This window comes from Taudactylus pleione, unplaced genomic scaffold, assembly GCF_031769625.1.
Source record: "Taudactylus pleione unplaced genomic scaffold, aTauple2 ptg000095l, whole genome shotgun sequence".
NCBI lineage: Eukaryota > Metazoa > Chordata > Amphibia > Anura > Myobatrachidae > Taudactylus > Taudactylus pleione.
In genome coordinates this window covers 8155413-8227501 of record NW_028284497.1, presented here as the reverse complement: position 1 = coordinate 8227501, position 72089 = coordinate 8155413, and the positions used below count along the sequence as shown (strand labels likewise).

Genomic DNA, 72089 nt, shown 5'->3' with positions numbered 1-72089 from the left:
GAAGATGCATATGCACTGATGATGATGACAATCGACAGATGTTTCTCACTGGCTGAGTGATTTTGTCTCCCTTCCACTGATACTATTACTATTGCTGACTATTACTATTGCTGCTCTAGCTCTTCACATGATTACACTGATGTTTGCAATCAATCACAGCTCGAAGGCAGTTTCCCATTAGAACTTTTAAAGGGGAAGACAGTGGACTTTGTATTTATTTGAAGTGAACATAATTAGAACTTTCACTTTGTATTTACAGCTGGTATTAGTCACATTTTAGATGGTAAATGCCACATCCTAAGATGTAAACCAGGTTCATATAGCACTGGGAAATAGTTCTTCATATTTTGTTCTAAATCTGCCTTAATCAAAATATCCCTTACACCAGAGGTTCTCAAACGCAGTCCTCTAGGCTCCCCAACAGTTCAGGTTGTAGAGATATCCATGGTTGAGCACAGGTGCTTAAATCAAATTGACTCAGGTACTAATTATGTCACATGTGCTCAACCTTGGATATCTCTAAAACCTGAACTGTTAGAGAGCCTTGAGGACTGCATTTGGGAACCTCTGCCTTACACTCTTCCCTCTTTGAAATGCAAAATAGGGTTTATTTTAATAAAATGAAAAATAACAATAGCGCACCTGGAAATGATGTAGCTGCTTCCGTACTAACTATTTATCAAATAGAAAGAATGTAATATCAAGTATGAAGGAAGTGGTTAGGTAATCCAATATAATATGTGTATATGTGACCAATTTACTGGACACAATTAGCAACAAATGTGTTAGATATAATTAGCAACAAATGTAATAAATGTAACGATGAATACGTTATGCGTGAATTTAATCCTGGATGACCACCAAATAATTAAATCAATTTAAATGAAAATAAAAATAAATCTGAATATATATAAAAAATAATAATAATAAATAAAAATAATATGGTGTAAAATGAAAACGATGAATGGAAAATGCTTGGATGTTTAAAAACTAATAGAAACTACTGTGCTATTAGTGATGTATATACTCTTTTGTATAGGTGAGTTGGGTGCCTGCTGCTGAAGTGCAATGAAGCGGCTGCTGTCCCTAGCTTACCCTAAAGCTTGACCAGACGTGGAGTTCCTGATCCTCTCCCCCGCGCCGCTGATGTCTTTGCCGGCGTTCGTTGAGGATTGCAGGTGAACACTATGTCCCGTCTTCTTGTGCGGCATGGACGTCCGACTTAGGTTTTTTCGGGGCCGGCGTCCTTCCCGGCTTTTTATACACCATTGCTGACGGCTCTCTACATTCAGAAGCCAAAAGCCGAGAAGGACGCCGGCCCCGAAAAAACCTAAGTCGGACGTCCACGCCGCACAAGAAGACGGGACATAGTGTTCACCTGCAATCCTCAACGAACGCCGGCAAAGACATCAGCGGCGCGGGGGAGAGGATCAGGAACTTCACGTCTCGTCAAGCTTTAGAGTAAGCTAGGGACAGCAGCCGCTGCATTGCACTTCAGCAGCAGGCACCCAACTCACCTATACAAAAGAGTATATACATCACTAATAGCACAGTAGTGTCTATTAGTTTTAAAACATCCAAGCATTTTCCATTCATCGTTTTCATTTTACACCATATTATTTTTATTTATTATTATTGTTTTTTATATATATATTCATATTTATTTTTATTTTTATTTTCATTTAAATTGATTTAATTATTTGGTGGTCATCCAGGATTAAATTCACGCATAACGTATTCATCGTTACATTTATTACATTTGTTGCTAATTATATCTAACACATTTGTTGCTAATTGTGTCCAGTAAATTGGTCACATATACACATGTTATATTGGATTACCTAAGGGTTTATTTTAAAATGCAGCCCACACTAACTTATACTTTTGCAATATGTAGTAATACAATCTTTTACTCAATTAACCTTAGCATCATATGTAAAAATAAATGGATAAAATCGAGTTAAGCTTAGTGTGCCAACTATATATATATATATATATATATATATATATATATATATGTATATATATATAAAAAGAATACTGTACAAACATAGATGACAAGTGTGGCCGCTGATAGTTCACTGTATCAAAGTGATTTCAAATCAATACAGACATCAATGGCAAATGTATACATAACTTATATTATTATACTCAACGCTCATCTGAAATCGCTGTACTTTGTGGTCTAATCAGCCAACCGAATGTCAAAGGGGTCACTTGATGAAGTCCAAGTGACGAAACACGTTGGGTGTATTGTTGGTGAATTTCCTCTATAGCAGGGCCTCTAACATCACATTGACTGACTGGACCATAGAGGACAGTGATTTCAGATAAGCACTGAATATATTTATCTAAGTTACATATGCTTTTGGTACTGATGCCTGTACTGATTTGAATTCACTTTTGTAATGGTGCACTATTAGCATCCACGTTTGCTCTTTGTTTTTAGGTTTTTACAGTATACATTTTCTTTCCGTGTGTTGGTGAGGATCTGGACAAGTAGGAGCAGCCATTTACATAATCTATGCATCTTTTTATTGTGCACTGAGAAGGACTAAATCATTTGAATATACTGTACCTATAAATTGAAGAATGGAATTTATATATTGGTCCTAGCTGTTAAATCTTCCAAACTTCTGGTGAGCCACCAGAAACTATTCTGCATTCATGGGTTGCCGACCCCTGTTGTAGAATATTATAGAATATTGTCACCATAGCCTACATAATTTTATCATATTCTTTTTTACTCTGCTTTGAACTTTTTCTACATTGTCTGTATTGCGTTGTTGTTATAAGTTTATTTAACAAGAGATTGCAAGTAAAGTAGGTCCTTAAAATCAAGATGTTGACATACAAATAATCAAATGAATGTCTCAATAAAGTTCTAAGTAAATGTAGTAAATTGATAATACAAGCTAACACAAACTATCAAGTTTGGGCAATGTCTCCACTGATCCACTTCTCCACTCTTTTCACTTATACCCCTTTTTCACCAAAATTCTCGGTCTGACCCGGAGTTGGAGTTGGAATAGTCTGATTCCTATCCGGATCAGACCCGGAATTTAGCCGGCGCCGACTCAGGATATTCCCGAGTTGGCGCCGCTCACACCGGAGTCGGGTCTGCATAGACCCAGCTTTCCCGGTGTGAAAGTGGACACTTGGAGATGACGTCATCTCCAAGCGCCACTGAAGCCGGACCAATCGGCCGGCTTGCAGTGCACTCCAGGTCATCGTGACCCGGAGTGCGCTGTTCTCACAGCAGGGTTTCACGGGCTACGCCCATGTTAAACCCTGCTATTTACCTGGGTTTACCTCGACCCGGCGATCCAACCCTCTCCCCTTTTACACCAGGGAGCTGCCCGGGTTAACCCTGCAATAACTAGGGTTTTAGCTCCGGTGTAAAAGGGGTATAATTGACATCAACCCTACATTTCTTACATCAGATAATTGAACAATTGGGGAATTAAACATTATGAGGTCAACCTTCCTAGTGTAATAATGGGACTGTGCAGAGAAAACCAGAACACAGAAGAACTCTTCATGGGTGGTAGAGTAACTCAGACTTCAAACACCTGTGGCTAAATTACTGTAGAATTAGAACCTGTCCTCTAATGGAAAAACACATGCATTTATAGGTTACACTAATTTGGCAATAAGATATCCAGGCTCGGACTGGGCCGCTGGGGATTCGGAGAAATCCCCGGTGGGCCCTAGTGATTTATGGCCATTCCCTCTATTGCGGGAGGGCGCAGCCTAGGCCCTGTAACCGACGCCGTTATGGAGGTAAGTGGCAGGTGATGTGCAGCAGGAAGTAAGCGGCGGGTGGTGTGAGACGAGAGGTGAGCAGTGGTGAGTATGCGGTGGGAGATGTGCAGCGGAACAGCCTCTTCTAGCACCACTGATTCCTTCTTTCAGAATTAGTGGTGATGTCACAGGGGGGAGCTTACCACAGGCTGCTGCACTTCTGCAGGTGCTCCCTTCTATCAAAAGCTCTGCTGTTACTGTCCATGCTGGCGGAAGAGGTGGGGAGCCGATTGGGCGGGCAGCGGGCTGAACAGCTATATAGTGGCCAGCAGCAGCTGCACGGTTAGTAGCACAAATGGGGCATTAGTGATTCCAGACAGTTTACATCTTGGTGGGAATTAAAAAAATAATAGTCATCCTCAGGGGCGGGCTGGGCCGGGGGGCAGGGTGCCAACTGCCCCCCGGGCCGGTACAATTTTAGTACTTCAGGGCCGCTGCCAAGCTTGAGAGAGAGATCAGATTCATGGAGTAGGGGCTAAGAGAAAATGGCTGCCCCATATCAGGCTACAAAAATATGGCCGCTGTCGACCAATGGGGAGCAAGGTTTCCCTACCCAAAAATCCAAGAGGCTAGAGAGAATGGGAAAAGGGGGCGTGGCTTATCGGAGGAGTGAGAAGAGCTGAAATGGCACTGCACCCATGGAGGAGAGAGAGAGGGCAGCGTGTGATGGGGGGTGCCTCAGAGTGGAGGAGATCCTGCTTCCTTTCTTCTCCACCCATACCAGGTAAGTGGAGGGTGGAGTGGGGCATATATATATATATGTCACAATGGCATAAACTTTGCAGGGGGGCGTTGTTTTGTTATTTCAAATATGTGTGTGCTAAGTGTGTCTATGTGTTTGTGTGTGTCTGTCTGTATGTGTGTGTCTGTCTGTCTGTATGTGTATCCGTCTGTAGGCATGTGTCTGTCTTTCTGTCTGTATGTATGCATGTGTCTGTATGTCTATCTGTGTGTGTGTGTATATCTATCTATCTATTTATATATACATATACACACACACACACAATATCACTATACACTGTATCACCAAGAGGATACCATGGCCAAGTAGATTTAATACAGCTAGCTTTAAAGCCTGCATAGCCATTAAGAATTATTGGCCACTAATTACCAGTGATCAGGGGCGGATTGGGATGGTAAACCAGCCCAGGAAATTTTTCAAAGCAGCCCTAATGGGGGCGGGCTCTGTGGAAAGGCGGGGTCTGTTGATGGAATGGGATACTCACTCCGTGCGGCTCAAAAAAGGTTGTGGTCTTGTAGGGAAAGGTCATGGCCACACTATAGTACCCCAATTCACATTACGAGACATAGTAGTACCCCTTATACATGTTACGACGATACACAGCAATAGTACTGCCTATTACACATTATGACCACACAGTGGTAGAGCCCCTTACACATTGTGTCCAAAGTAGTACTGACCCTTAAACATTATGCCCAAAGTAGTAATGCCCCTTGCACATTATGCCCACAGTTGTAATGGCCCTTACACATTATGCCCACAGGTGTAATGCCCCATACACATTATGCCCACAGTTGTAATGCTCCATACACATTATGCCCACAGTTGTAATGCTCCATACACATTATGCCCACAGTTGTAATGCTCCATACACATTATGCCCACAATTGTAATGCTCCATACACATTATGCCCACAGTTGTAATGCTCCATACACATTATGCCCACAGTTGTAATGCTCCATACATATTATGCCCACAGTTGTAATGCTCCATACATATTATGTCCACAGTAGTAATCCCCTCCCATTTTCACATTATGCCACACAGTACAAATGCTTTGTGTGCACGCTCATGGAAAAGTGGGAGTGACTTCTCAACAAGAGGCATGGCCTCAAAGGTAGTGTTGTATCCACGAGCTGTGCCCTCATTGGAGAGGAAGTGGGTTATGCCTGGGAATGAATGACAAAGGGAGGCAGTGGGTGACACCATGGTGAGGTAGTGGGTAACGTCAAGGAAGATATGGAGAGGCAGTGGGTGACAGGTAGAGAGGGTAACAGGAGACGGGGAGAAATAGTGGGAGACGGAGAGGCAGTGGGTGAATAATAGGGAGGCATTGGGCTGGATGGGAATGGGGCAGTAAAATGGTGCTGGGAGGGAGGGAACACTAGGCTGGAGAAGGGGGTTTACTGCGTTAAATGATGGGAGACACTGTGACTGGACTGGCTGGGGGGTCTTGCTGAGGGGCAGTGGGCTGGTTGGGTTAGGGAAGGAGGTAGACACTAGGCTGGCAAGGTGGGAGACACTGGTATGGGGGGTATGAGATGGTGAGCTGGATGGGCAACACTTTGTGAATGGCGGCACTGGGCAGGATGGGAAGGGGCAATGAGAAGGTGTAGGATCACTGTGACTGGACTGTTTGCATAGTACCTGTGCCGAATAGAATTGCACATAGTAGATGTGCTGGGGTTTTGGAATTATAGAGAGAGCAGAGCAATGAGCTGCAACACAAAAGATGTCATCTGTGGAATTGATTTTCCACATTTTTGTTTTGCAGCTCATTGTACTCTTTCCAAAACCCCAGCACATGTACTATATATTACACATATACTATGTATTTGGCACAGACACAGTGTGTATGTGTGTACTAAATAAAAATACACCTTACCTATATGGTGGTTTCTCTGCGATGGGGAACCTCTGAAGAAATTGATCCTCCTTTGGCAGACAGTCGGTATTCACTATTCATGTAGGAAATCCCATTTACCAGAAGATGCTTGTTTGTGTAGGAATATAACCAATGTCATTATCATACAACAAGTTCAACCAAACTCGTGCCTCATGTCCCCTCCAGCCTCCTGCTCTGTGTCCAATTCATCCATGTGTCTTTCAAGCTACATGCCCCATGTCTCTCAAGTCTTGTGCCCCATGTCACCTCCAGCCTCCTGCTCCCTGTGTTACCTCCTGCTCCAAGTCCCTACCAACCTTCTGTGTCTCCCCAACCTCCTGCCCAATGTTGCCTCCAGCTCCCTGTGTCATCTCCAACCTCCTGCCCAATGTCGCCTCCAGCCTCCTGCTCTCTGTATCGTGTTCTGCCCCATGACCCCCCCAGCCATCTACTCCATTTTGTCTCCAGCTCACTATGACATTCCAGCCTCCTGCTCCATATCATTCCAGCCTCCTGCTCGCTGTATCACCTCCTTCCCCATGTAACTTGAGCTTCCTGTCCCACTGTGTTTCCTTCCTCTGCTACCTTTCAAGCCTCCTGCTCCCCTTTGTAATTTCAAGACCAGCCCCCACTGGGGTAGATGTACGAAGCCCAGAAGCGGTATCAGCGCACGTTATGTTCGCTGATACTGCTTCTCCCCGATGTATGATCAGGGGTCTGGGCGGTAAATGACAGGGGCGCTATGCGCCCCTGTCATTATCGGCGCTGCTACTGTATCTACAAGATAGCAGCGCCGAGCGGCAGGGCCATGTACGAACGGTCATACTGCATGACCGTTTGGCCGGCTGTAGCTGTCGTTATCGACAGCTACAGCCTGGCTCTAGCCTATCCCCACAGCAGGGACAGCGCTGTCCCTGCTGCGGCTGCTGCCGGCTCCAGGCTGCACGCGGGGATCTCGCGATACTTGCTAGATCCCGCGCATGCTCAGTGGAGCTGGCCGGGACAGAGACACAGCGCATCAGCACTAGGCTGATGCGCTGCTGTCTCTAGCGGGTAGCGCCGGAGGGGGGAATTAACGCTCCCCCTCTCCGGCCGATGTTCTTACATCTCATCGGTAGTGCTTCCTGCTTCGCCTCGGTAAAGAGGCGAAGCGAGAAGCAGTATAACGGCACATTAAGTGCCACTATAATACATCTACCCCACTGTCTTTCCTGTCCCTGCCACCTGTCTTGCAAGCCTCTGCCCCCTCTGTATTTCCAGCCTACTGCCTCCTCTGTATTTCCAGCCTCCTCTGTTTTCCCAGCCTCCTGCCTCCCCTCTGTATTTCCAGCCTCCTGCCTCATCTGTATTTCCAGCCTCCTCTGTATTTCCAGCCTCTTGCCCCTCTCTGCCAATCCTGCCTCCACTACCTGTTTTTCAAGTCTCCTGTACCAGTCTTTCAAGCTTCCTGCTCCCCGCTGTAATTCCAATACCCCCCCCACACACACTCTCTGTCTTTCCTGCCTCCTGTCTTGCAAGCCCCTGCCCCGTTTTCCAAGCCTCCTGTCTCCCCTCCCTCCCCCCCCCATACCACCCCGCCCCCGCCCGCTATCTTACCGGTCTGCTCTTTCTGTCTGCAGCCTGCATGGTCGGATGGTCCTCTTCTCTGCAGAGAGTGATGTCGTGCTCCGGCTTCTGGCAGTCCTGGACTGGAGATAGGAGGAGCTGTCAAGCCGCCGAGCACCATGGTCTTGCTCGGTGGCGCAGGGCACTGTGGGCCAGGATGGGAGAGACTTCCGTCATGAAGTCTCTCCCAGTCCCTGAAGAGTGACGGGCCAGGGAGGGGGTGGAGCACATGGGACAGACAGCTGCCCAGTGCAGGCTATTTTCGTACAGTAAGCTACTGAGCATGCGCAGAAGTTGTAACTGCCTGATTGGAGCTGAACAGCTCAGATCGCGGCAGCTGGGGCTGGCCCGGCATATAGTAGAGGTGGTGGGTGGTGGAAGCGCGGCAGGTGGCCGCCGGCCCCTGAAGGTATATAAAGGGACCGGCCCAGCGGGAAATGGCCCGGCGTCCCGGCGGCCCAATCCGCCCCTGCCAGTGATACGGATTTGTCTGTACTTCATGATGAATGTATTCTTACGTGCTATTCTCGGGTCAGAAATATATGCGATTTCTTAGTGCATACAGACGTGACACATCTGGGTAAAACGGTATAAAAAAATGTCTTGGGTCCACTTAAAAAAGGATGTTTCATATGTGCGGGGTGTGTTACCTGTGGGTATATGCTCACTGGCAGTATGATTAAACATCCATACTCTGCTAAACTTTTTAAAATCTCCCACCATGTGTGTTGTTTTAGTAAGTTCGTGTTATATGCACTTATATGTTTTGCTGTAAATACTATATTGGGAAGACCGATAGTCAGTTCAAAGAGAGGATGGTGATGCACAGGTCTTCGATCCGTGCCGCCATCCTCTCAGGAACGGGAGAACAACCTGTGGCGAAACATTTTGCCAGTGCAGGACATTCTTTCACGACAATGAGACATATGATCATTGATCATATTCCCCCTTTGGTGAGGGGTGGTAATAGATCTAGGATCCTCCTGCAAAAAGAAGCCAAGCAGATTTTTCTTTTGGATACTTAAGCCCAAAGTGACTTAATGAAACGATGGGGCTGCATTTTTTTTTATAAACTTACTATGTATTTGACATAGCTTTAAATTTAGATTATTTTAAACCTGTGGTATCTTGCTTGCATGGATGTGGCATTTTCATCTAAAGTTATTAATAACAACATTAGAATCGTATAGTTTTGTATTAGGTTGCCACAATCCTGCCAGTGAGTTATTACTACAATAATTATTAATCTTACTCAGTTTTAAATACTCGAATGCTTGTATAAGCTTGAGAGCAAAACTAGTTAGAGCTGGTTTAATGTTGATAGTTTAGAATTGGTGTTTATTGGTTGTCAATCAAAATGGCTATCCTATTAGGCCTCCGTTTTGGCGGGGTTTAGCATTCCTATTTAAAGGCTGGAGGAGGGGTTTAGCTTCCTTTTTCCAGATTGTGATCCAGTCGGATAAGTACACTGTATCTGCTGATACTGTATCTGTGGCCATTTTGTGTGGTATTTTTCTGTCCCTATATTCTTTCTTATATACTTTTCTAGCTTCTTATATCTTTCCCTTCCTAAACTACTTTAATTTTCCCTTTTTGCCTGTATTCTTAGTCCCCCTTTTTTTCAACACTCCTCAACTCCCCCACCTGTCTTAACCCACTCCCATCAACCCCCCCTTCTGTTTTTCGTTTGTCCCCTTATTGTATTTAACAGTAATTATGCCCCTTCCACGCCGCAGCATTCCTCCCCCCCGCCACTTAGTTGAGGCAGCGAGACCATTGACGGTTGCGGCTGCCTCTGCTGCCACCTGCGGCGCGCGCCTGTCTGCAGCGCGTGCCGGATCCCGCCCTCTGCAAGCCGCCGTGGCTGCGGCGGCTGTGCATGGTTCAGGACACCCCCCGCCATCTCCCTCTCCTTCCAGCCTACAAGTGTGGCTGGCGAGGGGAGCGGCGGAAGTTACAGGCACTCCCCGGTCGCAGGCAAGCATTGCCAGCGCCGGAGGGGATCCTCACTCGGCTCCGCCGATAAGCCCCGCCCACCAGGGCGTGGGCGCCATTTTGATGAATGAGGAGGTTTTAACCTCTTCAGGTCCCCCCCCACGGCTCCAAGAGCTGGGGGCCTGAGTGTGCTAACAGGCAGCAGTGTGCATTCCTCTCCTAGGGGCCAGTTAGGGGATCAGATAGGTAGTGGTCAGGCTTCACCAGCTGTGAGCTCATTGCACAGGCTAGTTAACCCACTTGGTGGGGCACAGATCTCTAACTTTATCCCACCTATGATGCCTTCTCCACTAGCTTCAGTAAATAATCAGGGTGGGATACAGGCATTAAATTTTGCCCAAGGGGGGATGCCTGTGCAACGTTTCTACTGGCCCCCTTATTTTAATCCAGGTTAGGGGCATCAGCCAATACAGCCTCAATTTACAGGGCCCATGCAACAGTTTTGCCCCCCTCAATTCATTCAAGGAGCCGGTCAATTTCCTCAAAATTATGTTGCGGCTCCTTTGCATTTTAATCCATATGCACAGCAGGTGCATTACATGCATGGGCAACAGGATAGTCAGCAGCAGAGGTTGCAACCCCCCCTTCCACTTGCTCCCCCACCAACTTTACCCCCCATTCCTAGGCAGGCACCACCAGCGCAGCCCCCCATTTCGGCATCACCTCAGATTATGTCAGTGCCTTTAGGCAAATGTTTTAGATGTCATAGACCCTAATACTGCTATTTTGAGTTTGCAGGCTCCTTCTCTTCATTCAGCACTGGCGGTGTCGGCATCCACTTCTACGGGCACTGAGGATCAGTTGTCGGCATGTCAAAGTGCGGTGGGCGCGCCGTGCAACAAGGATCAGGCCTCTTCATCTGCGGTCGAGTTGTTGGTTCCTTCCACATCGGGAGCAGGTGAGAAAAATATTATGCCCAATATTAGCGCTTTGTTGTCGCGATCGGAGGAATCTTCTGATTCTTGCAGCTCCGCAGAAAAACCACGCAAGCTGATGAAGTATTTTGTGCAGCAGTTGAAGGGAAAAGGCAAGAGCCATAAAAGGGCAGGTAGCGTAGCCAGTTCTGCTCCGGATGCGTCGGGCGATGCGGTCCATTGCTCCAATACAGCGATATTGAGGGGGGTTAGGTCTAAAGTTAGAGAGAGGATTAGAAAAGGTCGTTATGTGGATATGTTTTCAATAACCCACGATGCTAAAAAAGCTTTAGACTTAGCTAAGGCTGGGGGTCCAGCAGCGGAGGAGGCTAGACGGAGTTACCAGAATTGGCTTTCTGGTGTTTATGTTTTTGCGGCCTGTTACATAGAAACCCGGCCAGCTGAGTGCTTAAATATATTAAAATATCGGCATTTAGTACAGGGCATGTATGTTTCTGCTAGGGTTAATGTATGGAGGCAATATGACGAGCTTTTTAGGAAAAGGCAGGATGGCCAAAAAATGTTTAATTTTGGTTTTAAGGATGTTGAAATGTGGTTAGAGGTCACGCAGCATACACGACCTACTAATGAAGCTCCAGTGGGGCGTAAACAGCCCCTTGTGTCGCGACCAGGGAAGTGTTATGCATTTAACAACTCGCAGTGCACTAGGGGGACAAGCTGTCACTACAGGCATGTCTGCATCCTCTGCGGGGGTAATCACCCGTCAAAGGAATGCAATCGCCCAGGCACAGGGGGGAAGGGAGAACCGCATCCTAACCCTAAGTAAAGCTGCGTCTCCAATTAATGTCAAAGTTTTAGAGCGTTGGGCGAATCGTTATCCTCTTAAGGAGGAAGCGAAATTTTTAATCCAAGGTTTTAAAGAAGGTTTTAGGCCGCCGTTAGTTCGTCCAGTTTTAGTAGTGGCTAAAAGGAACTTGAAATCAGCTAGGGACTTCCCAGACATGTTAGCAGAAAAGATTAATTTAGAGGTTAGTTTGGGTAGGATGTGTGGCCCCTTCACCCTACCTCCAATAGATAATCTTTGCATTTCACCTCTTGGTGTCGTGCCGATAAAGGAACCTGGGAAATTCAGGTTAATTCAGCACCTGTCTTACCCGGAGGGTGGTTCGGTGAATGACGCTTTAGATCCAGTGGATTGCAGCGTCACTAACCAGTCATTCGAGGATGCCCTTAGTATAGTGCAGGGATTTGGAAAGGGACTTTGTTAGCCAAAATAGATATTGAATCTGCATTTAGGTTGCTTCCCCTGCATCCTGATTCCTTTCGTTATATGGGTTTTAAAGTGGGCGGTTTATTCTATGTAGACAAATGTTTACCTATGGGCTGCTCTATTTCATGTTCCTTTTTTGAATGTTTTAGCTCCTTTTTACAGTGGTGTATTCAGGCTGGTACAAATCAGGCAGGTGTCACGCATTACTTGGATGATTTTTTGTTAGTAGGTCCGGGTAATAGTGATGTGTGCGCTGAACTTCTCTTTTCGGTGCAAGCTTTTTTCTCGGTCTTGGGAGTACCCATAGCTGAGAAAAAGACGGAGGGACGATTACCAGATTGTCTTATCTGGGTATTGAGGTCGATACTGATTTGGGGCTCTGCAGATTGCCAGCTGATAAGGTGCAGAAACTTAATGATTTGTTGTTCAGTTTAGTTTCAGCTAAAAAAGTTTCTTTGAAGCAACTGCAATCTTTGCTAGGTTTACTTAACTTCGCATGTAGAGTCATCCCAATGGGCAAGGTTTTTTGCAGGAGGTTAGAGCGAGCTTCAGCAGGTGTTAAAAAGGCCCATTAAATGATTCGCTTGTCTGAAGAAATGAAAGATGACTTTAAGGTTTGGTTGAAATTTTTACGCAAATGTAATGAGATAAGAATTTGGCTGCTGCCGCCAGTATCTAATAATGATTTGCAGCTTTATACGGATGCGTCAGGGTCTATAGGTTTTGGAGCGTTCCTTGAAGGAGAATGGTGCGCGGAAACTTGACTGGAATCGTGGCGCGCTGAGGGCTTGACAGGTAATTTACTCCTACTGGAACTTTTTTCCATTGTGGTAGCAGTGGAGATTTGGGCTTTAAAGCTTAGTAATCAAAGAATCATATTTTGGTGTGATAACCTAGGGGTAGTGCAGGCCATCAATAATCAGAAGTCAGTTTGCCAGCAAGTAATAAAGCTTCTTAGGCATTTGAATTTTGTTTGTCTGTCTATATGAATATTGAATTTACGGCTAAGCATGTTCCTGGAGTTGAAAATGAGATTGCGGATGCATTATCTCGTTTTCAATGGGAGAGATTTAGAGCACTCGCGCCTTCTGCAGCGGTTCATGGTTTATCTTGTCCTGATTATGTTTGGCAGATCATAAGGCCGGCGTTATAGGACTTGCTTTAAAAGCACTGGCTCCTGGTACTTTGAGATCCTATTCGGCGGCCTGGAGCGAGTGGCAGGCGTTCATTTCTGGCACAGAAGAGGGTAAGAGTGTTCAGGATTTGATGTTAGAGTTTGTCTGGCGCTGGCATGAGAGTGGCCGTTCAAAGTCATCCATGTCGAGCGCATTAGCAGGAATTTCATATTTTGCTCGCTTAAATGGTTTGGTGGACCCCACCAAGTCTTTTGTAATCTCCAAAGCATTAAAGGGATGGGCAAAGGAACAGCTGAAGATGAGTGATTCTCGTAGGCCCATTGACACGGGGATGCTAAAGGACTTGGTGGTGGCTGTATCGGGTATAGCAAAAGATAATTTTGAGGCCTGTTTGTTTAGTTTAGCTTTTGCATTAGCATTTTTTGGGGCATTAAGGATTGAGAGTTAACAGCTGTTAATAAGAAATCCGTTACTACAGGTATTATGTTAGTTAATGTGATAATTAAACCAGAATTGATTCTTATTAAAATACAGAGATCAAAGACAGATCAATTAGGGAGGGGGCGTTGGATCTCTGTCCCATCGTATCCGGAGCCGCGCATGTGCCCGGTAGCGTTGGCTAGCAGTTACAACCAGCGCAGGCCTGGAGGGGTGCAATGGTTAGCGCACGCGGATCTTTCCCCGCTTTCGAAGTTTCAGTTTACGAGTGTTTTTAATGATTGCCTTGTGGCTCTAGGATTGCCAGTTGAGCTATATGGCACTCATTCATTCAGAATAGGAGCAGCAACCTGTGCGGCAGAGTCAGGCTATTCTGCTGAGTCGATAAAGCACTTGGGAAGGTGGAAGTCTTCTGCATTCAAAAGCTATATAAGAAGTGATAAGCTGCAAAAGTAATTGCGCTCCCTGCGAGTTTGTTCTTTGGGAAACCCAGGACCTTAAGTCACCCGCCGCTATGTGGGATTTGGAGTTCTTTTCACCTTTGCCCTCAAAAGTATAAAGAGGTTTGGTGTTGTTCACATCCATCTGGGTCACCCAATTAACTCAGTTTTCCCCTGCCTTGGTTTTATCATATTAATGAATTTCAGTTACTAATGCTTTGTTATATACTTCACACTTACAGGTTTTTTGGGAAGAGATTGTCGGGTGTGGATTATAGGACACTGTTTTGTTTTCTGGGCAAGTAGACACCCTTGTGCCAGGTCAGGTCCTTGGGAATCCGCTGGATCAGCTTCAGAGGTTTTAAGTGGAATGGTCTGTTGGACCTTCTTTGACAATCAGAGAGTAAGTGGGGTGTTATGGATTGTTTAGTGGTGCATTTAGGCAGTAATGATCTTGGTACCGGTAAAGGAGTGGCGTTGATCATTGCCATTAAGAGGGATATGAAGGTGATTGCTGAACGTTGGCCTCAAGTTAAGCTCTGTTGGTCAGAGGTCATTCCGCGGAGGTTTTGGCGTGGTACGCACACTGGGCCTGCTATAGATCGGATTAGGAGAAAGTTGAATGCTGCAGTATCCAGGTTTATAGTTGGTTTAAATGGGATTGTAGTGAGGCATCCGCGCATACGTTACGAGGAAGAGCATTTGTATAGGCCAGATGAGGTTCACTTGACAGAAGAGGGTTTAGAGTTATTTGTCGCAGCCATTTTGTCATGTTTGGCATAGTTTAGAGGTGACCTAGAGGTTTTGGTGGCGTGACGTGGTCAGGATCCACGTTGTGTGGCGGAAAGCAGTGCTCATCGGCGGCTCAATTTAGCGCAACAGATCTTGGCTAGCATTTCCCCTTTGAGAAAGGCGAGTCGGTCATTACTTTATGAGAGGACCAGGTCATCATTCTAAGGAGGGACCAGAACTGTGCTAGTTAAGGGGAGGTGGTACTACCCAGGATGGTTTGCGCACGGGGTGGAAACTCCACCCCATTTTTGGTAAATAATACTTATATGGGCTGTAGACCGATTGAGCACTGCTTTTTTCGCCACCAGGCTTAATTCTGATTCTAATTCTAATTCGTATTAATAAATTTGGCTGTGACCTCTTTTTGCAATTTATACAGTTGTCGCGTCTTTATTTATTATTTAGTTATAGTTTAAGAGTGGTGTGAAAATAATAAAACTATGGGTGACTTAAAATACTCGAATGCTTGTATAAGCTTGAGAGGATATAAGCCCTCTGTTTTTTATTGGAGCAAAACTAGTTAGAGCTGGTTTAATGTTGATAGTTTAGAATTGGTGTTTATTGGTTGTCAATCAAAATGGCTACCCTATTAGGCCTCCGTTTAGGCGGGGTTTAGCATTGCTATTTAAAGGCTGGAGGAGGGGTTTAGCTTCCTCTTTCCAGATTGTGATCCCACCCACCCACCCGAGTTGGAGTGAATTGGTTTATACTAGGGGTGAGCGGGTTCGGATTTCTGAAATCTGAACCCTCCCGAGCCCCCACGATCCGAAGCCGATTCGAGTCAGGCTCGACTTTTCCCGCCTGACTCGGATCTGAAATCGAGGCAAAACGTCATCATCCCGCCTTCCGGGTCTCGCGGGTTTTGGATCCTATATAAGGTACCCGCGTCGGCGCCATTTTCTCACTCGGCTGTGGACAGTGAAGAGGGAGGGTGGGAGTTAGGGCTGGCTGGGCTGTGTAGTGTAGTGTAGTGCAGTGCAGTGTTGTGCTGTGCTGCGCTGTGCTGCTGTTGTCCATAGGGGCTGTGTCCACTACTTCAAAGTCCATAGGGGCTGGCTGGACTGTGTTGTGCAGTCAGTTGTCCATAGGGGCTGTGTCCACTCCAAAGTCCTGCGCAGTGTCCCAGTCCTAAAGGGGTGCTGTAGTGTTATCCAGGGGGTGCTCTGTCCGTCAGGGGTGCTCCCCCCAAGTGCAAAAAAAATATATATTTTTTTGTGTTTGTGAATTGTGTGCACTGTGGCTGCACGTGCATCAACAAAGGAGCAGCGCCAAGCGTGCGCCTGTGTCCCATAAGTAAAAGGCCGGATGGCTTGACCGTTAAAGGGTGCTGGAACCCCCAAAGGGCACTCCAAACAAAATAAAAAAATATATTTTTTTGTGTTTGTGAATTGTGTGCGCAGTAGCCGCACGTGCATCAACAAAGTAGTGCCAAGCGTGTGCCTGTGTCCCATAAATAAATGGCTGGATGGATTGACCGCTAAAGGGTGCTGTAACCCCCAAAGGGCACTCCAGACAAAATAAAATAATATTTTCTGTGTTTGTGAATTGTGTGCACAGTAGCCGCACGTGCATCAACAAAGTAGTGCCAAGCGTGTGCCTGTGTCATAAGTAAAGGGCCGGCTGGCTTGACCGTTAAAGGGTGCTGTAACCCCCAAAGTACACTCCAAACAAAATCAAAAAATATTTTCTGTGTTTGTGAATTGTGTGCGCAGTAGCCGCACGTGCATCAACAAAGTAGTGCCAAGCGTGCGCCTGTGTCTTAAGTAAAGGGCCGGCTGGCTTGACCATTAAAGGGTGCTGTAACCCCCAAAGTACACTCCAAACAAAATAAAAAAATATTTTCTGTGTTTGTGAATTGTGTGCGCAGTAGCCGCACGTGCATCAACAAAGTAGTGGCAAGCGTGCGCCTGTGTCCCATAAATAAAGGGCCAGCTGGATTGACCGCTAAAGGGTGCTGTAACCCCCAAAGGGCACTCCAAACAAAATAAAAAAATATATTTCTGTGTTTGTGAATTGTGTGCACTGTGGCTACACGTGCATCAACAAAGGAGCAGCGCCAAGCGTGCGCCTGTGTCCCATAAGTAAAGGGCCGGCTGGCTCATTTCTTAAAGGGTGGTGTAACCCACAAAGTGCACAAGTCTCCACCAAAAATAAAAAATTATTTTCTGTGTTTGTGTGCGCCTTAGCCGCACGTATGTATCAATATAACATAAATGGAGGACCAAACTTTCTCCGATAAAAATAAAATAGGGAAAGATCAAGAACCACTTCCTCCTAGTGCTGAAGCTGCTGCCACTAGTCATGACATAGACGATAACATGCCTTCAACGTCGTCTGCCAAGGCCGATGCCCAATGTCATAGTAGAGGGCACATACAATCCCAAATGACAAAGTTCAGGAAAATGACCTTGAAAAAAACATTTAAATCATCTGAAGAGAAACGTAAACTTGCCAATATGCCATTTACGACACGGAGTGGCAAGGAATGGCTAAGGTCTTTCCCTATGTTCATGACTAGTGGTTCAGCTTCACATGACGATGGAAGCCCTCCTCCCACTAAAAAAATCAAAAGAGTTAAGCTGGCAAAAGCACAGCGAAGAACTGTGCGTTCTAAGAAGATATCACAACTCCCCAAGGAGAGTCCAAGTGTGGTGGTGGTTGCGATGCCTGACCTTCCCAGCACTGGATGGGAAGAGGTGGCTCTTTCCACCATTTGCATGCCCCCTGCAAGTGCTGAAAGGAGAACCCACAGTCCACTTGCTGATATGCAAATTGAAGATGTCACTGTTGAAGTACAACAGGATGAGGATACTGGTGTAGCTGGCGCTGAGGAGGAAGTTGGCGAGGAGGATTCTGATGGTGATGTGGTTTGTTTAAATCAGGCTCCGGGGGAGACAGTTGTTGTCCATGGGATGAAAAAGCCCATCACGGTCATGCCTGGGCAGAAGACCAAACATTCCATCTCTTTGGTCTGGCAATATTTCTATCCAAATCCGGACAACAACTGTCTTGCCATATGTACCATATGTAAAGGTGAAATAAGTAGGGGTAGGGACGTTAACCACCTAGGAACATACGGCACCTGCAGCGCGTTCATAAAAAGTTACTGTCAAGTTCAGAAACTTTGGCTAAGACCGTAAGCAGTCCAGGGACACCTAAATCCCGTTGTCCTGTTGTATCCAAGTGCCTGCAAACCACACCGTCAACTCCCTCCTCGTCAATTTCCTCCTTAGTCAGGATCGGAAGTAGTCCTGCAGGCCATGTCACTGGCATGACTGACTCTCCTATCTGGGATTCCTCCGGAGGATCCTGCATTGCTACTGCTCCTGCTGCTGCTGTTGCTGCTGCTGGGAGTCGTTCATCATCCCAGAGAGGAAGTAGGAACACCACTACTTTTACTAAACAATTGACCCTCCAACAGTCCTTAGCGAGGAGGATGAAGTACGACAGCAGTCATCCTGAAGCAAAACGTATAACTGAGGCCTTGACTGCTATGTTGGTGTTAGACGTGCATCCGGTATCCGCCATTAGTGCAGTGGGATTTAGACAATTGATGGAGGTAGTGTGTCCCCGGTTCCAAATCCCGTCTAGATTCCACTTCACTAGGCAGGCGATACCGAGACTGTACAGAAACGTCAGGAAAAGTGTCCACAGTGTCCTGAAAAATGCTGTTGTACCCAATGTCCACTTAACCACGGACATGTGGACAAGTGGAACAGGGCAGACTAAGGACTATATGACTGTGACAGCCCACTGGGTACATGTATCACCTTACGCAGCAACAGCAGCAGTGTCACCAGTAGCAGCATCTCAAGAATGCCAGCTCGTTCCAAGGCAGGCTACGCTGTGTATCACCAGTTTCAGTAAGAGGCACACCGCCGACAACCTCTTAGAGAAACTGAGGGAAATCATTGCCCAGTGGCTTACCCCACTTAGACTCTCCTGGGGATTTGTGATATATGACAATGCCACCAATACTGTGCGGGCATTACATCTGGACAAATTCCAGCACGTCCCATGTTTTGCTCACACAATAAACTTGGTGGTGCAGAATTTTCTGAAAAGCGACAGGGGCGTGCAGGAGACGCTTTGGGTGGCCCGAAAAATTTCTGGCCACTTTCGCCATTCAGCGACTGCGTGCCGAAGACTGGAGCACCAGCAAACACTCTTGAACCTGCCCCGCCATCACCTGAAGCAAGAGGTTGTGACGCGGTGGAACTCAACCCTCTATATGCTTCAGAGGATGGAGGAGCAGCAAAAGGCCATTCGAGCCTATACATCCACCTATGACATAGGCAAAGGAGGGGATATGCACCTGACTCAAGCGCAGTGGAGAATGATTTCCGTGTTGTGCAAGGTTCTCCAGCCCTTCGAACTTGCCACACGGGAAGTCAGTTCAGACACTGCCAGCTTGAGTCAGGTCATTCCCCTCATCAGGCTTTTGCAGAAGCAGCTGGAGAAAGTGAAGAGTTAAGACGGAGCGATTCCGCTCGGCATGTGGGACTTGTGGATGAAGCCCTTCATTCGCTTTGCCAGGATTCCAGGGTGGTCAATCTGTTGAAATCAGACCACTACATTTTGGCCACCGTGCTCGATCCTAGGTTTAAAACCTATGTGGTGTCTCTCTTTCTGGCCGACACAAGCCTGCAGAGGTGCAAAGACCGGCTGGTGAAAACACTGTCAGCTGAAGCGGAACGTGACACGTCAACATGTATCATAAGCAACCCGCTGGCGGTGATGCATGGCAGGCACGACCAAGTTTGGACATCTGGTCCGGACTGAAGGACCTGGCAACAATTTCTGACATGTCTACTGTCACTACATATGATACTGTCACCATTGACAGAATGGTGGAGGATTACATCGGTGACAGCATCCAAGTAGGCATGTCAGACAGTCCATACCTGTACTGGCAGGAAAAAGAGGCAATTTGGAGGCCCCTGTACAAACTGGCTCTATTTTACCTGAGTTGCCCCCCCTCCAGTGTGTACTCCGAAAGAGTGTTTAGTGCAGCCGGGAACCTTGTCAGCGAAAGGCGTAGGAGGTTGCTTCCACAAAATGTGGAGAAGATGATGTTCATAAAAATGAATTATCAGCTCTTCCAGGGAGACCAGCCTCCAGAACGTACAGCGGGACCTGTGGTGGTGGATTCCAGTGGGGACGAGTTAATACTCTGTGAGGATGAGGATGTACACAACACTGAAGAGGGTGAGGAATCGGTGAATGAGGAGGATGAGGACGACATCTTGCCTCCGTAGAGCCAGTTTGTGCAGGGACAGATTAATTGCCAGCTTGTTTTGTGGGGGCCCAAACGAACCAATCATTTCAGCCACAGTTGTGTGGCAGACCCTGGCGCTGAAATGATTGCTTTGTTAAAGTGTGCATGTCCTGTTTATACAACATAAGGGTGGGCGGGAGGGCCCAAGGACAATTCCATCTTGCACCTCTTTTTTTTCTTTGCATTATGTACAGTTTGGGGCCTAGTTTTTCATACTGCCATCCTGTCTGCCACTGCAGTATCACGCCTAGATGGGTCACGTGTTTGTGCCGCCCACTCGTGTCACTTAGCATAGTCATCCAGCTACCTCGGTGCAACCTTTTGGACATAAAAACACTATTGTGAGGTGTGAGGTGTTCAGAATAGACTGGAAATGAGTGGAAATTAAGGTTATTGAGGTTAATAATAGCATAGGAGCAGAAAAACCTACAAATTCTGTGATTTTAGCTGTTTTTATGCTTTTTTTTTCAAAAAACTACAGATCCAAAACACAAAACCCAGAACCCAAAACACGGAAGGGTGGTTTTGGCAAAACCAATCCAGATCCAGAAAGATCCAGATCCAAAACCAAAACACAAAACACGAAAAGTGGCCGGTGCACACCCCTAGTTTATACCAAAATGTTATCGTTGGAATGTATTTTTTATGTGATTCTTGCAACAGGTGAGGCGCAGCTCGGCGGAAAGCAGTGTTCATCGGCGGCTCAATTTAGCGCAACAGATCTTGGCTAGCATTTCCCATTTGAGAAAGGCGAGTCGGTCATTACTTTATGAGAGGACCAGGTCATCTAATTCGTATTAATAAATTTGGCTGTGACCTCTTTTTGCAATTTATACAGTTGTCGCGTCTTTATTTATTATTTAGTTATAGTTTAAGAGTGGTGTAAAAATAATAAAACTATGGGTGACTTACTTGTTTAATATATACACAGTGTGCTGGTTGCTGGGATGTTTTATTCATCTGTTATCATGTTTGTATATCCTGGTTGTACCATTGAATATTTTATTCGCTGTATGTTTAATGGTGGCTGCATTGCTGTGTACTAGCTGTCACCATGGTGACGGGCGCACGTTGGTGATGGCGTCATGATGCGCGCATTGACGGGATTCTGTCCAGAAGCTGGGAGGATGAACACGGAATCATTCTGAGGGGGAACACTTATTTAAGTTTAGTCTTGCTTGTATTCTTTGTGTCCTGATGAAAATACTGGTGCATTGAAACGTCGACTAGATTGTAGACACACAATGCAAAAAGGGGAGGTATAACAAAGGACCAAGGGCAGCTGCTCAACCCAGCCCCTGGGAGGCACATGCAATAGAAGGTGGAACCCAGGGCTCCCACTACATGCCTCCAGCAGCCTAAACCACACAAGATGGGGAGGGACACCCAGACTTACAGCTTCCCCCTGTGACTACGAGACACCAGAGTCAGGACAGCACATGATTTTACCAGAAGGATATGGAGCAGACTGAATGCTTTGGGCCGGTATCGGCATCAAAGCATTTAGATATATCGGCATTAGCTGTGCTGCAGGGCAGATGCGATATGTCTATGAATGACGTAGTTAATAGACATATCATTTTTACACACCAATCATGCTTTACAAATATATTGCCTGTTCAATAGAACAGGCAATATATCTGTCAGTGTGCACCCAGCATTAGTCATATGGGGCTGGTACATGATATATTTGTTTATAGGTCTTTGTCATAACAATTTTTCAGATTTAATTTGCTATTTAAACCACACCCACATTACGCAAACCACAACTCCAACATTATTGTCACGCCCATTTTTAAAATTCTATTCGCTGGTAGAAAAACTGGGCCACTTGCTCTTGTTTGCCCCCTAGGCTGAAAGTTGCCAGCCAGCCTCTGGTCATCCCTGTAAGAATTTAGTGTGTATAACTGTTACTGGATGTTTTTGCTATTAATGTACAGTATACGTTAAAATCCCTTACTTATTCTATTGAACATGTTACTGGTCATCGATTTTAAAACTGAGCACCATACTATATATTACTGCTGCTAATGGGCATTTTTCTGGCCAATACTACCTATTTAATTTCTCTTGTGTCTGTGGGAATTTTTAGTACAAGGTTTTCTGCCTACAAATCTTATTTTAATTTTGAAAGAAAAAAAGAGTTGTCATGTCCTCCTTTTAAATACATTGCTTACAATTTGCTCTCTTGTCTCACATTGCCTCATTGTAGAAATGCCCATGCCTCCAGACATAAATGAAACCCACAACATGCTGTCTGTTTTTCAAATGCTACAGATGTGTCCTCTTGCGTCCTTGCCGCTTGCGCTGCAAAAGTGCGCACGCACCATGCAATCCTATGGGGTCGGGGGTGTGAACGCAGTGCTCGTACCCATGCATGGAGCGATTTGCCACAAAAGCAGCAAAGATGAATTACGCTCGCTGTGAGGGTTCCCTTGAAATTGTCAGGAAGAGCCTGTTTAGTGGGTGGTTACAGGGAGTTCTCGCCAAATTGTTAGTTCTGGCCAAAGGATAGCCCCGCTGTGATCAATTAGCAGAGCTACTTGGTGTTGCTAATTGGATACCCTCTTAATCTGCCTCTGGTCTTGGGCAATTATTGTCTTTACTACCTGCCCAAAACCCTCAATCGGCTGGCCACACCTCTTCAGCTTTGCGCCACCTCCCTTCAATGGGCCCTGCCATTGCATTTCCCCTATGGGCCCCTCATGCCCCAGTCCGACACTGAAGATATCTCTAGAATATGTTAGAAAACCACCATGCTAAGCTTGGTTTACAGTACATTATTTTATCATTGATGTCTTGTTGAAGTTGCTGCACATGACCAATATTATTTATTTAACAGTGTAATGCATTTTCTGATTTTTTTAGATGAAAAATATAATGGATCATAAGAACTATTCCTCAGTGACTGAGTTCATCCTGTTTGGACTTCCACATCCAGAGGTGATGAAGATTCCACTGTTCATGCTATTTTTTTGTATTTACATATGTACTCTCATGGGAAATATTATTTTAATTTTGGCAGTAAAAGAAAATTCCCAGCTCCACAAACCTATGTACCTCTTTCTTTTGAATCTCTCTTTTTTAGACATTTGGTTGTCTACAGTCACATTGCCAAAAATGCTGACAAACTTTCTAAAAGAGGAAAATACAATATCCTTCAAAGGATGTGTAACCCAATTTTACTTCTTCCATTTATTTGGAAGCACAGAGTGTTTTCTATACACTGTCATGGCATATGATCGTTTTCTGGCTATTTGTTGGCCTCTACATTACTCTAACTTCATGAACTTGAAGCTGTGCACACAGTATGCTATTGGAATCTGGATTACTGGCTCACTTCATTCAATGATACACACCACATTAACCTTCAGGCTGCCATTTTGTGGTCCCAATAGGATTGACTACTTTTTCTGTGATATCATTCCTATACTGAAACTTGCATGTGCAGACACGACTATCAACAAAGCAATAATAATAACCAACATTGGGGCTATTACTTTAATCTGCTTCCTCATAATCTTGGTATCATATTTCCATATCTTAAAAACTATCATGAAGATCAAAAGTTCTGAAGGCCGACGTAAAACATTCTCCACCTGTGCATCACACATGATTGCTGTCATTTTCTATTATGGACCCCCTGTCTTCATTTATTTGAGTCCTAATTCTATGAACTATATAATAGAAGAAGATATAGCGGTTTTCTATACTCTGGTGACCCCCATGTTAAATCCAATTATTTATTCTCTGAGAAATAATGAAGTAAAGGCATCTCTGAAACAAATGAAATGTTACAAGTAGGACACATGGGGCCAAATGCAATAGGGAGCGGGATCCTGAAACTGACGATTTCTGCAACTTAGTAGTCTAATTTAATGTGGCAATGTTTAGTAACACAAAACCAACATACTGTACATTACTAAACATTTCTGCTTTAAATTTGACTGCTAACATCAGGGCCAGCCCAAGCCTAATTTTTTTGGCAAGCAAATTAAAATTTAGCTGCCCCTTAGTGGAATAAATTATATTATACACAGATAAAGTTAAAGAACTATGGGATCTATGTATCACAGGCGTGATTATTAACAGTCTGTATTGCGACAGATATTTTCATTGTGAATTAAAATATTCCTGCTATTTAGTAAAGTTAACAAGCAGGGACAGTGGTAGCGATATCCGATGTCCCTGAGAGTTATATCCCTGGATACACTGGTTATTTTAAGGCATAGGCAGTAGAGGCAAATGCCTTGGGGCAACTGGAAAACTCTTGGGGCATCTGGGCAGGCTGGACAATTAAGTTGCGCTGACTCTAGATTTCAGAAGTCCTACCTGGCAGTGACTGTCGTCCGATGGGATGTACAGGCTTTCCAGCACTGTTTCGCCATTGCCTGTCATATTATATGACAGGCAGCCACAACAGAAAGTCTTAAAGTCCAGTGTCAATCATACAGCTACTGCAGCTTCCATCAGTGTGATGCTGGCATGACATAAGGTCACATCAGCATCATTTGTAGCAGAGAAGCAGAGGGAAGAGAGCAGAGGCAATTAAATTATGGGAGCTTGTTAAAGAGATGGGTCTCCAGTCATGGAATTACTAACCTAAGGGGGAGAGATTTGATGGCTGGAGACCCAACGGGGAGAGATTTGATGGGAGGAGACACACAAGGGGTATAGATTGATGGCTGGAGGCACTGACATACTCTGCCTCCCAAGTTACCCACTGTCATGAAGCCACACCAGTTGCGTAGCTAGGGTATTTGGAGGCCACGGCAAATTAAAAAATGGAGCCTCCCCCTCTATGTGCACGTGCGCCGAATAATGGGTGTGGTCACATGCCACAAAGGGCATGGCCACTGAAAAATGGGGTGTGTCAATATTACACACACTCCTTTCTCGTCACTCTGGGAACATTCCTTACCATTCCATATGCACCTTAATGCCCCGAGTAGTAGTGCCCCTCTTGCAATGCTCACTGTAGTAGTGCCCCTTATGCAATGTCCCCAGTAGCAGTGCTCCATGTAGTAGTGCCCTTTATACAGTGCCCCAGTAGTGCACCCTTATACAGTGCCCTTTATATAGTGCCTCCAGTAATGCACCCTTATACAGTGCCCCTTTTACAGTACCACTATGCAGTGCCCCCAGTAGTGTTCCCCCTTATTCAGGCCCCCAGTAATGCCCCTTATATACAGTATACAGTGCCCCCAGTAATGGTTCCTCTTATGCAAGCCCCCAGTAGTGCCCATTATACAGTACCCCCAGTAGTGGTCACTCTTATGCAGGCCCCCAGTAGTGCCCTTTATAGTGTCCCCAGTAGTGATCCCCCCCTATGCTGTGCACCTCATACAGTGCCCCCAGTAGTGGTCCCATTTATGGAGGCACCCAGTAGTGATCCCCCTATGAGTTGCCCCTTATAAAGTGCCTTCCATAGTTCATAAAACACACAGACAGACATACATACATACATACACACACACACATAACACTGACTTGACTTACCTGAATCCCCGCTCCTGCCTCACCCGCCGCTGTCTGCTCCTCCGTCTTCCTGCTGGGTCCCGCTCGGTACTATGGGAGAGATGTCATGACGTCTCTTCCATCACACACTGCAGGAGCCAGAAGGCGGAGCTCATGAGTGAGCTCCAGCCCGGCTCCGGCAGTGGGCGCAGCAGCTTATGAGAATCTGTCTGACTGTCGTTGGCTGCAAAAACACACACATCGCCGCTAGGTAGTACGGATGTACTACCCAGTGCCGGCAGCTTTGTGTGTGTAGCAGTGTAGTACAGACCGCAGTCACTGCAGTCTGCACTACACTGGCTGACTAAAGTGGGCCTGTACCGTGGCCCCCCCATGTGCCGCCGGTCCCATGGCGTCCAGGGCAAGAGCCCTGGTGGCCCTGCCGTAGTTACGCCACTGAGCCACACCCATTTGGAGAAGCCACGCTTCCATATCAGATATGAAGGCACGCACAAAGAATCCAACATGGGAGGCACCAGCCACAATCTTGCCTAGAGCATCAACTTGGTCAGGGTTTTTATTATTTCCATTTGCATCTCACCACTCCAATAGCACATTAATCCTTCACCTCTACAGTAATGCATCACTGCTATAGTAAGCCATCACCTTCCCACACCTGTGTACTAACAAATTCCACTCCCTCACCTATGTAGTAACACCTTTCCCTCCCTTGCCCATGTTGTAACACATTTGACATTTCCCTCCCTCCACTGTGTAGAAATACAATCTCTCCCTCACACCTGTAGTAACACATTACCCTCACTCACACCTGTAGTAACTTATTCCCTTTCCTCACCTCTGGAATAACACTTGACCCTCCCTCACCTCTGTAGTAACACATTCCCCTCCCTCACCTGTGTTGTAGCACATTCCCTTCCTTCAACGCATTATAACACATTTGACATATCCCTCCCTCACCTGTCTAGTAACAAATTTTTCTCTCCCACCTCTGTAGAAACACATTTCCTTCCCTTACTTTTCAAATAGGGGAGCCACACCAACTGCCAGTGATGTTTGGCAGCACTTTAGGTGACAGTTGGAGTTTGAATATTGAACTGTGCCACAGCCATGATAAGAGAGTCAGGCAGGACATTGCACAGGGAGAGAAAACGTTTTAGCCCTTTTCACCCCCTTAGGAGTTGAATTTCAATAATCCCTTCTTAGTGGGCACCTACATCATGGAAGGAATATACTCCCCGATTTTCATGTTTCTAGGTCCAGGGGTTTGGCCTGGGTATTGATTGATTGACAGCATTCAGTCAATGAGTCAGGACACTTGATTCTTATATATACAGCATTGTGCAAAAGTTTTAGGCAAGTGTGGAAAAAATGCTGCAAAGTTAGAATGCTTTCAAAAATAGAAGTGTTAATAAATTATTATTATGAAAGTGAATGAACAGAAGAGAAATCTAAATCAAATCAATACCACCCTTTGACTTCAAAACAGCATCAATTATTGAATTCTTATAGGTACACTTGCACACAGTTTTTGAAGGAACTCGGCAGGGAGGATGTTCCAAACTAACCAGAGATCTTCTGTGGATGTAGGCTTGCTCATATCCTTCTGTCTCTTCATGTAATCCCAGACAGACTCAATGATGTTGAGATCAGGGCTCTGTGGGGGGTATGCAATCGGAAAGCCGACTGCCTAAATACCGGCAGCCGGCTTCCCGACTGTCATATCCCGGCAAGGGTGAAATGCCGGGCGTCTAGATTTAGACACCCACATTTCCCCAACGCCGGGAGACCGGCGCCGGGCATCACGATCGTAGTGATGCCGGGCGCCGCGAGCGGACAGCCGCGGGGGGGGAGGGTTAGGTTTAGGGCTCCGGGGGGGGACTTAGGGTTAGGCACCCCCCCGGGAGGGTTAGGGTTAGGCTAGGGGGAGGGAGGGTTAGGGTTAGGAACCCCCTGGGGGGGACTTAGGGTTAGGCACCCCCCGGGGGACTTAGGTTTAGGCAGCGAGGAAGGGGGTGGTTAGGGTTAGGCACTTAGAGGGGGGATTAGGGTTAGACACTTGGGGGGAAGTTAGGGTTAGGCACCCCTAAGGAGGGTTAGGGTTAGGGGGGTTAGGTTAGGTTAGTAGATACTCACCTATCCACGATCGGTATTTCCAGTGCTGTCGGCTTCCGCTGCTCGGAACTCTGCTGATGTCGGGCTGCCGCTGACGGTAATCGAACCGCTGGCCATGGGGCCGGCGGTATTTCATACCAATTCCCTGTGGGGGCCATATCATCACTTCTTTACGCTGAGGATAGTACTTAATAACATTAGCTGTATGTTTGGGTCGTTGTCCTGCTGCAGAAAAAATTTGGAGCCAATCAGGTGCCTCCCTGATGGTATTGCATGTTGAATAAGTGCCTGTCTATATTTCTCAGTATTGAGGATACCCAGAGGCGTATCTATAATGGGTGCAGGGTGTGCAGGGAACACGGGCCCCTGGATCCAGGGGGGCCCCGCACCGCACACCCTGTACTCATAGTATTACTTACCTCTCTGGAGTCCCACGTCGGCGCTGGGGTCCGGCGCTGTAAAATGACTGGAAAATGGCCGCGGTGGCCATTTTCCCATCATTTGCGAATGCGCAGTACAGGGAAAATGGCCACCGTGGACATTTTCCCAGTGACCTCTGCATTCATTATAGACTCTGGGCACACTCTAGTGCCCAGAGTCTTTAACTCCGGTGCTGGCCACGCACAGCTCAGTGCGCTGCCGGCCACCGGGCGGAGAGGAGGGGGCCCGTGTCGGAAACTGCACACAGGCCCCCTCCTCTCTAGAAACGCCCCTGAGGATACCATTAATCCTGACCAACTCAATTTGCTGAAATGCAGCCCCAAACTTGCAAGGAACCTCTGCTATGCTTCACTGTTACCTACAGTACGGCTAAGAACTGGCAGAAACCAGTGGGACCAAGGTACACCCATCTACTGTTCGGAGTCTGGCCAGAAGAGGTCTTCATGGAAGAATTGTGGCCAAAAGCCATACCTTTGACATAAAAAGAAGGTGAAGCGACTCAACTTTACATAAAAAAATAGGAACTGGAGTGCAGAGAAATGGCAGCAGGTGCTCTAGACTGATGAGTCACAATTTTAAATATTTGGCTGTAACAGAATGCAGTTTGTTTGCCGAAGGGCTGGAGATCAGTACAATAATGATTGTCAAGCTGAACTCCACAAAAGATCTGTGGTTAGTTCTCCAACAACCTCCCTGCCGAGTTCCTTCAAAAACTGTGTGCAAGTGAACTTAGAAGAATTGAAGAATTGATGCTGTTTTGAAGGCAAAGGGTGGTCACACCAAATATTGATTTGATTTAGATTTCTCTTCTGGTCGTTCACTTTGCATTTTGTTAATTGATAAAAACAAACTTTTAACACTTCTATTTCTTACTTTGCAGCATTTTTTCCACAACTGCCTAAAACGTTTGCATAGTACTGTATTTATATACAGTATGTATAATGGGTGTTGGATCTAAACGTCTTTATAGAATCCAACTTTTTGTCAAAAATGCTCATATATTGCTACTTATTCAATTTGACTTTTAAAACTCTTATGGAGCGTACACACGGTCAGATTTGTCAGACTTGTCAGATTTGTCAGATGAACGATTGAACGATGAAACGATCTGAACGATTTGAACGATTTTAACAAAGTTTTGAACGATTTGAACGATTGAACGATTTTTGACTGCATTAAAATGAATGGAATCGTCCAAGTCTGACTGCAAACCCATCAGATGTCAGAAATCGTTATCTGACCATCGGGAACGCGCATCGTTGATCGTCCATCGTTCAGGCATGTCAGATATGAACGATTTTCCTTCAGATATGAACGACTGAACGATTTTTAAATCGTTATCGTTCATATCTGAAGAAAAAATCTGATCGTGTGTATGCACCATTATAGTCACAATTTATTGAAATTCAAATTTTACAGCATCAAAAGGATAAAATCAAATACATGTAGACATTTTGTCACACAATACTTTGCATCAGCATGTATACAGTATATTCTACCCATATTGGTAGGGATGCATTTTTTTTGGTCTCAGGTTCTCTGAATGAGTCCTCTAATGTTTAACACTACGCATTTTGGCCCTGATTCAGAGCCGCTCGCAAAAAGCGAGCGCTCGCTCTGAATCAGGGCGGCCGCTTCTTTTTGTAAAACCGGCCTCCTGGCCGCTCGCTAAGTTGTGGGTGACCACCCACAGCTTTCGGGCTTGCGACAAGACCTTTTTGGAAGGGTCTCGTCTGCCGCAAGGTCCAGTGAGTTTCCGGCTCTAATAGAGCCGGAAGCTCACTACTGATATCACGTGTGATGTCAGTAGGTCCGCCCTCAAACGGCAGGCGTTCCTTCAGGACCAGTCACCCCGCCTACAAAACGGGGCGAGCTGTCGATCAACATCGACAGCCGCCCCGTTTTGCTGTGAGCCCCAGAGCAAGTGATTTCTTGCTCGCTCCGGGGTTTGCGCACTGCCCGGCCATCGACCCGCTTGCGAGCACATAGCGCTGGTGAGCGGGTCTGAATCAGGCCCTTTGTTTAGAAGAGACTTCTCCAAGGGTTGTCCTTTTACTTTGGAGAATACATATAATATAATTGTCTTCAAACAGAATCAGACTTTTAGAAATCAGCATAAATCAGACCAGTGGAATTCAGTATAAACCAGAGCAAAGGTTCCCTTGATAAGTTCAGGGTCACAATTAAAAAGGTGTTTCACCTTATATAAATGTCCTATTAACACATAAAAATGCTTCAGTACAAGCTGATGGTGACAGCTTAATAAACAGGTGACAGTTCACCAAATCGTCTCCTCTTAAATGTGACTGCTTTCTTCTTGTTTAAAGACAATTATATTATATGTATTCATAAAAGTAAAATGATAACCCCTGAAGAAGTCTATTAGATAAAACGAGTAGGGTTAAACATTAGAGGACTCTTTCAGAAAACCTGAGACCTGACAAAATGCATCCCTAACAATAAGTGTGGAATATATACAGGCTGATGCAAAGTACTGTATGACAAATGTCTAAATGTATTTGATTTTATCCATTTGATGCTTTGTGAAATTTAAATTTTAATAAATTGTGACTATAAGAAGTTTAAAAGTCAAATTGAATAAGTGTGTCAAACTATTTTTTTAGTAACAATATATGGGCATTTCTTACATAAAGTACAGTAGGATTTTATATAAAGACTTTCAGAACCTCCACCCAATAAGGGAATATACTGGTCTTTTAGAATCAATTAAAAACTATTAGATTGAGGCAACCCCTTATAGAGACTCCAAGCTATATATATATATATATATATATATATATATATATATATTCATATCCAAAGTCCAGCACTCTCATCAATTAAAGTCCATACTCATCAAAGGGGTGCACATCAGCCGTATTACCGTACTCCCAGGTTCTCCAGCAATTCATATGTTTTTTAAAGGATGGCACTCACCAGTAATATGCAATATTTAATAGAGAGGGCTTACATACAAAGCGACGTTTTGGTCCACCACACGGACCTTTCTCAAGCAGTTATGCCTCAAATATAACGGACACCAGGTACAGTTCCCCAGATCTGTCCGTTATATTTGAGGCATAACTGCTTGAGAAAGGTCCGTGTGGTGGACCAAAACGTCGCTTTGTATGTAAGCCCTCTCTATTAAATATTGCATATTACAGGTGAGTGCCATCCTTTAAAAAACATATATATATATATGTATATGTGTATATATATATATATATATATATATGTAGTTATTTATTTCAGGCTGCTATCATTCCCAGTTTCACTACTGATCCATTTCTGCAATGCAAGAGTCCTGGAATGAGAGGATCATTGGATGTTGGCTAAAATAAACATACAGGATCTTATTTAGTATTTTATTTGACAGGCTGACAGTGACTCACTCTCTTTCTGGCACTGTAACACTCACTTGTGGAGTTCTGCTTGTGCTGCGCTGTGGGTTGTAGTGTTTTAATTGTAACTAACTAGTGCAGTCAGTGTGGCGCCCTACACAGCCACGTATTCGGCATAATGGCAGGGCCACAACTAGGGGGGGCTGGAGTTGCACGTGCATCGGGTGCGCCGCTGCACCCGGTGTCAGCGACCTCCAGCCCGGTGCCGCAGGGAGACTCTAAGGCGGGCGCCGCTGAGATTTTATTACCAGGGGACCGAACGGCGGTGGTCACAGGAGCGGAGATTAAGGTAAGCTTTTCTTTTTTTGTGTGTGTAAGCGGCACTACGGAGGCAATACCAGGGGGACTACAGAAGCATTACCAGGGAGCACTACAGGGGCATCATCAGGGGGCACTACGGGGGCATTACCAGGGTGCACTATGGGGGCATTACCAGGGGGCACTACAGGGGCATTAACAGGGGGCACTACAAGGGCATTATAAGGGGGCTCTACATGGGCATTATCAGGGGGCACTACAGGGGCATTACCAGGGAGCTCTACAGGGCATTACCAGGGGGCACTACAGGGGAATTACCAGGGGCTCTACAGAGGCATTAGCAGGGGGCTGTACATGGGCACTACAGGGGCATTACTAAATGGGCACTACAGGGGCATAACTAGGGGTATTACTACATGGGCACTACAGGGGCATTACCAGGAGGCTCTACAGGGGCATTACTAGGGGGCACTACAGAGGCATTAGCAGGGGGCTGTACATGGGCACTACAGGGGCATTACTAAATGGGCACTACAGGGGCATTACTAAGGATATTACTACATGGGCACTACAGGGGCATTACCAGAGGGCATTACTATATGGGGACTACAGGGGCATTACTATGGAGCCATTACCATATGGGCACTACAAGGGCATTACTATGGGAACATTACCATATGGCCACTAGTACAGGGGCATTACCTCAGCGGGCATTACTATAGGTGCACTACTGAAGGGGCATTACCACGGGGACACTGCTGCGGGGGAGGGGGGCGCCAAATTACTGTCTTGCCCCGGGTGACAAAAACACTAGTTTCGGCCCTGATAATGGTAGGGCTGGCCCTGGCTAACATGCTGAAATCTTGACAGTTTCACAACCCCACACTCTATTTTATGTGGTCCACATTCTTGTTTTTAAAATTGGTACTCTCACAAGGAAAACATCTTATACTAGTCTTCAAGGATATCTGGGAGACTCAAGAATTTTGGAGAATAGATCAGCCTCCGAGATCTCGGACACTTCTCCAGTGAAATGCGTGGTCTTAATGACGAGATTCATGGGGATTAGCGTCACCCTCTCTGCTAAACGGCACAAATCACAGCAGTGAGCAGTGGGGGCCATCACTGATACTTGATAATTGTCATTGATCCTCACAACTATGAACACTGAAAAAATACAGATTTTTGTGCTTTAATTTTCAAAACAGCATGGACCAGTAGATATATAATTAAGTCACAGTGGGGTATGTAATGATGATGTTAATAATATATACATTCAGAATGACAACATGGTGGAAATGTTGACAATAAAAATGTTGACATGGTAATTATATTGACTTATGTGAATATCGATAGTCACAATGTGAACAGTACATGTCAGTGTTAGGTTTATGGTTAGGCTGATGTTAGGGTTAAGGTAGGGTCAGGGTTAGGACTTAAATACTGTAAAAACGCTATGTCGACATGTAGACTGTCATCATGCACAACTTTGACATTTTCACCATGCTGACATAATGTTGATGTCCACATTCAGACCATTTCAAATCAACATTATGGTGTCGACACAGTAAGTAATCGGGACACCAATGACTCCCACCCCAGTTTTTCCATGCTAACATTTCACATTACACACCTACCTCAAGTGTCCAATTCTAATTAAGAATATAAAACAAAAACGTGCCCACCAGCAATGTCTCTCCAAGTACCAAACACCATTTTATGTGCAAACTCCTTTTTCTGCGATTCATATTTTGTCTATTTCTATGGATGTTGACATAGGCTGACAAATATATATGATAACTGTGTACACTACAGAATCTATGGTTACATATTTCATTGGTTCATTGTTTGGTATATAGAGAATTTGTGTGAAATAATTAACTGAACAAAGGCCCACATGTAAAAAGCTTTATCACCGAAAGATACCTTACCAGGTTGGCAATGCCTAAGATAAGTAATCTCACCCTACCCATTTAGTAGGTTTAAGCATTGCTTAAATCTTAACAGACTAGAATATAAACCACATTTATGCATGGTTATGAAAGTTAATTTTGATAGGAGTTTTATTTTTCCCTTTTTCTTTTGATAACTGCAACCCCAAAACAATATTAGATATATAAATAAGATTTGCCTGTTTATATGTACAGTATCTTTATATAAGTATATATTAATAAATATGTGAATGTATGTATGCAGATGTACTACATAAAGGTTATATAAATAATTATTATAAATTATTACCAATAATAAAATATTATGCTTTTATATATTTGAGGCATATACAGTTGTATTATTTAAAGCAGGACTACCATCTGGTCTGTAAGTAATTGGGTCCACTCCTTCTATCATAGCCCCTAGGGCTGCTCCATGCAACAGTTTGTCAAGGGCTCTGGGATAGTGTCTCTCAGTCCAAAAATGTATACTCTGTGATGCTATACTGGGGAGGCTGTTGTTAGTGAGAGGACCAATGAGAAAATTCCTGATCAGGCCTTGGAACAAAATTATTTGGAACAGGATACACCCATGTTTTGGGGGCATCTCATCCCTCTTCAGTTGGTATAGAGTTGTCCATGTGGACAATTATTGCTCTTTTTTGCTTTACTTCCAATGCAGAATCCTGCCCATTGTGTGAAGGAAAACCAGAACATGCCTATATTCTTACAATATGCATATTTGTTAAAATAATTTGACACACAGCAGAACCAGTGTGCAATAATTATCAGAGAGTTAAAATGCCCACAAATTAATATTTTCTGAACACTGTGTGTTGTGTCCTGATATCCAAGTTCCTAAATGGCAAGCGGTTAACTTTCTTGTCAAACATTAGAGGTACTGTAGTCTGCATATCTCTAATTGATACCAGGGACGTGCAGTCAGGGTAGAGCTTCCCCCGTCATACTCCCTCCCCTGTCATACTCCATGCCATGGTGCAGAGTTTTGGAATAAAAACTGTGTTTTGTACATGTGTGCCTACCCAGCCATTGACCTCACTGCACGTCATTGTTTGAAAGTGTGCAGAAACACGTTAAATTTAATCAGAGTGTCAATGTGAGAGCAGATAAAACAAAGAGCGAAAATGTATTACCGGTTCCCAATAGCTCGTCAAATATGATGTGTACTGCAGCCAGGAGGCCACATCCATTCCACATATCAAGGGCAGTGTCTACTTTATGGTGAGACTTGTCTACATGTAACAGACAATATACAGAACTGTACCCTAAGGGGGCGGTTCAATTGTTTAGCGCCCCCTGCTGGGCATCTATATGAATATATGAATAGGCGCCCGACAGAGCAATTCAATTGTTCTCCATTCAGGCACCTAAAGCCGCTGGGGAGATATATTTCTTCTGGCAGCCTCCGGAGGTGGGAGAAGAAATGTGTGTAAAGTCTGTTGTTTGGGTGACCGAAACAGGACTTAAGGCACCCAATCAAAAACTTCAGATGGGTTTATCTGCTTTCCGTGGCTAAACCCTGTTTTTGGGCATGTAAAATACTAATGGGCACCTCAAAGAGCAACAAATGAATTGCTCTGATAGACGCCCATTAGCTTAGATGCCCAGGGGGGCGAGCTAAACATTTGAATTGCCCCCTAATAATTTTTTGTGTATAATAAAAACAATTGGTGAGGTGGCTCTGAAGGAGTTATCCAGGTCTGAGAGATGGCAAAGAGGTTGAGCAAGTTGGATATCGTGTTGCAGGTTGACCTGGCATCCACAGTACACATGAGAGGGGGTGGGGGCTGAGGGGGGATGAGGATAAGGTTAGAAGGGTTGCAGGTGTGCATGTGAATGGCAAGGGGTGCAAGAGAGGAGGAGGGATGGAATGTGATGGAGCAGGGGATGGGTGGTAAGAGAGGAGGAACATGGGAATGAGTGATGTGAGTCATAGTGAGTATAGAGAAGAGTGGCAATAAGAATAATTGTGAAGGATATGTGGCAAAGTAATGTGGAAAAGGACTGTGTTGAGGGAAAGGAGTATAGAGGGGGATAGGTAATGAAAGCAGGGCAAGAGCAACAAAAGTTACAGTTGTGGATGATGGTGGCAAATAGATGTAACAACAAAGCAAATACAGTTGCAATGTAAAGAGTGCAAAATCAGTGGCAAACTGGAGAAATAGTAAGTTAGTAAAGCAAGTACAAAAACCAGCAATACAAAATCAATGGGAAATTGAAGGAACAATAAATTTAAACAGTAAAATTATTACATGTTCCAAGAGGGTGAAGGTCATACATGGCAAATGGCCCATCCACAGGTGGCTGAGGTGTGGACAATGAAAGAAGAGCAAATTACAGGCCATAGTAGTCTGGACAAAGCAGGGAGTATGGGGCAGCATTCAGGTGGATGCTGGAGCTGATCAGAAGCAGAACGGGTATTGAAGTGACTTATGGACTGAGATAAATAATCAGCAAACATATTTTTGAAGGCCAAAGGGGGAGATGTATCAACCCTGAAAAGTGGATAAATTGTGTAAAGTAACCAATCAGTTTCTACTGTAAGTGTCATTTATCTAAGACAGTCTTTGAAATTACAGATGCTGATTGTTTGCTTAGGGCAATTACTCCACTTTATCTCTCTCCAAGGCTTGATACATCTGCTCTAAAAGGTATGGAAACCAAGGAGACAAATTTGATACATAAGATTACCAATAGGTGAGTTTGTATTAGAGTGAGACAATGAGAGAGCTCTCGGGGAGATGTATCAAGCCTTGGAAAGAGATAAAGTGGAAAAGTTGCCCAAAGCAACCAATCAGCTTCTGTCATCTCAAAGTCTATACTAGATACTGTAAATGACAGTTATAAGGTGATTGGTTGCTTTGGGCAGCTTTTTCACTTTATCATTCTCCAAGGCTTGAACCCTCCTATGAGAGATGTCTGTATATTACACCATTGTATAGTAAATCGGCTCACTTTGACCACTGGTCATAGCCTAGGTGTATTTTATGGTTAAATTATGTTATCATTTATTTTCACACTGCAAATTACAGTGTATCACAGAATATAGCTTCTGGCTTCCCACAGGAAACATACTCAGTAATGTTAAATTATCAATAATAATTTTCATAAATAATAATTTTCTAGTCTGATAATATTTCATGTTTCTCGATGCTAATTAGATATGTAAACCCAGAGCCATATTAGGGTTATGCAAGAAGTCCAACCGCCCAGGGCATAATGCTGAAGTGGATGAACTGGGACATACCCAGGGGCGTAACTCCCAGAGATGATGGAGAAGCCTGCCTCCGGGTGCCAAGCCCTGAATGGGCTCCTCCATATATAGCATGTACAGTATAGTGTGATTCACAGAGGAAAACGAGTGTGACCATTGATCTTCCACTACAGCTCTGCAGCGATGTAGCCAGAGCCCTAACTAGACTTTTTGGTGCCCTTTGCCAGAGAGAGCATTGGCGCCCCCCCCTCTATTTTTTAAATAAGGACATAAGATAGTGCACCTGAAAAAGGGCCATGGCCTCATATGGAAAGGCCAGGGAAGGGATAGGAGTACTCCTAGGGCAGCCAGGAGATGCTGGGGATAAAAGAAGTGGAAGCTACAAGTAAGAATGATAATAAACAGGAAAATTGACAGGCCCAAACAGCACCCCCTGCCCTGCGGTGCCCTGTGCATGGCATTGGTCGCAGTACCCTAGTTACGGCCCTGGATGTAGCCGTTGCTGTTCCAGCGTCGATTAGCTCTGTCCTGGGAGCCCTGCTAACACCTGCAAAAGGGGACAGGAAGGCTCCTGTCTGATACCCCTCAGCCTGAGCTGCAGCAAGCGATGATGCACCCTCCACTGCTGCTGGACAGTGTGCTGGGACCCGAGACACCTATCCCAGGGACCACCAGAGAGCCACACACTGGTAACCTCCGATTATGCAGGCTGAAACTCTGTGACTCTGTCTGACACTGACCCACCACCTGGAGCCGTGGAACAAAATTTACATATTAGGTATAATTGTATATGGCTAAAAGCCACAGCGAAATGCATGTCGGTGTCCTGCTGTGTATCCAAAGCCTCATGTAGAAATTGTGAATACTACATATATATGTTTGTACCTATGCACTAACGTTAGGGGAACTATACATGGGCCTTGACCCTGGGGCTTGGTAGCACTAAATCAGGCACAGACTCTCATATACTGTACATTTATACCTGATATGTAAATTATCATACACCTCTAGGCCCCACTGAATAGTCTTCATATATTCTTTCTAGGTGTGATTGCGTGGGTACATTTTTTTTGTAGGGGGGGCGCCAAACTCGAGCTTGCCTCCGGGCGACTGGAATTAACTTATTCCTCTGGACATACCTATTTCAAAGTAATTTAATTAGAGTAGAGGGTTTGGTGATGTACATTTTTTTTCTTGCTCTAGATGCAAAATCTCTTATTAAAGCTCTGTGTAAACCTATACAATAATGCAAACCGTAAACAAATCATTAAAAATTAGACAAAATAAGAGCATAGGGAATATTCCCCTTAGGAGATAAAAAGCATAAATACATTACCACTTCCTTCTGCTGCTATTGTAGGCAACTGGATATAATAATTAATATAAAAGGTTACATCTGACATCTGCTCATTTATATGTTCTGAGGTTATTACAGTATGTTTTGTAGTATATCTGCACTAACTTTCACACTTATTCATGCAGCTTGCATACCTTTTTACAGACCTATCTACATATAAGTGTTTAATACTGTATGTTACTAATTTTATGTCAGCAGACAATTTACAAGATGGCAAAGGGATATAAAAGACAGTGCCATCAATTTCCCTCTGAACTAAGTGAAACATCTTAATGGAACAGAGAAATTGTAGTAATGAGAGAAGCTAAACTGCTGAAACACTTCATTTTAAAGGTAGCGTATAAATAATGAACTTGTATGACTATTTAAGCCGTGCCTTTTTGTGCTACAGAAAACGAATGCAATTCCAAATAGGCAACAGAGTTTCTGACAGTCTGTGCTTCAGAAGGGCTCATAAGAGAAGACTTAGGGCCTGATTCAGACCCGGTCGCAAGCACTGAGCGCTCGCAACCGGGTCAATGGTGGCCCAGAGCGCATGCGCACGACGGAGCCGGCTCCGTCGTGCACATGCACGAGACCCGGATAGCGACGGGCAACCCGTTGCTCCGGGTCTCGCATCAAAGGGGGCGTGCTGTCAATGTAGAGTGACAGCACGCCCCCTTTGGTGGGCGGGCTAGAGGGGTGGCTGCCCAAAAGGTAGGCGTTCCCATGTGAACGCCTACTGTTTGGAGTCGGCCCCACTGACATCACAAGTGATGTCAGTGGAGAGATTCCGGCTCTGTTAGAGCCGAAATCTCTCTGGGGCTTGCGGCAACGAGACCCTACCACAAGGGTCTCGTCGCAAGCCCGATGGTGACGATGGTCTTGACCATCGCGACCATCTTCCTGGCCGCTCGCTATAGCTGCGGGTGGTCACCCACAGCTATGCGAGCGGCCAGGAGGCCGTTCTAAAAACAAAAGGACCGGCACTGATTCAGAGCGAGCGCTCTATCAGAGCGTCCTGCTCTGAATCAGGGCCTTATTTCCCATGGCAAGCGGGCTTACAGAGCAACAATCTCAGTATTTATCATAAATTAGAGACTCATTTGGAGTTAGACATAAATGCAATTTGCACCTTTTTCCCTACAAAGTGTGTGTTTTTCTACTACATGTGTACCAAAAATTGTTAAATTGGTCCTAACGATGACTGGGATGCATTTTGCACTTCCGACTTTTTTACTTAGAGCATTGGTTCCCCAACTTTTCTTGAATCACGACTCCCGAGAGCACCAGCATTTTTTGTCATGGCACCTCTAGGCCAAAAGATTCTTATTGAGAAATTCAGCAAAAGTTATTAAATGAGGTAACCTGTGCTTTCCTGTCTTCCTCAGTTATGTGGTGGTGCACAGGTTTGCACTTCTGTTTCTAAACATACTGTATTTTATTATTGCCAGCTGCCAGCACTGGTTTAGCCTTTCACATGAATATTAATAATTTGATTTGGTCCTGGAACCACCAACCCATGGCAACCTTGCAAGTGCCTCATGGCACCGCAGGTGCCATGGCATCCAGTTTTACCACTTGGTAAAACACAGGTTGAATGGGGACTGTAAACATGAGCAAAGTACACAGAGTGTGTGAGCGTAAAATAAATCCCATGCTGACCACAAGGAAGATGCATATGCACTGATGATGATGACAATCGATGAGTGTTTCTCACTGGCTGAGTGATTTTGTCTCCCTTCCACTGATACTATTACTATTGCTGACTATTACTATTGCTGCTCTAGCTCTTCACATCATTACACTGATGTTTGCAATCAATCCACAGCTCGAAAGCTGTTTCCCATTAGAACTTTTAAAGGGGAAGACAGTGGACTTTGTATTTATTTGAAGTGAAAATAATTAGAACATTCACTTTGTATTTACATCTGGTATTAGTCACATTTTACATTATAAATGCCATGTAAAACCTGAACTGTTGGGGAGCCTTGAGGACTGCATTTGGGAGCCTCTGCCTTACACTCTTCCCTCGTTTTAATTGCAAAATAATGTTTATTTTAAAATGCAGCCCATACTAACTTATACTTTTCCAATATTTAGAAATACTATATTTTACTTTATCAACCTTAGCATGATATGTAAAAATAAATGGGATTCTATCATCATCTCACACGTTTGCTTAATAAATGTAATTAACATTAGCAATCGAGTTAAGCTCAGCGTGCCAACTCTCTCTCTCTCTCTCTGTATATATATATATATATATATATATATATATATGTATTAAAGGAATACTATACAAACTAAGATGACAAGTCGGGGCTCTGATAGTGCAGTGTATCAAAGTGATTTCAAATCAATACAGACATCAATGCCAAATGTATACATAACTTATATTATTATACTCAGTGCTCATCTGAAGTCGCTGTACTTTGTGGTCTAGTCAGCCAACCGATGTCAGAGTGGGCGCTTGATGACGTCCAAGTTACGAAACATGTTGGGTTTATTGTTGGTGAATTTCCTCTGTAGCATGCCCTCTGACATCACATTGACTGACTGGACCATAGAGTACAGTGATTTCAGATAAGCACTATATATATTTATCTAAGTCACATATGAATTTGGCATTGATGTCTGTACTGATTTGAATTCAGTTTTGTAATGGTGCACTATTAGCATCTACTTGTCCTCTATGTTTTCAGGTTTTTACAGTATACATTATCTAGCCCTGTGCTGGAGAGGACCTGGACAAGTAGGAGCAGCCATTTACATAATCTGTGCATCGTTTTATTGTGCACTGAGAAGGACTACACCTTTTGAATATACGTATAAAATAAAGAATGGGATTTATATATTGGTCCTAGCTGATAAATCTTCCAAACTTCCGGCGTGTGATATGTAGAATCTGATTGGTTGCTATGGGCAACATCTCCACTTCTAAAAACCCACACGTTAGTAAATATTCCCCACGGACTCCATACACTTATAGCCAAATTACTGTAGAATTAGAACCTGTCCTCTGATGGAAAAACACATGCATTTATAGGATACACTAATTTGGCAATGAGATATCTCTAGAATATGTTAGAAAGCACCAGGCTAAGCTTGGTTTACACTTACAGTACATTATTTTATCACTGCTGTCTTATTGAAGTTGCTGCACATGACCAATATTATTTATTTAACAGTGTAATGCATTTTCTGATTTCTTTAGATGAAAAATATAATAGATCATAAGAACTATTCCTCTGTGACTGAGTTCATCCTGTTTGGACTTCCACATCCAGAAGTGATGAAGATTCCACTGTTCATGCTATTTTTTTGTATTTACATATGTACTCTCATAGGAAATCTTATTTTAATTTTGGCCATAAAAGAAAATTCTCAGCTCCACAAACCTATGTACCTCTTTCTTTTGAAACTCTCTTTTTTAGACATTTGGTTGTCTACAGTCACATTGCCAAAAATGCTGACAAACTTTCTAAAAGAGGAAAATACAATATCCTTCCAAGGTTGTATAACCCAATTTTACTTCTTCCATTTCTTTGGAAGCACAGAGTGTTTTCTATACACTGTCATGGCATATGATCGTTTTATGGCTATTTGTTGGCCTCTACATTACTCTAACTTCATGAACTTGAAGCTGTGCACACAGTATGCTATTGGAATCTGGATTACTGGCTCACTTCATTCAATGATACACACCACATTAACCTTCAGGCTGCCATTTTGTGGTCCCAATAGGATTGACTACTTTTTCTGTGATGTCATTCCTATACTGAAACTTGCATGTGCAGACACGACTATCAACAAAGCAATAATAATAACCAACATTGGGGCTGTTGCTTTAATCTGCTTCCTCATAATCTTGGTATCATATTTCCATATCTTAAAAACTATCATGAAGATCAAAAGTTCTGAAGGCCGACGGAAAACATTCTCCACCTGTGCATCACACATGATAGCTGTCATTTTCTATTATGGACCCCCTGTCTTCATTTATTTGAGTCCTAATTCTATGAACTATGTAATAGAAGAAGCTATAGCGGTTTTCTATACTCTGGTGACCCCCATGTTAAATCCAATTATTTATTCTCTGAAAAATAATTAAGTTAAGACATCTCTGAAACAAATGAAATGTTACAAGTAGGACACATGGGGCCGAATGCAATAGGGAGCGGGATCCTGAAACTGACAAGATTTCTGCAACTTAGTAGTTTAATTCAATGTGGCAATGTTTAGTAAGGCAAAACCAACATAAATTACTAAACATTATTGCTTTAGATTTGATTGCTAACATCAGGGCCATCCCGTGCCTAATTTTTTGGTAAGCAAATGTAAATTTTGCGCTCCTTAGTGGAATAAATGATATTATACACAGATAAAGTGAAAGCACTGTGGGATTTATGCATTAATAAGCGCAGCACAGCTGCAATTTTTAACAGTCTGTATTGCGACAGATATTTTCATTTGAATGAAAATGCCCCTGCTATGTACTAATGTTAACTCGCAGGGACAGCGGTAGAGAAATCTCTTAGAGAGCTACATTCCGTGGACGAACTGGTTATTTTAATATATGTAAATATAATATTTCAGACTGCTATGCTACCATACCCAATTTCACTACTGACCCAGTCCTAGCATGAGAAGATAATTAGATGTTGCAACAGGATTTTAGAAATTACTTACTTTAAATAACTTGAAAAATGTTTTTAAAGTATTTTATTTGACAGGCTGACAGTGACTCATTCTCTGTCTGGGACTGTCACACTCACTTGTTGCGTTCTGCTTGTGCCAGGCTGTGGGCTGTGGCATCTTCCTCATAACTAGTGCAGTCAGTGTGGCACCTTACACAGCCAGGTATTCTGCATAATGGTAGGGCCAACCATGGCTTACATGCTGAATCTCATCAGTGTCAGAATCCCGCACTCTATTATATGTGGTCCATAAGCTTTTTTGAGTGTTATTATACTGTACAATTGGTACTATCACAAGGAAAATATCTTATACTACTCTATAAGGATATCTGGGAGACTCAGAAATTTTGGAGAATAGATCAGCCTCCCAGATCCCGGAAACTTCTCCAGTGTAATGCGTGGTCTTGATGACGAGATTCATGGGGATTAGCATCATTGTTACATCACCCTCTCTGCTCAATGGCACAAATCGCAGCAATGAGCAGTGGGGACCATCATTGATCCTCCCAACTTTGAACACTGGGTACATACAGATTTCTGTGCTTCAGCATGGACCACCAGATATATAATTAGGTCACAGTGGGGTATGTAATCTTTATGTTGATATTCAGAATATCTACATTCAGAATGTTGAGATGGTAGAAATGTCGACAATAAAAATGTTGACATGGATGCAATATTGACGGTAATTATGTCAACTTTGTGAATGTTAGCAGTCACAATGTGAACAGCACATGGCAGTGTTAGGTTTAGGGTTAGACTGAGGTTAGGGTTAGGTTTAGGGCTAAAATAGGGTCAGGGTTAGGACTTAAATACTGTAAAAACACCATGTCGACATGTAGACTGTCATCATGCACAACTTTGACATTATCACCATGCTGACATAATGTTGATGTCCACATTCAGACTATTTCAAATCAACATTATGGTGTCGACATTTCGAATGCCAACATATTGTACCATACCCCACAGTAAGTAATCGGGACACCAATGACTCCCACACCAGTTTTTCCATGCTAGCATTTCACCTTACACACCTTCCAAAAGTGTCCAATTCTATTTAAGAATATAAAACAAAAACGTGCCCACCAGCAATTCTCCCCAAGTACCAAACACCATTTTATGTGCAAACTCCATTTTGTGCGATTCATATATTGTCTATTTCTATGGATGCTGACATAGGCTGACAAATATATATGATAACTGTGTACACTGCAGAATCTATGGTTACATATTTCATTGGTTTAATGTTTGGTATATAGAGAATTTGTGTAAAATAATTAGCTGAACAAAGGCCCACATGTAAAAAGCTTTATCACTGAAAGATACCTTACCAGGTTGGCCATGCCTAAGATAAGTAATCTCACCCTACCCATTTAGTAGGTTTAAGCATTGCTTAAATCTTAACAGGCTAGAATATAAACCACCTTTATGCATGGTTAGGAAAGTTAATTTTGATAGTTTTATTTTTCCCTTTTTCTTTTGATAACTGCAACCCCAAAACAAACATTAAGATATATAAATAAGATTTGCCTGTTTATATGTTCAGTATGTTTTTATAAGTATATATTAAAAAATATTAATAAACATGTGAATGTATGTATGCAGATGTACTACATAAATGTTATATAAGTAATTATTATAAATTATTGCCAAAAATAAAATATCATGCTTTTATACATTTGAGGCATATACAGTTGTATTATTTAAAGCAGGACTACCATCTGGTCTGTAAGTATTTGGGTCCACTCCTTCTATCATAGCCCCTAGGGCTGCTCCATGCAACAGTTTGTCAAGGGCTCTGGGATAGTGTCTCTCAGTCCAAAATGTATACTCTGTGATGCTATACTCGGGGGGGCTGTTGTTAGTGGGAGAACCAATGAGAAAATTCCTGATCAGGCCCTGGAACAAAAATATTGGAACATGATACACCCATGATTTGGGAGCATCTCATCCCTCTTCAGTTGGTATAGAGTTGTCCATGTGCACAATTATTGCTCTTTTTTGCTTTACTTCCAATGCAGAATCATGCCCATTGTGTGAAGGAAAACCAGAACATGCCTATATTCTTACAATATGCATATTTCTTAAAATGATTTGACACACAGCAGAACCAGTGTGCAATAATTATCAGAGAGTTAAAATGCCCACAAATTAATATTTTCTGAACACTGTGTGTTGTGTCCTGATATCCAAGTTCCTAAATGGCAAGCGGTTAACTTCCTTGTCAAACATTAGAGGTACTGTAGTCTGCATATCTCTATTTGATACCAGGGACGTGCAGTCAGAGTAGAGCTTCCCCCGTCATACTCCCTCCCCTGTCATACTCCCTGTCATGGCGCAGAGTTTTGGAATAAAAACTGTGTTTTGTACATGTGTGCCTCCCCAGCCATTGACCTCACTGCATGTCACTGTTTGAAAGTGTGCAGAAACACATTACATTTAATCAGAGTGTCAATGTGAGAGCAGATAAAACAAAGAGCGAAAATCTATTACCGGTTCCCAATAGCTGGTCAAATATGATGTGTACTGCAGCCAGCAGGCCACATCCATTCCACATATCAAGGGCAGTGTCTGCTTTATGGTGAGACTTGTCAACATGTAACAGACAACATACAGAACTGTACTCTAAGAGGGTGGTTCAATTGTTTAGCACCCCCTGCTGGGCGTCTATATAACTAGGCGCCCGACAGAGCAATTCAATTGTTCTCCATTCGGGCACCTAAAGCCACTGGGGAGATACATTTCTTCTGGCAGCCTCCGGAGGTGTGAGAAGAAATGTTTGTAAAGTCTGTTGTTTGGGTGCCCAAAACAAGACTTAAGGCACCCAATCAAAAACTTCAGATGGGTTTATCTGCTTTCCGTGGCTAAACCCTGTTCTTTTGGGCATATAAAATACTAATTGGGTGCCTAAAAGAGCAACAATTGAATTGCTCTGATAGACGCCCATTATCTTAGATGCCCAGGGGGGGGCAAGCTAAACAATTGAATTGCCCCCTAAGAATTTTTTGTGATTAATAAAAACAATTGGTGTGTCGGCTTTGAAGGCGTTATTCAGGTCTGAGAGATGGCAAAGAGGTTGAGCAAGTTGGAGACCATGTTGTAGATTGACCTGGCATTCACAGGGCACATGAGAGGTGGTGGGGGCTGAGGGGAGTTGAGGATAAGGTTAGGTTTGCAGGTGTGCATGTGAATGGCAAGGGGTGCAAGAGAGGAGGAGGGGTGGAATGTGATGGAGCAGGGGATGGGTGGTAAGAGATGGGAAACATGGGAATGAGTGATGTGAGTCATAGTGAGTATAGAGAAGAGTGGCAATAAGAATAATTGTGAAGGATATGTGGCAAAGTAATGTGGAAAAGGACTGTTGAGGGAAAGGAGTATAGATGGGGATAGGTAATGAAAGCAGGGCAAGAGCAACAAAAGTTACAGTTGTGGATGATGTTGGCAAGTGGTTGAAACATCAAAGCAAATACAGTTTCAATGTAAAGAGTGCAAAATCAGTGGCAAACTGGAGAAGTAGTAAGTGAATAAAGTAAGCACACAAACCAGCAATGCAAAAGCAATGGGAAATTGAAGGAACAATAAAATTAAACAGTAAAATAATGACATGTTCAAAGAGAATGAAGGTCGTACATGGCAAATGGCCCATCCACAGGTGGCTGAGGTATAAGCAGCCTTGTAGTGGACAATGGAAGAGGAGCAAATTACAGGCCATAGTAGTCTGGGCAAAGCAGGGAGTATGGGGAAGCATTCAGGTGGATGCTGGAGCTGATCAGAAGCAGAACGGGTATTGAAGTGACTTATGGACTGAGATAATTAAGCAGTAGACATATTTTTGGAGGCCAAAGGTAGAGATGTATCAACCCTGAAAAGTGGATAAATTGTGTAAAGCAACCAATCAGTTTCTAAGTGTCATTTATCTAACTGATTGTTTGCTTTGGGCAATTACTCCACTTTATCTCTCTCCAGGGCTTGATACATCTTCTCTAAAAGGTATGGAAACCAAGGAGACAAATTTGATACATAAGATTACCAATAGGTGAGTTTGTATTAGAGTGAGATAATGAGAGAGCTCTCAGGGGGAGATGTATCAAGCCTTGGAAAGAGATAAAGTGGAAAACTTTCCCAAAGGAACCAATCAGCTTCTGTCATCTCAAAGACTATTCTAGATAAATGACAGTCATAAGGTGATTGGTTGCTTTGGGCAGCTTCTCCACTTTATCATTCTCCAAGGCTTGAACCTTCCTATGAGAGATGTCTGTATATTACACCATTGTATAGTAAATTGGCTCACTTTGACCACTGGTCATAGTCTAGGTGTATTATATGGTTAAATTATGCTATAATTTCTTTTCACACTGCAAATTACAGTGTACCACAGAATATAAAAGGAATACCAAAAAATTGGATACAGGCGCTGTAATGAGTGGTTATTCCTAGCTGCTACTGAAAAGAGGGCTAGTCAGGCCCAATATAAAACAAACAATAAACCAGGATGAAGTGGCGCTTTTTGATGAATATGACACAAACACTGTCACAATTGATATAAATTACAAAGACCCTATGGGTCACTTTAATAAAATATTACATAAAATGAATATGGTAAAGAAAAAGCCAGTGTATACATATGATACAGACCACATCAACACACTTCCTGTTTATAATGCCAAATATTAGGGGGAAAAAATAGTACAGAAATGTCACTTGGATGGTTAAGACATATTTAGTCCAGAACAAGGACACTAGATGGAATCGTGCCACACCAAACTAGTGTATATTCAAAAGTCCAGGGTATAGTTACCAGATCCTATTGCCGATAGGAGGATGTTCTTATTTACATACAAAAGTACGCTGCACTTGGAGTCCTCCAAAGTATATGGCATGGTCTGTTTGGGAAGTCCCGGTCTTTGAAGTAGGGCAATAAGATGAAAAGTATCCCCAGGCATAAAAAAATATTCCAGGAAGATGGATCCAAATCGTTCAATCCGGTCGGTGTGTGTGTATAAACACTTGGCAGTATGGAGATAGTTCAATAGTCTCCTTGGTGGTCTCCTAATATAACAATAAAAGTTATAAAATATATCATAGAGGCAGACCTATTTAATTCACATTATCTAATTATATATACCAGAAAGATTAATAATATATAGATCGTTTTATATTTCAGTTATATTACCTGGTTAGATTACTTCCTGTATTCTGATCCCGGTCACGTGATCGGAACACCATCATGTGACATTAGGAAGGGTTCTATACTCATTGTATGTAAATAGGAACATCCTCCTATCGGCAATAGGATCTGGTAACTATACCCTGGACTTTTGAATATACACTAGTTTGGTGTGGCACGATTCCATCTAGTGTCCTTGTTCTGGACTAAATATGTCTTAACCATCCAAGTGACATTTCTGTGCTATTTTCTTCCCCTAATATTTGGCATTATAAACAGGAAGTGTGTTGATGTGGTCTGTATCATATGTATACACTGGCTTTTTCTTTACCATATTCATTTTATGTAATATTTTATTAAAGTGACCCATAGGGTCTTTGTAATTTATATCAATTGTTACCACAGAATATAGCTTCTGGCTTCCACCAGGAAACATACTCAGGAATGTTAAATTATCAATAATAATTTATAAATAATAATTTTCTAGCCTGTTAATATTTAATGTTTCTGGATACAAATTAGATATGTAAACCCAGAGACATATTAGGGTTACGCAGGAAGTCCAACCGCCCAGGGCATAAAGCTGAAGTGGATGAACTGCGACATACCCAGGGGCGTAAGTCCCAGAGACAATGGAGGCACCTACCTCCAGGTGCCAAGCCCTGAATGGGCTCCTCCATCTATAGCATGTACAGTATAATGTGATTCACAGAGGAAAACTAGTGTGACTGCTGATCTTCCACTACAGCTCTGCAGCGATGTACCCGCTGCTGTTCCAGCGTTGATTAGCTCTGTCCTGGGAGCCCCGCTAATACCTGCAAAAGGGGACAGGAAGGCTTCTGTATGATACCCCTCAGCCTGTGCTGCAGCAAGCGATGGTGCACCAGCTACTGCTGCTGGATAGTGTGCTGGGACCCGAGACACCTATCCCAGGGACCACCAGAGAGCCACACACTGGTAACCTCCGATTATGCAGGCTGAAACTCTGTGACTCTGTCTGACACTGATCCACCACCTGGAGCCGTGGAACAAAATTTACATATTAGGTATAATTGTATATGAGTGTCTGTGCCTGATTCGGTGCTGCCAAGGCTAAAAGCCATAGCTAAACGCATGTCGGTGTCCTGTTGTGTATCTGATGCCTCATGTGCAAAGTGTGAATACTACGTATATATGTTTGCACCTATGCACTAATGTTAGGAGAACTATACATGGGCCTTGACACTTCAGGACCCTGGGGCTTGGTAGCACTAAATCAGGCACAGACTCTCATATACATTTATACCTGATATGTAAATTATCATACACCTCTAGGCCCCATTGAATCATCTTCATATATTCTGTCTAGGTGTGATTGCGTGGGTATATTTTTTTTGTAGGGGGGGGGGAGCCCAAACTCTAACTTGCCTCTGGGTGACTGGAATGAACTTATGCCTCTGGACATACCTATTTCAAAGTAATTTGATTAGAGTAGAGGGTTTGGGGATGTAAGATTTGTTTCCTGCTCTAGATGCAAAATCTCTTATTAAAGCTCTCGTTAAACCTACACAATAATGCAAACTGTAAACAAATCATTAAAAATTAGACAAAATAAGAGCATAGGGAATATTCCCCTTAGGAGATAAAAAGCATAAATACATTAGTTCTACCTTCTGCTGCTATTGTAGGCCACTGGATATAATAATTAGTATAAAAGGCTACATCTGACATCTGCTGATTTATATGTTCTGAGGTTATTACAGTATGTTTTGTAGTATGATATCTGCACTAACTTTACACACTTATTCATGCAGCTTGCATACCTTTTTACAGACCTATCCACATATAAGTGTTTAATACTGTATGTTACTAATTTTATTTCAGCAGACAATTTACAAGATGGAAAAGGGATATAAAAGACAGTGCCATCAATTTCTCTCTGAACTAAGTGAAAGATCTTAATGGAACAGAGAAATCGCAGTAATGACAGAAGCTAAACTGCTGAAACACTTCATTTTAAAGGTAGTGTATAAATAAATGAACTTGTATGACTATTTAAGCCGTGCCTATTTGTGTTACAGAAAACTAATGCAACTTCAAATTAGGTAACAGAGTTTTTGACAGTCTGTGCTTCAGAAGGGCTCAAAAGAGATTACTTATATCCCATTGCAAGTGGGTTTAGAGAGCTACAGTTTCGGTGTTTATCATAAATTAGAGGCTCATTTAGAGTTAGGGCCATATTCAATTTGAGGCGAAAAGTTAGTTTCCGCGATACTTTTTCGCCGATGACATCATTTTCGCCTGTTTTGAGTTTCCTCCATATTCAATTTGGAAGACTTTTTGCCTAGGCGGAAAGTCAATGCAATGTAATAGTATGAATAGCAGGTGGAAAAATGTGCAGAATTGCGGTTTTGGGGTACAACATTGCGGGAACCCTCGTGCAGCCTGAAAGTAAACTGCATCAAAAAAAATTTCAAATATTCAGGACACCCCAAAAAGTTCTGTTTAAGTTTGGGGGTAAAAAAATAAATATAGGGGAACAAAGTGCCAAACTATCTAAATTAATTCAGGTCGGGTCCCCATGTATGCGGCAGGTGTTTTCTTCATTGCAGGGACAAGCGGCAGGTGCAATTTTGCAGATTTTTAAAAATAACTTTAAGGACTTAAAAAAATACTTACCCCCATTTTCATGTACCCCAAATTTGATAGGAATAGTTATTTTCCCCCCAAAAAAATCTAAGTGCTATTCTTTACCACTTCTTCATAGCCGCAAAAGTGCACCTTGTGCGGCTATTACAAACCCTGACTTTCTTCAGCAGGCAAAAATGGGGGTACCCATAGTGATCCCCCATGTCTGGACATCTTTAGGGGGTCCCAGGCATATTTCCCAAAACTTCCCATTTTTTTTCATAAATGGGGTGAAGGGTCATTTAAAAAAAAACAGGGATAATTTTTCAATTACCTATAGCAGGTGAAAAAAAGTGCAGATTTGGGGTTTAGGGATGCAGGCTTAAAAAAAATAGCCTGCACCCTTGGGAATGCCCCCTTAAAACGAAATGTGCAAAAAAAAAAAAAATCGAGACACCCAAAAAAAAAATGTAAAAATTTTGGGGTAAAAAAAAATAAATAGGAAAACAAAATGCCAAACTAACGAAATTAATTCTGGTGGGGTCCCCAAGTATGTGGTTGGTGTTTTTTTCATTGCGCAGAGTATTTTTTAAGAATTTTTAAAATTACCTTTAGAGACTTAAAAATATGCTTTGCCCAGTTTTCATGAACCCCAAATTTGATGGGACCACTTTTAAAAACGAAAGAAAAAACCTAAGTGTTCTTCTGCATCACTTCTTCAATGTCGGGAAAATAACCACCTGCCACATCTATTTAAAAAACGACTTTCTTCTGCATGCAAAAACGGGGGTACCCATAGTGATCCTCGGGGTCTGGACATCTTTAGGGGGGGTCCTACAATTATTTTCCGAACATTCCCATATTTTTTCGCCGATCCAAGTTTCGCCTGTTCCCGATTTCGCCTACTTTGGAATTGAATACGGGGAATAGCTGGCATGTGCGCGATAGTTTTCCGCCTGGAAAACAGGCGAAGGAGGCGAAAAGTCCAGACTTTTCACCTCAAATTGAATATGGGCCTTAGACATAAATGCAATTTGCACCTTTTTCCCCACAAAGTGTGTGTTTTTCTACTGCATGTGTACCAAATATTGTTAATTTGGTCCTAATGATGACTGGGATGCATTTTGCACTTCTGATTTTTTCACTTAGGGCCTGATTCAGACCCGCTCGCGAGCGCTGAGTGCTCGCAAGTGGGTCGATGTTGGCCCAGTGCGCATGCGCATGATGGAGGCGGCTCCGTCGTGCGCATGCGCAAGACCCGGATAGCGACGGGCAAACCGTCGCTCCGGGTCTCGTACCAAAGGGGGCGTGCTGTCGATGTTGAGTGACAGCACGCCCCCTTTGGTAGAACATTCACTTTGTATTTACATCTGGTATTAGTCACATTTTACATCGTAAATGCCATGTAAAACCTGAACAGTTGGGGAGCCTTGAGGACTGCGTTTGGGAACCTCTGCCTTATACTCTTCCCTCGTTTTAATTGCAAAATAGGGTTTATATTAAAATGCAGCCCATACTAACTTATACTTTTCCAATATTTAGTAATACAATCTCTTACTTTATTAACCTTAGCATCATATGTAAAAATAAATGGGATTCTATCATCATCTCACACGTTTACTTAATACATGTAATTAACCTTAGCAATCGAGTTAAGCTCAGTGTACCAACTATACAGATACTGTACTGTATATTAAAACAATACTGTAAAAACAAAGATGATAAATGTGGGCGCTGATAGTGCTCTGTATCAGACATCAATGCCAAATGTATACATAACTTATATTATTATTCTCAGCGCTCATCTGAAGTCGTTGTACTTTGTGGTCTAGTCAGCCAAACCGATGTCAGAGGGGGCGCTTGATGAAGTCCAAGTGACGAAACATGTTGGGTTTATTGTTGGTGAATTTCCTCTGTAGCAGGCCCTCTGACATCACATTGACTGACTGGACCATAGAGTACAGTGATTTCAGATAAGCACTGAATATATTTATCTAAGTCACATATGAATTTGGCATTGATGTCTGTACTGATTTGAATTCACTTTTGTAATGGTGCACTATTACCATCTACTTGTCCTCTATGTTTTTAGGTTTTTACAGTATAAATTTTCTAGCCCTGTGCTGGAGAGGACCTGGACAAGTAGGAGCAGCCATTTACATAATCTGTGCATTGGGAAGGACTACACCTTATGAATATAAGTAAAAATTAAAGAATGGGATTTATATATTGGTCCTAGCTGTTAAATCTTCCAAACTTCCGGCGTGTGATATGTAGAATCTGTTTGGTTGCTATGGGCAACATCTCCACTTCTAAAAACCCACACTTTAGTAAATATTCCCCACGGACTCCATACACTTATAGCCAAATTACTGTAGAATTAGAACCTGTCCTCTGATGGAAAAACACATGCATTTATAGGATACACTAATTTGGAAATGAGATATCTCTAGAATATGTTAGAAAACCACCAGGTTAAGCTTGGTTTACAGTACATTATTTTATCACTGATGTCTTATTGAAGTTGCTGCACATGACCAATACAATTTATTTAACAGTGTAATGCATTTTCTGATTTCTTGAGATGAAAAATATGATAGATCATAAGAACTATTCCTCAGTGACTGAGTTCATCCTGTTTGGACTTCCACATCCAGAGGTGATGAAGATTCCACTGTTCATGCTATTTTTTTGTATTTACATATGTACTCTCATAGGAAATCTTATTTTAATTTTGGCAGTAAAAGAAAATTCCCAGCTCCACAAACCTATGTACCTCTTTCTTTTGAATCTCTCTTTTTTAGACATTTGGTTGTCTACAGTCACATTGCCAAAAATGACAAACTTTCTAAAAGAGGAAAATAAAATATCCTTCCAAGGTTGTATAACCCAATTGTACTTCTTCCATTTCTTTGGAAGCACAGAGTGTTTTCTATACACTGTCATGGCATATGATCGTTTTCTAGCTATTTGTTGGCCTCTACATTACTCTAACTTCATGAACTTGAAGCTGTGCACACAGTATGCTACTGGAATCTGGATTACTGGCTCACTTCATTCAATGATACACACCACATTAACCTTCAGGCTGCCATTTTGTGGTCCCAATAGGATTGACTACTTTTTCTGTGATGTCATTCCTATACTGAAACTTGCATGTGCAGACACGACTATCAACAAAGCAATAATAATAACCAACATTGGGGCTGTTGCTTTAATCTGCTTCCTCATAATCTTGGTATCATATTTCCATATCTTAAAAACTATCATGAAGATCAAAAGTTCTGAAGGCCGACGGAAAACATTCTCCACTTGTGCATCACACATGATTGCTGTCATTTTCTATTATGGACCCCCTGTCTTCATTTATTTGAGTCCTAATTCTATGAACTATGTAATAGAAGAAGCTATAGCGGTTTTCTATACTCTGGTGACCCCCATGTTAAATCCAATTATTTATTCTCTGAGAAATAATGAAGTTAAGACATCTCTGAAACAAATGAAATGTTACAAGTAGGACACATGGGGCCGAATGCAATAGGGAGCGGGATCCTGAAACTGACGAGATTTCTGCAACTTAGTAGTTTAATTTAATGTGGCAATGTTTAGTAAGGCAAAACCAACATAAATTACTAAACATTATTGCTTTAGATTTGACTGCTAACATCAGGGCCATCCCGTGCCTAATTTTTTGGTAAGCAAATGTAAATTTTGCGCTCCTTAGTGGAATAAATGATATTATACACAGATAAAGTGAAAGCACTATGGGATTTATGCATTAATAAGCGCAGCACAGCTGCAATTTTTAACAGTCTGTATTGCGACAGATATTTTCATTTGAATGAAAATGCCCCTGCTATGTACTAATGTTAACTCGCAGGGACAGCGGTAGAGAAATCTCCTAGAGAGCTACATTCCCTGGACAAACTGGTTATTTTAATATATGTAAATATAATACATCAGACTGCTATGCTACCATACCCAATTTCACTACTGACCCAGTCCTAGCATGAGAAGATAATTAGATGTTGCAACAGGATTTAGAAATTACTTACTTTAAATAACTTGAAAAATGTTTTTTAAGTATTTTATTTGACAGGCTGACAGTGACTCATTCTCTGTCTGGGACTGTCTCACTCACTTGTGGCGTTCTGCTTGTGCCAGGCTGTGGGCTGTGGCATCTTCCTCATAACTAGTGCAGTCAGTGTGGCACCTTACACAGCCAGGTATTCTGCATAATGGTAGGGCCGGCCATAGCTTACATGCTGAATCTCATCAGTGTCAGAATCCCACACTCTATTATATGTGGTCCATAAGCTTTTTTGAGTGTTATTATACTGTACAATTGGTACTATCACAAGGAAAATATCTTATACTACTCTATAAGGATATCTGGGAGACTCAGAAATTTTGGAGAATAGATCAGCCTCCCAGATCCCGGAAACTTCTCCAGTGTAATGCGTGGTCTTGATGACGAGATTCATGGGGATTAGCATCATTGTTACATCACCCTCTCTGCTCAATGGCACAAATCGCAGCAATGAGCAGTGGGGACCATCATTGATCCTCCCAACTTTGAACACTGGGTGCATACAGATTTCTGTGCTTCAGCATGGACCACCAGATATATAATTAGGTCACAGTGGGGTATGTAATCTTTATGTTGATATTCAGAATATCTACATTCAGAATGTTGAGATGGTTGAAATGTCGACAATAAAATTTTTGACATGGATGCAATATTGACGGTAATTATGTCAACTTTGTGAAAGTTAGCAGTCACAATGTGAACAGCACATGGCAGTGTTAGGTTTAGGGTTACACTGAGGTTAGGGTTAGGTTTAGGGTTAAAATAGGGTCAGGGTTAGGACTTAAATACTGTAAAAACACCATGTCAACATGTAGACTGTCATCATGCACAACTTTGACATTATCACCATGCTGACATAATGTTGATGTCCACATTCAGACTATTTCAAATCAACATTATGGTGTCGACATTTCGAATGCCAACATATTGTACCATACCCCACAGTAAGTAATCGGGACACCAATGACTCCCACACCAGTTTTTCCATGCTAGCATTTCACCTTACACACCTTCCAAAAGTGTCCAATTCTATTTAAGAATATAAAACAAAAACGTGCCCACCAGCAATTCTCTCCAAGTACCAAACACCGTTTTATGTGCAAACTCCTTTTTGTGCGATTCATATATTGTCTATTTCTATGGATGCTGACATAGGCTGACAAATATATATGATAACTGTGTACACTGCAGAATCTATGGTTACATATTTCATTGGTTTAATGTTTGGTATATAGAGAATTTGTGTAAAATAATTAGCTGAACAAAGGCCCACATGTAAAAAGCTTTATCACTGAAAGATACCTTACCAGGTTGGCCATGCCTAAGATAAGTAATCTCACCCTACCCATTTAGTAGGTTTAAGCATTGCTTAAATCTTAACAGGCTAGCATATAAACCACCTTTATGCATGGTTATGAAAGTTCATTTTGATAGTTTTATTTTTCCCTTTTTCTTTTGATAACTGCAACCCCAAAACAAACATTAAGATATATAAATAAGATTTGCCTGTTTATATGTTCAGTATGTTTTTCTAAGTATATATTAAAAAATATTAATAAATATGTGAATGTATGTATGCAGATGTACTACATAAAGGTTATATAAGTAATTATTATAAATTATTGCCAAAAATAAAATATCATGCTTTTATACATTTGAGGCATATACAGTTGTATTATTTAAAGCAGGACTACCATCTGGTCTGTAAGTATTTGGGTCCACTCCTTCTATCATAGCCCCTAGGGCTGCTCCATGCAACAGTTTGTCAAGGGCTCTGGGATAGTGTCTCTCAGTCCAAAATGTATACTCTGTGATGCTATACTGGGGGGCTGTTGTTAGTGGGAGAACCAATGAGAAAATTCCTGATCAGGCCCTGGAACAAAAATATTGGAACATGATACACCCATGATTTGGGGGCATCTCATCCCTCTTCAGTTGGTATAGAGTTGTCCATGTGCACAATTATTGCTCTTTTTTGCTTTACTTCCAATGCAGAATCATGCCCATTGTGTGAAGGAAAACCAGAACATGCCTATATTCTTACAATATGCATATTTCTTAAAATTATTTGACACACAGCAGAACCAGTGTGCAATAATTATCAGAGAGTTAAAATGCCCACAAATTAATATTTTCTGAACACTGTGTGTTGTGTCCTGATATCCAAGTTCCTAAATGGCAAGCGGTTAACTTCCTTGTCAAACATTAGAGGTACTGTAGTCTGCATATCTCTATTTGATACCAGGGACGTGCAGTCAGGGTAGAGCTTCCCCCGTCATACTCCCTCCCCTGTCATACTCCCTGTCATGGTGCAGAGTTTTGGAATAAAAACTGTGTTTTGTACATGTGTGGCTCCCCAGCCATTGACCTCACTGCATGTCACTGTTTGAAAGTGTGCAGAAACACATTACATTTAATCAGAGTGTCAATGTGAGAGCAGATAAAACAAAGAGCGAAAATCTATTGCCGGTTCCCAATAGCTGGTCAAATATGATGTGTACTGCAGCCAGCAGGCCACATCCATTCCACATATCAAGGGTAGTGTCTGCTTTATGGTGAGACTTGTCAACATGTAACAGACAACATACAGAACTGTACTCTAAGGGGGTGGTTCAATTGTTTAGCACCCCCTGCTGGGCGTCTATATAAATAGGTGCCCGACAGAGCAATTCAATTGTTCTCCATTCGGGCACCTAAAGCCACTGGGGAGATACATTTCTTCTGGCAGCCTCCGGAGGTGTGAGAAGAAATGTTTGTAAAGTCTGTTGTTTGGGTGCCCAAAACAAGACTTAAGGCACCCAATCAAAAACTTCAGATGGGTTTATCTGCTTTCCGTGGCTAAACCCTGTTCTTTTGGGCATATAAAATACTAATTGGGTGCCTAAAAGAGCAACAATTTAATTGCTCTGATAGACGCCCATTATCTTAGATGCCCAGGGGGGGGCAAGCTAAACAATTGAATTGCCCCCTAAGAATTTTTTGTGATTAATAAAAACAATTGGTGTGTCGGCTTTGAAGGCGTTATTCAGGTCTGAGAGATGGCAAAGAGGTTGAGCAAGTTGGAGACCATGTTGCAGATTGACCTGGCATTCACAGGGCACATGAGAGGTGGTGGGGGCTGAGGGGAGTTGAGGATAAGGTTAGAAGGTTTGCAGGTGTGCATGTGAATGGCAAGGGGTGCAAGAGAGGAGGAGGGGTGGAATGTGATGTAGCAGGGGATGGGTGGTAAGAGATGGGAAACATGGGAATGAGTGATGTGAGTCATAGTGAGTATAGAGAAGAGTGGCAATAAGAATAATTGTGAAGGATATGTGGCAAAGTAATGTGGAAAAGGACTGTTGAGGGAAAGGAGTATAGATGGGGATAGGTAATGAAAGCAGGGCAAGAGCAACAAAAGTTACAGTTGTGGATGATGTTGGCAAGTGGTTGTAACAACAAAGCAAATACAGTTTCAATGTAAAGAGTGCAAAATCAGTGGCAAACTGGAGAAGTAGTAAGTGAATAAAGTAAGCACACAAACCAGCAATGCAAAAGCAATGGGAAATTGAAGGAACAATAAAATGAAACAGTAAAATAATGACATGTTCAAAGAGAATGAAGGTCGTACATGGCAAATGGCCCATCCACAGGTGGCTGAGGTATAAGCAGCCTTGTAGTGGACAATGGAAGAGGAGCAAATTACAGGCCATAGTAGTCTGGGCAAAGCAGGGAGTATGGGGAAGCATTCAGGTGGATGCTGGAGCTGATCAGAAGCAGAACGGGTATTGAAGTGACTTATGGACTGAGATAAATAAGCAGTAGACATATTTTTGGAGGCCAAAGGGGGAGATGTAATAACCCTGAAAAGTGGATAAATTGTGTAAAGCAACCAATCAGTTTCTAAGTGTCATTTATCTAACTGATTGTTTGCTTTGGGCAATCACTCCACTTTATCTCTCTCCAGGGCTTGATACATCTTCTCTAAATGGTATGGAAACCAAGGAGATAAATTTGATACATAAGATTACCAATAGGTGAGTTTGTATTAGAGTGAGATAATGAGAGAGCTCTCAGGGGGAGATGTATCAAGCCTTGGAAAGAGATAAAGTGGAAAACTTTCCCAAAGCAACCAATCAGCTTCTGTCATCTCAAAGACTATTCTAGATAAATGACAGTCATAAGGTGATTGGTTGCTTTGGGCAGCTTCTCCACTTTATCATTCTCCAAGGCTTGAACCTTCCTATGAGAGATGTCTGTATATTACACCATTGTATAGTAAATTGGCTCACTTTGACCACTGGTCATAGTCTAGGTGTATTATATGGTTAAATTATGCTATCATTTCTTTTCACACTGCAAATTACAGTGTACCACAGAATATAGCTTCTGGCTTCCACCAGGAAACATACTCAGGAATGTTAAATTATCAATAATAATTTATAAATAATAATTTTCTAGCCTGTTAATATTTAATGTTTCTGGATACAAATTAGATATGTAAACCCAGAGACATATTAGGGTTACGCAGGAAGTGCAACCGCCCAGGGCATAAAGCTGAAGTGGATGAACTGCGACATACCCATGGGCGTAAGTCCCAGAGACAATGGAGGCGCCTACATCCGGGTGCCAAGCCCTGAATGGGCTCCTCCATCTATAGCATGTACAGTATAATGTGATTAACAGAGGAAAACTAGTGTGACTGCTGATCTTCCACTACAGCTCTGCAGCGATGTACCCGCTGCTGTTCCAGCGTTGATTAGCTCTGTCCTGGGAGCCCCGCTAATACCTGCAAAAGGGGACAGGAAGGCTTCTGTATGATACCCCTCAGCCTGAGCTGCAGCAAGCGATGGTGCACCAGCTACTGCTGCTGGATAGTGTGCTGGGACCCGAGACACCTATCCCAGGGACCACCAGAGAGCCACACACTGGTAACCTCCGATTATGCAGGCTGAAACTCTGTGACTCTGTCTGACACTGACCCACCACCTGGAGCCGTGGAACAAAATTTACATATTAGGTATAATTGTATATGAGTGTCTGTGCCTGATTCGGCGCTGCCAAGGCTAAAAGCCATAGCTAAACGCATGTCGGTGTCCTGTTGTGTATCTGATGCCTCATGTGCAAAGTGTGAATACTACGTATATATGTTTGCACCTATGCACTAATGTTAGGAGAACTATACATGGGCCTTGACACTTCAGGACCCTGGGGCTTGGTAGCACTAAATCAGGCACAGACTCTCATATACATTTATACCTGATATGTAAATTATCATACACCTCTAGGCCCCATTGAATCATCTTCATATATTCTTTCTAGGTGTGGAGCCCAAACTCTAACTTGCCTCTGGGTGACTGGAATGAACTTATGCCTCTGGACATACCTATTTCAAAGTAATTTGATTAGAGTAGAGGGTTTGGGGATGTAAGATTTGTTTCCTGCTCTAGATGCAAAATCTCTTATTAAAACTCTGCGTAAACCTATACAATAATGCAAACTGTAAACAAATCATTAAAAATTAGACAAAATAAGAGCATAGGGAATATTCCCCTTAGGAGATAAAAAGCATAAATACATTAGTTCTACCTTCTGCTGCTATTGTAGGCCACTGGGTATAATAATAAGTATAAAAGGCTACATCTGACACCTGCTGATTTATATGTTCTGAGGTTATTACAGTATGTTTTGTAGTATGAAATCTGCACTAACTTTACACACTTATTCATGCAGCTTGCATACCTTTTTGCAGACCTATCCACATATAAGTGTTTAATACTGTATGTTACTAATTTTATTTCAGCAGACAATTTACAAGATGGAAAAGGGATATAAAAGACAGTGCCATCAATTTCTCTCTGAACTAAGTGAAAGATCTTAATGGAACAGAGAAATCGCAGTAATGACAGAAGCTAAACTGCTGAAACACTTCATTTTAAAGGTAGTGTATAAATAAATGAACTTGTATGACTATTTAAGCCGTGCCTATTTGTGTTACAGAAAACTAATGCAACTTCAAATTAGGTAACAGAGTTTTTGACAGTCTGTGCTTCAGAAGGGCTCATAAGAGATTATTTATATCCCATTGCAAGTGGGCTTAGAGAGCTACAGTTTCGGTGTTTATCATAAATTAGAGGCTCATTTAGAGTTAGGGCCATATTCAATTTGAGGCGAAAAGTTAGTTTCCGCGATACTTTTTCGCCGATGACATCATTTTCGCCTGTTTTGAGTTTCCTCCATATTTAATTTGGAAGACTTTTCGCCTAGGCGGAAAGTCAATGCAAAGTAATAGGTGAAAAAGTTTCACCTATGAATAGCAGGTGGAAAAATGTGCAGAATTGCGGTTTTGGGGTACAACATTGCGGGAACCCTCGTGCAGCCTGAAGGTAAACTGCATCAAAAAAATTTTCAAAAATTCAGGACACCCCAAAAAGTTATGTTTAAGTTTGGGGGTAAAAAAGGACTTAAAAAAATACTTACCCCCATTTTCATGTACCCCAAATTTGATAGGAATAGTTATTTTCCCCCCAAAAAAATCTAAGTGCTATTCTTTACCACTTCTTCATAGCCGCAAAATTGCACCTTGTGCGGCTATTACAAACCGTGGCTTCCTTCAGCAGGCAAAAATGGGGGTACCCATAGTGATCCCCCATGTCTGGACATCTTTAGGGGGTCCCAGGCATATTTCCCAAAACTTCCCATTGTTTTTCATAAATGGGGTGAAGGGTCATTTAAAAAAAAACAGGGATAATTTTTCAATTACCTATAGCAGGTGAAAAAAAGTGCAGATTTGGGGTTTAGGGGTGCAGGCTTAAAAAAAATAGCCTGCACCCTTGGGAATGCCCCCTTAAAACGAAATGTGCAAAAAAAAAAAAATCGAGACACCCAAAAAAAAAATGTAAAAATTTTGGGGTAAAAAAAAATAAATAGGAAAACAAAATGCCAAACTAACGAAATTAATTCTGGTGGGGTCCCCAAGTATGTGGTAGGTGTTTTTTTCATTGCGCAGAGTATTTTTTAAGAATTTTTAAAATTACCTTTAGAGACTTAAAAATATGCTTTGCCCAGTTTTCATGAACCCCAAATTTGATGGGACCACTTTTAAAAACGAAAGAAAAAACCTAAGTGTTCTTCTGCATCACTTCTTCAATGTCGGGAAAATAACCACCTGCCACATCTATTTAAAAAACGACTTTCTTCTGCAGGCAAAAACAGGGGTACCCATAGTGATCCCCGGGGTCTGGACATCTTTAGGGGGGTCCTACAATTATTTTCCGAAAATTCCCATATTTTTTCGCCGATCCAAGTTTCGCCTGTTCCCGATTTCGCCTACTTTGGAATTGAATACGGGGAATAGCTGGCATGTGCGCGATACTTTTCCGCCTGGAAAACAGGCGAAGGAGGCGAAAAGTCCAGACTTTTCACCTCAAATTGAATATGGGCCTTAGACATAAATGCAATTTGCACCTTTTTCCCCACAAAGTGTGTGTTTTTCTACTGCATGTGTACCAAATATTGTTAATTTGGTCCTAATGATGACTGGGATGCATTTTGCACTTCTGATTTTTTCACTTACAGCCTGATTCAGGCCCGTTCGCGAGCGCTGAGTGCTCGCAAGCGGGTCGATGTTGGCCCAGTGCGCATGCGCATGATGGAAGCGGCACCGTCGTGCGCATGCGCGAGACCCGGATAGCGACGGGCAAACCGTCGCTCCGGGTCTCGTACCAAAGGGGGCGTGCTGTCGATGTTGAGTGACAGCACGCCCCCTTTGGTAGAACATTCACTTTGTATTTACATCTGGTATTAGTCACATTTTACATCGTAAAAGCCATGTAAAACCTGAACTGTTGGGGAGCCTTGAGGACTGCATTTGGGAACCTCTGCCTTATACTCTTCCCTCGTTTTAATTGCAAAATAGGGTTTATATTAAAATGCAGCCCATACTAACTTATACTTTTCCAATATTTAGTAATACAATCTCTTACTTTATTAACCTTATCATCATATGTAAAAATAAATGGGATTCTATCATCATCTCACACGTTTACTTAATACATGTAATTAACCTTAGCAATCGAGTTAAGCTCAGTGTACCAAGTATATAGATACTGTACTGTATATTAAAACAATACTGTAAAAACTAAGATGACAAGTGTGGGTGCTGATAGTGCTCTGTATCAAAGTGATTTCAAATCAATACAGACATCAATGCCAAATGTATACAAAACTTATATTATTATTCTCAGCGCTCATCTGAAGTCGCTGTACTTTGTTGTCTAGTCAGCCAAACCGATGTCAGAGGGGGCGCTTGATGAAGTCCAAGTGACGAAACATGTTGGGTTTATTGTTGGTGAATTTCCTCTATAGCAGGCCCTCTGACATCACATTGACTGACTGGACCATATAGTACAGTGATTTGCACTGAATATATTTATCTAAGTCACATATGAATTTGGCATTGATGTCTGTACTGATTTGAATTCACTTTTGTAATGGTGCACTATTAGCATCTACTTGTCCTCTATGTTTTTAGGTTTTTACAGTATAAATTTTCTAGCCCTGTGCTGGAGAGGACCTGGACAAGTAGGAGCAGCCATTTATATAATCTGTGCATTGGGAAGGACTACACCTTTTGAATATACGTAAAAATTAAAGAATGGGATTTATATATTGGTCCTAGCTGATAAATCTTCCAAACTTCCGGCGTGTGATATGTAGAATCTGTTTGGTTGCTATGGGCAACATCTCCACTTCTAAAAACCCACACTTTAGTAAATATTCCCCACGGACTCCATACACTTATAGCCAAATTACTGTAGAATTAGAACCTGTCCTCTGATGGAAAAACACATGCATTTATAGCAGGGGTTCCCAACCACGGTCCTCAAGGCACACTAACGGTCCAGGTTTTAAGGATAGCCATAGTTAAGCACAGGTGACTTTCATAAGTACCTTAGTTATTTTGATTTAACCATCTGTGCTTAAGCATGGATATCACTAAAACCAGGAATGTTAGTGTGCCTTGAGGACCGAGGTTGGGAATCACTGATTTATAGGATACACTAATTTGGCAATGGGATATCTCTGGAATATGTTAGAAAACCACCATGCTAAGCTTGGTTTACAGTACATTATTTTATCACTGATGTCTTATTGAAGTTGCTGCACATGACCAATACAATTTATTTAACAGTGTAATGCATTTTCTGATTTCTTTAGATGAAAAATATAATAGATCATAAGAACTATTCCTCAGTGACTGAGTTCATCCTGTTTGGACTTCCACATCCAGAGATGATGAAGATTCCACTGTTCATGCTATTTTTTTGTATTTACATATGTACTCTCATGGGAAATATTATTTTAATTTTGGCAGTAAAAGAAAATTCCCAGCTCCACAAACCTATGTACCTCTTTCTTTTGAATCTCTCTTTTTTAGACATTTGGTTGTCTACAGTCACATTGCCAAAAATGCTGACAAACTTTCTAAAAGAGGAAAATACAATATCCTTCCAAGGTTGTATAACCCAATTGTACTTCTTCCATTTCTTTGGAAGCACAGAGTGTTTTCTATACACTGTCATGGCATATGATCGTTTTCTGGCTATTTGTTGGCCTCTACATTACTCTAACTTCATGAACTTGAAGCTGTGCACACAGTATGCTATTGGAATCTGGATTACTGGCTCACTTCATTCAATGATACACACCACATTAACCTTCAGGCTGCCATTTTGTGGTCCCAATAGGATTGACTACTTTTTCTGTGATGTCATTCCTATACTGAAACTTGCATGTGCAGACACGACTATCAACAAAGCAATAATAATAACCAACATTGGGGCTGTTGCTTTAATCTGCTTCCTCATAATCTTGGTATCATATTTCCATATCTTAAAAACTATCATGAAGATCAAAAGTTCTGAAGGCCGACGGAAAACATTCTCCACCTGTGCATCACACATGATTGCTGTCATTTTCTATTATGGACCCCCTGTCTTCATTTATTTGAGTCCTAATTCTATGAACTATATAATAGAAGAAGCTATAGCGGTTTTCTATACTCTGGTGACCCCCATGTTAAATCCAATTATTTATTCTCTGAGAAATAATGAAGTAAAGACATCTCTGAAACAAATGAAATGTTACAAGTAGGACACATGGGGCCGAATGCAATAGGGAGCGGGATCCTGAAACTGACGAGATTTCTGCAACTTGTAAGTAGTTTAATTCAATGTGGCAATGTTTAGTAAGGCAAAACCAACATAAATGACTAAACATTATTGCTTTAGATTTGACTGCTAACATCAGGGCCATCCCGTGCCTAATTTTTTGGTAAGCAAATGTAAATTTTGCGCTCCTTAGTGGAATAAATGATATTATACACAGATAAAGTGAAAGCACTATGGGATTTATGCATTAATAAGCGCAGCACAGCTGCAATTTTTAACAGTCTGTATTGCGACAGATATTTTCATTTGAATGAAAATGCCCCTGCTATGTACTAATGTTAACTCGCAGGGACAGCGGTAGAGAAATCTCCTAGAGAGCTACATTCCCTGGACGAACTGGTTATTTTAATATATGTAAATATAATACATCAGACTGCTATGCTACCATACCCAATTTCACTACTGACCCAGTCCTAGCATGAGAAGATAATTAGATGTTGCAACAGGATTTTAGAAATTACTTACTTTAAATAACTTGAAAAATGTTTTTTAAGTATTTTATTTGACAGGCTGACAGTGACTCATTCTCTGTCTGGGACTGTCTCACTCACTTGTGGCGTTCTGCTTGTGCCAGGCTGTGGGCTGTGGCATCTTCCTCATAACTAGTGCAGTCAGTGTGGCACCTTACACAGCCAGGTATTCTGCATAATGGTAGGGCCGGCCATAGCTTACATGCTGAATCTCATCAGTGTCAGAATCCCGCACTCTATTATATGTGGTCCATAAGCTTTATTGAGTGTTATTATACTGTACAATTGGTACTATCACAAGGAAAATATCTTATACTACTCTATAAGGATATCTGGGAGACTCAGAAATTTTGGAGAATAGATCAGCCTCCCAGATCCCGGAAACTTCTCCAGTGTAATGCGTGGTCTTGATGACGAGATTCATGGGGATTAGCATCATTGTTACATCACCCTCTCTGCTCAATGGCACAAATCGCAGCAATGAGCAGTGGGGACCATCATTGATCCTCCCAACTTTGAACACTGGGTACATACAGATTTCTGTGCTTCTGCATGAACCACCAGATATATAATTAGGTCACAGTGGGGTATGTAATCTTTATGTTGATATTCAGAATATCTACATTCAGAATGTTGAGATGGTTGAAATGTCGACAATAAAAATGTTGACATGGATGCAATATTGACGGTAATTATGTCAACTTTGTGAATGTTAGTAGTCACAATGTGAACGGTACATGGCAGTGTTAGGTTTAGGGTTAGACTGAGGTTAGGGTTAGGTTTAGGGTTAAAATAGGGTCAGGGTTAGGACTTAAATACTGTAAAAACACTATGTCGACATGTAGACTGTCATCATGCACAACTTTGACATTATCACCATGCTGACATAATGTTGATGTCCACATTCAGACTATTTCAAATCAACATTATGGTGTCGACATTTCGAATGTCAACATATTGTACCATACCCCACAGTAAGTAATCGGGACACCAATGACTCCCACACCAGTTTTTCTATGCTAGCAGTTCACCTTACACACCTACCAAAAGTGTCCAATTCTATTTAAGAATATAAAACAAAAACGTGCCCACCAGCAATGTTTCTCCAAGTACCAAACACCGTTTTATGTGCAAACTCCTTTTTGTGCGATTCATATATTGTCTATTTCTATGGATGCTGACATAGGCTGACAAATATATATGATAACTGTGTACACTGCAGAATCTATGGTTACATATTTCATTGGTTTAATGTTTGGTATATAGAGAATTTGTGTAAAATAATTAGCTGAACAAAGGCCCACATGTAAAAAGCTTTGTCACTGAAAGATACCTTACCAGGTTGGCCATGCCTAAGATAAGTAATCTCACCCTACCCATTTAGTAGGTTTAAGCATTGCTTAAATCTTAACAGGCTAGAATATAAACCACCTTTATGCATGGTTAGGAAAGTTAATTTTGATAGTTTTATTTTTCCCTTTTTCTTTTGATAACTGCAACCCCAAAACAAACATTAAGATATATAAATAAGATTTGCCTGTTTATATGTTCAGTATGTTTTTATAAGTATATATTAAAACATATTAATAAATATGTGAATGTATGTATGCAGATGTACTACATAAAGGTTATATAAATAATTATTATAAATTATTGCCAAAAATAAAATATTATGCTTTTATACATTTGAGGCATATACAGTTGTATTATTTAAAGCAGGACTACCATCTGTTCTGTAAGTAATTGGGTCCACTCCTTCTATCATAGCCCCTAGGGCTGCTCCATGCAACAGTTTGTCAAGGGCTCTGGGATAGTGTCTCTCAGTCCAAAATGTATACTCTGTGATGCTTACTGGGGGAGGCTGTTGTTAGTGGGAGAACCAATGAGAAAATTCCTGATCAGGCCCTGGAACAAAAATATTGGAACATGATACACCCATGTTTTGGGGGCATCTCATCCCTCTTCAGTTGGTATAGAGTTGTCCATGTGTACAATTATTGCTCTTTTTTGCTTTACTTCAAATGCAGAATCCTGCCCATTGTGTGAAGGAAAACCAGAACATGCCTATATTCTTACAATATGCATATTTGTTAAAATGATTTGACACACAGCAGAACCAGTGTGCAATAATTATCAGAGAGTTAAAATGCCCACAAATTAATATTTTCTGAACACTGTGTGTTGTGTCCTGATATCCAAGTTCCTAAATGGCAAGCGGTTAACTTTCTTGTCAAACATTAGAGGTACTGTAGTCTGCATATCTCTATTTGATACCAGGGACGTGCAGTCAGGGTAGAGCTTCCCCCGTCATACTCCCTCCCCTGTCATACTCCCTGTCATGGTGCAGAGTTTTGGAATAAAAACTGTGTTTTATACATGTGTGCCTCCCCAGCCATTGACCTCACTGCATGTCACTGTTGGAAAGTGTGCAGAAACACGTTAAATTTAATCAGAGTGTCAATGTGAGAGCAGATAAAACAAAGAGCGAAAATCTATTACCGGTTCCCAATAGCTGGTCAGATATGATGTGTACTGCAGCCAGCAGGCCACATCCATTCCACATATCAAGGGCAGTGTCTGCTTTATGGTGAGACTTGTCAACATGTAACAAACAACATACAGAACTGTACCCTAAGGGGGCGGTTCAATTGTTTAGCACCCCCTGCTGGGCGTCTATATAAATAGGTGCCCGACAGAGCAATTCAATTGTTCTCCATTCGGGCACCTAAAGCCACTGGGGAGATACATTTCTTCTGGCAGCCTCCGGAGGTGTGAGAAGAAATGTTTGTAAAGTCTGTTGTTTGGGTGCCCAAAACAAGACTTAAGGCACCCAATCAAAAACTTCAGATGGGTTTATCTGCTTTCCGTGGCTAAACCCTGTTCTTTTGGGCATATAAAATACTAATTGGGTGCCTAAAAGAGCAACAATTTAATTTTTCTGATAGACGCCCATTATCTTAGATGCCCAGGGGGGGGGCAAGCTAAACAATTGAATTGCCCCCTAAGAATTTTTTGTGATTAATAAAAACAATTGGTGTGTCGGCTTTGAAGGCGTTATTCAGGTCTGAGAGATGGCAAAGAGATTGAGCAAGTTGGAGATCATGTTGCAGATTGACCTGGCATTCACAGGGCACATGAGAGGTGGTGGGGGCTGATGGGAGTTGAGGATAAGGTTAGAAGGTTTGCTGGTGTGCATGTGAATAGCAAGGGGTGCAAGAGAGGAGGAGGGATGGAATGTGGTGGAGCAGGGGATGGGTGGTAAGAGATGGGAAACATGGGAAGGAGTGATGTGAGTCATAGTGAGTATAGAGAAGAGTGGCAATAAGAATAATTGTGAAGGATATGTGGCAAATTAATGTGGAAAAGGACCTTGTTGAGGGAAAGGAGTATAGATGGGGATAGGTAATGAAAGCAGGGCAAGAGCAACAAAAGTTACAGTTGTGGATGATGTTGGCAAGTGGTTGTAACAACAAAGCAAATACTGTTTCAATGTAAAGACTGCAAAATCAGTGGCAAACTGGAGAAGTAGTAAGTGAATAAAGTAAGCACACAAACCAGCAATGCAAAAGCAATGGGAAATTGAAGGAACAATAAAATTAAACAGTAAAATAATGACATGTTCTAAGAGGATGAAGGTCGTACATGGCAAATGGCCCATCCACAGGTTGCTGAGGTATAAGCTGCCTTGTAGTGGACAATGGAAGAGGAGCAAATTACAGGCCATAGTAGTCTGGACAAAGCAGGGAGTATGGGGCAGCATTCAGGTGGATGCTGGAGCTGATCAGAAGCAGAACGGGTATAGAAGTGACTTATGGACTGAGATAAATAAGCAGTAGACATATTTTTGGAGGCCAAAGGGGGAGATGTATCAACCCTGAAAAGTGGATAAATTGTGTAAAGCAACCAATCAGTTTCTACTGTAAGTGTCATTTATCTAAGACAGTCTTTGAAATGACAGATGCTGATTGTTTGCTTTGGGCAATTACTCCACTTTATCTCTCTCCAAGGCTTGATACATCTTCTCTAAAAGGTATGGAAACCAAGGAGATAAATTTGATACATAAGATTACCAATAGGTGAGTTTGTATTAGAGTGAGACAATGAGAGAGCTCTCGGGGGGAGATGTATCAAGCCTTGGAAAGAGATAAAGTGGAAAACTTTCCCAAAGCAACCAATCAGCTTCTGTCATCTCAAAGTCTATACTAGATACTGTAAATGACAGTTATAAGGTGATTGGTTGCTTTGGGCAGCTTCTCCACTTTATCATTCTCCAAGGCTTGAACCCTCCTATGAGAGATGTCTGTATATTACACCATTGTATAGTAAATCGGCTCACTTTGACCACTGGTCATAGTCTAGGTGTATTATATGGTTAAATTATGCTATCATTTCTTTTCACACTGCAAATTACAGTGTATCACAGAATATAGCTTCTGGCTTCCACCAGGAAACATTCTCAGGAATGTTAAATTATCAATAATAATTTATAAATAATAATTTTCTAGCCTGATAATATTTAATGTTTCTGGATACAAATTAGATATGTAAACCCAGAGACATATTAGGGTTACGCAGGAAGTGCAACCGCCCAGTGCATAAAGCTGAAGTGGATGAACTGCGACATACCAAGGGGCGTAAGTCCCAGAGACAATGGAGGTGCCTACCTCCGGGTGCCAAGCCCTGAATGGGCTCCTCCATCTATAGCATGTACAGTATAATGTGATTCACAGAGGAAAACTAGTGTGACTGCTGATCTTCCACTACAGCTCTGCAGCGATGTACCCGCTGCTGTTCCAGCGTTGATTAGCTCTGTCCTGGGAGCCCCGCTAATACCTGCAAAAGGGGACAGGAAGGCTTCTATATGATACCCCTCAGCCTGAGCTGCAGCAAGCGATGGTGCACCAGCTACTGCTGCTGGATAGTGTGCTGGGACCCGAGACACCTATCCCAGGGACCACCAGAGAGCCACACACTGGTAACCTCCGATTATGCAGGCTGAAACTCTGTGACTCTGTCTGACACTGACCCACCACCTGGAGCCGTGGAACAAAATTTACATATTAGGTATAATTGTATATGAGCGTCTGTGCCTGATTCGGCGCTGCCAAGGCTAAAAGCCATAGCTAAACGCATGTCGGTGTCCTGTTGTGTATCTGATGCCTCATGTGCAAAGTGTGAATACTACGTATACATGTTTGCACCTATGCACTAGTGTTAGGAGAACTATACATGGGCCTTGACACTGCAAGACCCTGGGGCTTGGTAGCACTAAATCAGGCACAGACTCTCATATACATTTATACCTGATATGTAAATTATCATACACCTCTAGGCCCCATTGAATCATCTTCATATATTCTTTCTAGGTGTGATTGCGTGGGTACATTTTTTTTGTAGGGGGGGGGAGCCCAAACTCTAACTTCCCTCTGGGTGACTGGAATGAACTTATGCCTCTGGACATACCTATTTCAAAGTAATTTGATTAGAGTAGAGGGTTTGGGGATGTAAGATTTGTTTCCTGCTCTAGATGCAAAATCTCTTTTTAAAACTCTGCGTAAACCTATACAATAATGCAAACTGTAAACAAATCATTAAAAATTAGACAAAATAAGAGCATAGGGAATATTCCCCGTAGGAGATAAAAAGCATAAATACATTAGTTCTTCCTTCTGCTGCTATTGTAGGCCACTGGGTATAATAATAAGTATAAAAGGCTACATCTGACATCTGCTCTTTTAAAGACAGTGCCATCAATTTCTCTCTGAACTAAGTGAAAGATCTTAATGGAACAGAGAAATCGCAGTAATGACAGAAGCTAAACTGCTGAAACACTTCATTTTAAAGGTAGTGTATAAATAAATGAACTTGTATGACTATTTAAGCCGTGCTTATTTGTGTTACAGAAAACTAATGCAACTTCAAATTAGGTAACAGAGTTTTTGACAGTCTGTGCTTCAGAAGGACTCGTAAGAGATTACTTATATCCCATTGCAAGTGGGCTTAGAGAGCTACAGTTTCGGTGTTTATCATAAATTAGAGGCTCATTTAGAGTTAGGGCCGTATTCAATTTGAGGGGAAAAGTTAGTTTCCGCGATACTTTTTCGCGATGACATCATTTTCGCCTGTTTTGAATTTCCTCCGTATTCAATTTGGAAGTCTTTTCGCCTAGGCGTAAAGTCAATGCAATGTAATAGTATGAATAGCAGGCGGAAAAAAGTGCAGAATTGCGGTTTTGGGGTACAACATTGCGGGAACCCTCGTGCAGCCTGAAGGTAAACTGCATCAAAAAAATTTAAAAAATATACCCCCAAAAAATTATGTTTAAGTTTGGGGGTAAAAAAAATAAAAATAGGGGAACAAAGTGCCAAACTATCTAAATTAATTCAGGTCG

The 72089-nt window shown here is 42.5% G+C and overlaps 3 protein-coding genes and 1 pseudogene across 3 annotated transcripts; all 4 read left to right on the top strand.

Moving 5' to 3' along the window:
- Positions 1-23141: 23141 nt before the first annotated feature.
- LOC148526567 (olfactory receptor 10G7-like) lies at positions 23142-24136 on the top strand. Its single transcript, XM_088470221.1, has one exon. It carries the CDS (start codon positions 23142-23144, stop codon positions 24063-24065), a length of 924 nt encoding a protein of 307 aa, XP_088326347.1. The 3' UTR covers positions 24066-24136.
- Positions 24137-41670: 17534 nt separating this feature from the next.
- On the top strand, positions 41671-42606 carry LOC148526566 (olfactory receptor 10G7-like; annotated as a pseudogene).
- Positions 42607-53514: 10908 nt separating this feature from the next.
- LOC148526565 (olfactory receptor 10G7-like) lies at positions 53515-54447 on the top strand. The gene has a single exon (XM_088470175.1). The coding sequence runs from the start codon at positions 53515-53517 to the stop codon at positions 54445-54447; it is 933 nt and encodes a 310-aa protein (XP_088326301.1).
- A 9768-nt stretch (positions 54448-64215) lies between these two features.
- On the top strand, positions 64216-65151 carry LOC148526564 (olfactory receptor 10G7-like). Its single transcript, XM_088470173.1, has one exon. It carries the CDS (start codon positions 64216-64218, stop codon positions 65149-65151), a length of 936 nt encoding a protein of 311 aa, XP_088326299.1.
- Positions 65152-72089: the final 6938 nt, after the last annotated feature.

What these genes read in the sequence shown, in the direction of transcription:
- LOC148526567 (XM_088470221.1), top strand. Translation starts at nt 23,142, where the DNA reads ATGGATCATAAGAACTATTCCTCAGTGACTGAGTTCATCCTGTTTGGA.
- LOC148526565 (XM_088470175.1), top strand. Translation starts at nt 53,515, where the DNA reads ATGAAAAATATGATAGATCATAAGAACTATTCCTCAGTGACTGAGTTC.
- LOC148526564 (XM_088470173.1), top strand. Translation starts at nt 64,216, where the DNA reads ATGAAAAATATAATAGATCATAAGAACTATTCCTCAGTGACTGAGTTC.